This window comes from Columba livia, chromosome 1, assembly GCF_036013475.1.
Source record: "Columba livia isolate bColLiv1 breed racing homer chromosome 1, bColLiv1.pat.W.v2, whole genome shotgun sequence".
NCBI classification, from domain to species: Eukaryota; Metazoa; Chordata; class Aves; order Columbiformes; family Columbidae; genus Columba; species Columba livia.
The window spans coordinates 106066415-106138503 of record NC_088602.1 but is presented as its reverse complement, the minus strand read 5'-3'; the positions used below and the strand labels follow the sequence as shown (position 1 = coordinate 106138503).

At 41.5% G+C, this 72089-nt stretch overlaps 1 long non-coding RNA gene across 1 annotated transcript; it reads left to right on the top strand.

The window, feature by feature from the left end:
- The first annotated feature begins 29254 nt into the window (after positions 1-29254).
- On the top strand, positions 29255-57826 carry LOC135580041 (uncharacterized). The gene is made up of 4 exons (XR_010474099.1): positions 29255-29322; positions 31321-32163; positions 34555-45279; positions 55947-57826. It is a non-coding gene; the product is annotated as an uncharacterized LOC135580041 (long non-coding RNA).
- The last annotated feature ends 14263 nt before the right edge of the window (positions 57827-72089 follow it).

Here is a 72089-nt window from a genome sequence, read left to right as displayed (position 1 = left end):
TATTCTGGGAGCGACAACACACGTTGCCAGACAGCTCTGTCTTTCTTTAAAGACAGCTTTTCCTGGCACCTTGCCCTGCTGCACTGCCATCCTCCTTCTCTCTCCTCCGTTATTCTCATCCTCATTTATCTCACATGCAGGCACATAAGAGATTCCAATGCAAAAGGGTGATCTCAGCCTGTTCACCTCTAGCCTAAGCAGATGAAACTTCCATTGGCAAAGGAAAGCAATCTGTAATTCTGGCAAAATGAACAGCTTTCTGTTTTTCTCACTAAACCACAGAAACAGAAAAAGATGATCTAGTGACAGGTATCCAAAATACTACCGAGGGAGCAAGGGGTAAGCATGCTACCAATCTTTTAAAACAACGTAAGTTGGTGAGTCTAGTGTAGGTATGATGAGTGCTAGAATTAAATCATATGGGGAGAGGCTGCATAGTTTTTTCAACGGTTACTGAATCATAGTTATTTTTTGTGGTAGCAGTTTTAATCTGTGCTTTGAATACAAAGCAATTACAGTGTCAAATGGCACTATTTGGAAAAGAAAGTGACTATGAAATTCAATTGCGTTCAAATCCCAGAGTTATTGTGGCACAATAGGAATTACCATGCCAAATTTCAACTCCATCTCTGTACTCTATAGCTACACATTTGCACTGTATGTGTATGTATTCATATATTTTGGACATTCAATGTTACCTTTAGCAGACATGCGAAAGGAAGATCCCACATGGGCTGTTCGGGGCCAGCTCTATTGAGTGTTTTAACTACTACCAGCATGGACAATGGAAGGGAGAGCATATGAATAAAATATCATCTAAGTCAGGAAGGACTGCAGAATTTCAAAGGTTGAGAACAAATGTCAAAATGCACTTGACCCACTGGAAGAATGATGTGAAATCAACAATCAGAAATTCAGAAAAGGCAAATCCACATGGGAAAGAGAAATCAGTGCAAACACAAGGTGTGGGAAAACTGGTTAAACAGCAGTTCTGTAGAAGCATATCTGAGGTTGCACTTGGTCACTGCTTTGCCATGAGTAAAAACTGCGGCAATGCTACAAAGCCACTGCATCTAATCCTTACTCAATTTATTAAAAGAATAACATACAGAAAACATGGAAGAAATTTTTTTGCTGCTCTCCTGGAAGCTGGTGAGTCTTCAGCTGAACACTGTGGGCATACAGAAATGAATGAGAACAAGGAGTCAGGAAAATACACCTTCTGTGGTAAAGCCTATTTAGTTTAGGAGAGATGAACTTGAGGAGAACCACAGTAACACTTTTCTGTATGAAAAGGATGTGTAAGAAGGACAGGTATCAAATGTTCCTCATGACCCCTGAAGGCGGGATAAGACAAAATCAGCTTAGTTTGCAGCAAATGCAATTCAATTTGCATATCCTAATTCCAGGAATATGTATGCACTGAGAGTATGCTGCCTAGGCTGGCTGTGGAACCATCTTTAGCAGGATGTAAAGACCAAGTTACTCAAAAAGCTGCTTGAAACAACCTAGATACTGGTTCAGCCCTTTTCTACAAGAATCTAATATTTTCCAACTCATTGCCCCAAGGTTGCCCCAAGCTATGTCCCTTTAAAATGACTTAGATGGGGTATTCAGAAACAGAGGCACCTAGAATTGCTTGTCATATTACTTAACGTAAAAGCTGGATTCTTGGCCTGTAGCGGCTGGGATGTGTTTTAAAAAAAATGGGAGATTTATGTATCTGTAGCTAATACTTTTAAGTATGGCAATTCAAAAATTTGTAGCAATTCACCCACAAGTAAGTGGAGAAAATGTGATGTCTTCTACTGTTTTCTGATGCATGTTAATATGTAGCTGCGAAATCAAGCTCTTCCGCTCACAGAAAGACTCCACTATAAAACATTCAGTAAGGATGGTCCAGGAAGTACAGAATAACAGCAGAAGAAAGAGACAAATTCATTCGCTGAAGAGACAATTATTGGAAGTTTAGGAGATGAGAAATACCAGACTAAATACTTTCTCCATTTCCTTCTTGTGAATCAGTCTTCGGGTGTTTAACAAGTTCCTATCGGCCTATGCAAATAATGCACAATGAATAATTTATCTGATTATTTTTTTTCTGTTTGTGGGATATCTAAAATTGGTTTTCTCTCACATATTCATTATTCAAAATTATGATGGCACAGATTTAGGTGAGTGCGTTTTTACTGCAGTTGCTTTGTTCCACAATTGTGTATTCATGCCACCTACCTGAGGCAAGCAACCCACTGGATTCCCTTCATCCTCAACTCAAAGATTCCTTCACACTGAATTAAGGTCCTGCTTTCAACAGGCTCTGCAAGATCTCCCTCTCCACCAGTGCAGTGGATGGGGCTGACCTCCTAACTTGAGCATCTGAATTAGATGGGGGCATCTGAATTAAGATAGCGAGTGGGAATTGCTGACAGCGCCGAACTAGGGACCTTCTTGGGCTTCCACTTTCCAAATTAGTTGACTAAAGAAAAGCGAGATTTACCATGGAAACAGAAGAAGCACTACTCCTGACATCCCTTTTCTACCACTTATGTCCCCCATTTCTTCCATATTTTTGGCTGAGCTGCTCTCATTCACCATTATGTGTATGCTTACACTTGGTTTGCACACAAGTGGTAGGAGGATGATTGTGACCGTAGTCTCAAATCTCATTTTAATAGTTCTACCCAAAGGAAACGACCACCTTACTGGAAGTCTCCCCCTTTTTAGGTCAAAGAAGTTGAAAAGGTACGGTACAGGGACCAACAGAAGGAATTCTCCATCTGCTTCTTGGAACAAAAAATGAACTGCTTGTGTGGACCTCTGTCATGAAATTTAGAGATGCCAGACAGACTAGCTAACACAGCAGGCATTGTTGCTGGTGTGTAACATACCAAGGATGCCAAAATGCGACAGAAAACTGGCAAGGTCCTTCAGCAAGAAAATTTTGAAGAGGAAGAAAAACTTAAACAGGACTACAGTTGTTTTGCCAGATGTGCTCAGGTCTTTTTTGATGATCACACTACGTGGAGGCAGTTCTATAAATTTCTCTGTGACTTCAGTGGAGACAATTAAGGGGTTCAGTAACCGAACATTATGAAATATTTGTGTTGCAAGCAGCACTTGATAGCAAGACTCGCTGTATTAGACGTTTAATGCATCCACCTCCATCAAATGCCTTCTTTAAGCATGTGTCCTTTAACTTTTTCAGTGGAGAATGTCATATACACCACAGCATTTGCCTTTGCAGAATTGTCTTCCTCACAAGCACACCTCAGACTTCCTTTTCACCATTTCAAACTGCTAGAGAAACGCATTCAGAGTTATCAAGAACATTTTTATTCACAAATGGAAAGGCTTGTTTTCTTTACTGCAAAAGACAGGCCATCTAAAACTGCTGACTGCTTGTTGGTGGCCTATTAAAGTAAAAGTGGGAGAGCTTCCATGGTGGAGAAAAAAAGGGGCAAATGAAAGAACAGAAAGCATGCAAGGAGAGAAAAGAGATGAAAAGAACAGGGGGGAAGAGAGACAAAGAAATAAGTGGAATGGAAAAAAAAAAAGGCAGAAAAAGAAGACAAAATATGCCTTAATGATGCCCTTGGTAGGAAGGAAAAATCAGTAAAGAATAAAAAGGATATTGGGAAAATGCAGTGATGATACCAGATCTTAAAATAATTCTGAGAAAATAGAAAGTGATGTGAAATCCCAGTAATTGAATTTTTGCCTTGAAAAGCCAGTAACAGCTTTGCTTAAATGTTTGGCCACATAAAATCAAACTCCGCATCTCAATGAATTCAACAAGAATCAATAGGAACAGCAGCATTCAAATCTATGTTGTTTCCATTATGTAAAATGCAAACACAACACTCTTTCCATACTCACGCCATTCTTCCCTCTCTTTGTAGCCTCTAACATACTCCTAATGTATGTCCATCCCAAAACCACAGTTGTTAGCCAGTCCCTATTGATGGTACCTAGCTGAAGAGAATCCAGAAAGGGAGAGCTTACATATTGTCTGTTCTTAATAAATAATCATTAGAAGATAGATCGGCAGCACTGCAACGTTCTCCAACACTTAGTCTATTTGCCTTGAGTCAGCTGCTCTATACTTTCTCCCTGTTCTTGCATAACTGAATACAAGACTTCTGTTTGTTTGTTTGTTTGTTTTCCTTTTTCCTGTGCAAGGACTGCTCTCTAAAAAATGTTGTAAACTCATTCAAATTTGATGTATCCACACTGGACCTAGTGCAAACTAGCCAGGAATTGGCACAGGAAAATCAAATCAATGCGTAAATGAACACCTCTCCACTAGCCATCAATAGTTCTTCTTTTGCTGTTTCTTTTGACTGCTACCCACACCTGCCTAGCCTCCCCCACCACCTTTGCAAAGTACACTGAAAAATTTATGAGTAGCCAGAACTTATTCATTTCATCCTCTTCAGACTTACAACATGCCACATAAAGTGAGTATTCAAACACTTGAATCATCACACTGAGACCACATTTCTTGGACCACTGATGTTTCCATCCATCCACCTGATGGGTCTGATAAGACAACTTGCAAACGGGGGCCAGACAAGACAGCAATAGTGTCACATAAGAGTAAAGCTTCACTGATGGCACCAGTCCAAAAATTTCTTGGCAGTTTAGACAAAAACTGAACATTGCTACCCTAAGAGCCAACGAGCGAGTAGGTCTCCTTTCAGACACTTGTGAAACTCAGGTGTTGGTGGTGGAGGGCAGTGGGTAAGCACAGGGGGACACAGTGTCACAGGGGCTATGGGCAGGGAGTCCATGAGGCCCATGGCAGTCTGGAGGGGCTGGTGGGTGGTCAGGTTTCTGGAGTTTTTGGGGATGCCCATTTCCCACCTTCCCATTGACCTCACAGAGGCAGGAGCTGGTATCACCTCTCTGGTGGGGCTCTGGTCTAAAATAGGGGCACAGCAAAGCACCAACCCTGCTCCCTCAGAGACCTCAACCCCTGCCCTCTGGTGGATGGGGTCAGGCTGCCCTTGCACTACCCCACCCCAATGGCACTGGAGAGCCCCGCTTCCTCCCAGACAAATGGTTTCCACCACACCAGCTCCAGCACACTGTGCTGACGAGGGGACAGGCAGGGGCACCACAGGCACCACTACCCGCAGGTCGCCCCATCGCCCTGCCTGTCTGCTGGCACATGAGGAGATCACCTCATTGCACCATATGCACCAGCACGAGTGAGAAACACTATTGTGTGAAACCATACCCAAAAACGTGATGGGCTCGGGTCTTCAAGAGCGTCTTGTCAGTGCAAAAGCCTAATGATTCTTCATTTTAATGTTAGTCTGGATACCAGAGCCACAACAATCCATAGGGAGCCATCAGACTTGTCACCTTCTCTACATGTCCCATGTGAGATGGGAAGACAGATAATAGACAATGATGTTAATTAGCCAGAAGGAGTGACTTACAGTTTTGTGTACTCTGTGCTTTGAATTCTGACCACAGCTAAGCAAGGGAATGAATTCAGCGGCCTCTACAATCAAACATATCTATATCTAGGCCCTAAAACAGGAGGAAGATTTCTCTCCCTTTTAAAAATCAAGGTCTCCAAGCACATAATACTGAAGGAAAGAAAACTTAATATTTCCCTCTAGAAGTCTTTTAGCAAAAGAACATGTCACAATGATGTACAGCAGGTATGGCAAGAAAACAAATTTGATAGAATAAAAATATTGAATAAAGACTATTTTTAAGGACACTGTTCCATAATATTTTTTGTTATGATGCAAAAGTATATCTTTGTTTTGCATGACATGAGCTTTTCCAGAAATACTGCATCAGTTGTAAAATGTTGGGCAGTAAAGCAGAATCATCCATCAAAAGGCAGAATAAGCAGGTTTCTTATTTAGAGAGGGTTAGAGTTCAGAAAAGCTATGAGGTCAGGTCAAATGAATAAGTAAAATTCTCTGGATTTTCCAGTCACTGGGGTTGTGAGAAAAACCCTTTCTGAACTGTTCCCCTTTATGTGCCTGGTATGTACCTGCGCGGCTTGAGGTTCCTCGTACGCAGAAAGCAGAATGCATTAATCATGAGGAACGGAGGGCCTGGAGCTGCAGTGTGGCACTCCACATGAAAAACCTCTAAAATATGCTAGTGTCAGATATGCTTGGGCTGAAAATTATGTGCTGTACATAATGTGGCATCTGAAAAGAGTAAAATTAGTTGTATGCTCTCCAAAATTTTGCTGCTCGTTACTAGCCATTTGTTTCCATTTCTGCGCCACCAGAGCATTGTCATTTCGATCTCTGTTTCAAGCACGTTCCTTCTGTATCTTTCACCAGACTGCATGGACCCTGCCTGTCTTTCTCAGGCAAGTTCACCTCAGTAAAATTACTGAGGCGAATGAGGTGAGCAAGATTTTCCCATTACCTCGTGGGGAATTCACTTGCTGAGGTTTCACTCTCTGAAATGTGCGGCTTCTGTTGCTGGCCCCCCTCCACATGGTTTACCCACCTAGGCACAATTATAATCTGACTTTTTGATGCACGGCTTTCTCTTTGTGTACACCTGCCAGATGGTGGTGTGTATTAGCTCTGAAGGCGAGCACTAAGCAATGAAGCCTGCTTGTTGTCGTACTGGAGCAAGAGCAGTCTCGGCCACGTTCCCAAGCATTTACTCTTTGTCTGGAGTTCCTCAGATACTTCAGTGCCAGCCATACATCACAGCTTTAAGAGCTGAGGTGACAATTCAAAATATGAAAATCATTGCAGAGTAAATGAAGCAAATGATCATTTTTGACAAATACACATGAGTGTGGCACTCAGAAATCTGGCTTGAATGTCTCTAAATAATTAAATTTGTCTACCTCAGTAACTACATTTGAATTGCAAATTAATTCTCCAACTCAGCCCTTCCGCATATGTGCATACCTACCGCCACCCTGAGCTCTCACCGACTGCTCTTTCTAAGGTGCATGAGCACCTTTGAGCAAAAGCGTTTCAAAGCAGAGGGCACCCAAGGGCAAGGACACTCGGCACAGCTTGGCAGAAGCAAGTGAGCACCAACACACGGCATTTTGTCAGTCTCCCTCCTTGCACTTTCTTTTGGTGCCTTTAACTCAGTGCTGCGTTGTGCAGTACAACCATAACCCAAGGAGCAGCTGGTAGTGCTGAGCACAGGGCACCTGAGGCAAGGTGCCTTTGCAAACCTAGCTTAGCTCCATCAACTGTGTGTTGTGGTATCCTTTACCTGAGTGGCCATACGCTGTCCTCTCCGCAACACTCCTGACTTTTCTCTTTTTACACAGAATAGATGGGAGATAGCTGCTCACCTGATATTCCTCGTAGGGAGAATGGTGAAAGAGCATCTACCACTGTCAGAGTTAATTCCTTATATTGCTTCCATCTTTGTTCGGTGCTCCACTAATGCCTGCCTTATGACAAATTACTCAAATTCCATTGTGGAGACAGAATTATCCATCTCCCTATGTACTCTTCAGCATAGGAGCATTTTCCCAAAAATGACAACTTTGTTCTCCTAAATGACTCAGGAGATGAGGAGACTTCCTTACATCCATGTTACAAATAGAGGCTTGAGGCACAAATATATTAAGGTCAACAGGGTTAACATTAACAGTTTAACTTTTTTAGGGAACCTGGCATTTTATTGCACTATATTTCTCCAGAGCAAAGCAGAGCTCTCCTGGTCTCTATTGGAAACTCCAAGCATTCTTCATTTCATTTCAACAAGTCAGACTGAAGGGCTCAGGTAAGAAATCCAGAAACTGAGGAACACACAGGCATCACCTGTGAAAAATGTCAGTGAAGTGACGTGATTTAAATCCCTGTGGAATTCAGGCAGCATCAGGAAGAAAATCAAGTTCTCCAGGGCAGTATTTAACAGCACATCCCAGGAGACATACCCTTGCTCCATCTTATTCACTGCACACTTTCCCAGTTCCTGCAGCAAATAATGCAGAGGTCCTGGAGGCGGCAGCCTTTTTCTCCCCATAGCTGTGATACATCCCCCAGCCCATGTACGCTGAACTATTAGCCAGCCTGTGAAAAATGCTGTGTGTGAACAAGTAACTCAAGACCGCACTTGTTACCTTCAGTTTAGCAAAGTCAGGTTTGCAGAAGCAACTTGGAAACTGATTTTTTTGTTGTCCCGTGTCTCCCTATGGTGCTGTAAGCAACCCCCTTACAAGTGAAGAAGGGGCTAGGAGCTTGCTGACTTGCATGCTTGCAGCCCCAAACTGTCTGATGAGGCGGGAATAATCCCCTGCTCAGGTGTTGTGAAGATGACAATGGGAAATGGCCACTCTGTTTATTAGCAAAAGAGCTTCACTTGGCAATGGCAGTAAGTGAATTTTTACCCCTGCACACATTACCCTGATCTCTTATATTCCTCAGGCCAGGTTCAACCCTCCTGGCAGCTCATGACTCCTGGTGCCTCCTGCTCAGTCCTGCCTGAGACCCCTCTCCAGCCCACAGGGCTCAGTCCTGCCTCCTCATTCCCACCCATCCCACACCCACTCCCACATCCCTCTCTGCCATGGACACCCAGCCCCTGCATGCAGAATAAAATAAGACAACATAAACCACACTCTTTCAGGGGTGTTTTCACAGGGAAAGGAAGGAACAAACCCTGACATCAACCCAACTCCTCACCCAAATTTCAGTCCTGCTCTAGAGCTCTACCTGTGCTAAAGTACTTGGAGCTTTTCCACTCAAGCAAAGCAGACATCTCTTTCTTTCAAGTAGCAAGATTGTTTCAGAGAACAAAAATTGCACACACGTTTTGACAGTGAACATTTTAAATATAAACGCTTAAATTTTAGAAGTTCTAAAACACAGAAAAATAATTAAATGAATATTGCTCTATCCTAGAGTAAGCCTCAATTCAGGTTACTTTATTTAAGGAAAGCTTTTACAAACAGAATGAATATCCATATGGGCTCTGGATAACCAGATAACCTCAGCTGACTAAATGACGACAGTATCTAGTGTAATTTTCTCTGTCAGGTGGCCAATCCTCTGCTAGTCAGAGATTGGAGGGTTAATTCTCTATATAATGCCCTTTTTCTGCCTCTGAAAGTAAAACCCAAAGCTTTTTAGCAGCACTTCTAATTTATCCCTTCCACTAACAGGTATCACCCTCTCCAAAATCTTTTCATCTCTCTCCACAATACTAAATTACACAGACCTAATCCCAACTGAATCAGATGACTGTACCCATCTGTACTGTGGAGGGATTTACCAGGAGCTTCACCCAACATAAGCAGCATCTGTTCTGCAAACAACATACCTACTATCTACACCTAAAAGCAATTACGGCTGACTGATGAATGTAATTTTTATAACATTAGTCCAATTGTATACTATTTATTTACATAACCTGTTTTCTATGTATGTGTTTATTTACTCATAATTAATAAATAGTATATTAGAATAATATCATAACATAATCGAGTATCTGGTAGCTTTATTTATTTATTTGTATAATCAATATATAATCTGTTATCCCAACTACAGATATGAATGTGTGTATATGAATGTGTGTATATGAATGTGTGGGACAACTATAGGCTACGTGGTACCGTCTATCATAGTTACTGATACCATGAGTGCTACAGAGGTCATGGATAACTTTGACGAGGGGAGGATGTTCATGTGGGTCTGGTCTGTATAATTTTTAGGAGGAGTTTCATCAAATCTCTCAAATCCATCAAATGAAGAAAGGTTGTTACGTCGATTCCAAGTGATGCCCTTACCACAGCTGAGTACAAAGTGCCAGGCAGCCACACTACCTGATCGCAGCTCACACTCCTGTGCCAACCAGGCTGCAGCATCACCTGTCAAACCCAGACAGACCCAGCTTTCTGCAGCACCTCTAGATCACCATTTAGGCCCAATCCTGGGGTGTGGGACCAGAACCCAGGCTGTCAATAGCCAAACTAATCAGCAGCCACCCAGCTTAATACTAGCTGGTGCTCCAGCTGTACCCTCTGTGCCTGCAGCTCCAGGTGGGCTCCAGCAGCACAAGGGAAGCTTTGGAAAATGGCTCAAGTTGGGCAGACATTTGTGAGCAATACAACATGTAAGAAGCTGAAGGAGCTGCTGTCTCAACAGCGAGCTCCTTCTCACTCAGCTGGGATGCTGTGACCATCAATGAAACAGTTCATACTTCTTAAACAGCTCCAAATACTTTCAAATGCCACTGCCCATGCCCCAGGTTCACTCACTGCTGGTGTTTTCTGCCCCAGCACTGTAGGCATAGTGTTTAAAGAGAGATTTTTAATTCCTTGTGTGTCACCAGGGGGCTGGTCCAGCAGGAGCTGGAAGGCTTCACCCATCCAGCAAAGACATGCAGCCTTGGGCTGGCAGTCTGAGTGGGAAACCAGATGTGGGGTCTGCAGCCTGTTCTCAAATTCAGGGCAAATTTGTAATGCATATTTCCCTGAATTATTACTGTAGTGTCCCCAGCGCTAACTAATAATAGAAATAACGACACCTTGACTATGCTTACTATATACAATAAATATGTGTCCCTTAATGCTGGCCAGCCCTGGCTCTGTCACGTTTCTGGGGATGGTGGGAGGAGGACTGCATCATGAACATGGTAGCAAAGCCCAAGATGAGCCACAGCTGCAGGAGGGTGCCCCACATACCTCAGCCCTGACAGAGACAGTGGGTCAAGAGCAGGTATCAGGAGGTGCCCGGTGCTTCCCCAAGAGTTATGACTGTCTGTTTGGCTCAGGGAACCAGCCCCACAGCCCCACACTCACAAAAATGACACATTGGGCCACGTAAGATGGTACTTCAGTATTACAGGATTTTTGAAATAGAAAGCATTCATCTTTCTCTGCGCTCTAATTTCTGAGTTTGGAGTCCCTATCCAAGCTGGTCTCTCTGACTATGAAAACCTACCAATAATGCAATATGGTAATGTGACTTTGGATAGGGAAGCTTCAAGGACAACATCAGAAGCTGCAGCTCCTGCAGCAAAGCTCCCAGAGCTGTTGGTGCTGGGAAGGCATCGCAGGCAGACTCTCAGCACACTGTTCACCAAGGGCCACCCACAGCTCTGGCCGCCAGGACCTTCGCTTTTCTTCCAGTTCCACTTCACCGTCTCTCATCGAAGTGACAGGTGTGAGACCATGGATCTCAATTAACGTCTGTTAACTGCTTGGATGGAAGTTGATAAAGTATGAAATGCTATCATTAAATGCATGAAAATAACTAAAGGGAGGCTGAAGTGCATATATATACATATAAAACCACATATTTCATATACATATATGTTTTTTCTCAATAAGCAAATGAAAAATTATTTGCTTTTATCCCCTTCTGAGACTGTTACTTTCTAATTAGGTATAGCATAGACAGTTATTCCAGTGCTTGTTATATGAAACACTAGAATGTTTCATACATAAGTGATGTCTTTCTGGAAATAATTATCTTTTTGACTTAATATTATGTATATTGTTCTTAGTTTGAGGATCCTGCAGGCTGATGAAATTGACAGCCAGATGCCTTGAGAAAATTAACTGTTTCCTGTCAATAAAATGTAGTGCTGCACACTTAATTTATAGGAAACACCGATGCCATGAAGTGTGTTAAGCTGGCTTTGCTGTTCATCTCAATGGAAGCACTGTTATTATCGCAGCCCTACTACTACATGGCATTAGTCCATAAGCACAGAAGAGTTAATCTAAATAAGGGCCATGAGCAATATAAGATGGTTCTGCACTGAAAGGATCCGTCTGACTTTCAGTTTGCTTAGTCAGTCTTCAATTCATCCTCATCTGCAGGATTCACTATATTCACTCATAGAACCAGGATGTTTTGACAAATGTTTGAACAAGGACAGTGCTCTGTAGCTGTTTGGTACCACTTCTGAACAGGCATTTGTGCTGGTGAAGATGAGTCTCTGATGAGACTAAACACCCATCTAAGCAACCACAGAGTTGTTAACAGACAACTTGAGAGAAGAAACATTCCGAAAAAGGATAAAAAGTTTTTAAAAACCTCCTGCCGGCCTATATTTTTCTTGCATATTTATAATTCATGTAAGAGTCATTCTCTTCTGTAGACTTTACCTAAGAAACATTCATGCTCCAGACTAGTTTGAAATAAGTCCATGAGATTCATTTGCAACTGGCACAGTTAATTTTGGAAAACGTGTTGCCATGCCATGGTTAAGCTGGATTATGTTTTATCATGTTGTTTAACATGCAAGACATGCAGTATAGCCCTCAAATGTTTACCACATACTTTTTTTGAAACTTGACATTTATGAGACGTTCCACAAAAAACAGTAATTTAGGCTCTAAGTGCCAAGTAATTAAAAATCAGTCAAAAAATCCCCATGTTTTCAGTTTTGTGAGTTTTTGAAGCCCTTCTACCTTGACAGAGACAAAACAGAGAAACAGAAAACATATAAATACTGCAAGTTTGTTGGCTTTTCAGTGGCTTTGTGCTTGTGTTAGTCACTAACAGTAACCCTCAACGTTCAGACTTTCAGCAATCAACCAACAGAAAACAAATCTTCTGACAGTTTCTCCCATGCTTCAACATAAGAAACCAGCAATGAGTGTAAGGAAAATCAAGAAATCTGTTCATTCATCAAAGCTTATGGCTCCTGTAGAGTGCCCAGCCCACCCACCCATTTCCCTTTGTATTTATAGCACCTCAACTCGTGCCTTGAAACAGCTGGGTTCTGTGTCCTCCCCTCCTGAAATGACTGAACAATAACACCAGCCAATAAAAACAAACAAAAAATAATCCCTCTTTTTACACAGTAGTGACCTTTTCACAAGAAAATAACAGTTTTGATAAAAGCTTATTGTTTTTCCCAGACTCCCGGTGACCAAGAAAGAAAAGGTCAAGTTCCCACTAAGCATTTTTCATGTGAGCAGCCTTGAGAGGACAGAGAGCTCAGCTCGCTGAGGGGGACGTCCCAGAGATGACCATGTCACCCCAAGCACTGGTTGCCACCAGTGGTCCAGCCCCCTCTCTCCAGCCCCAGTGCCACCACTGCCACCCTCCAGGCTGCCTCCCTTCCTGCCACAACACAGAGCAAACCCACCAGAACGCAACCTCTCCTGTGCCACCCTGCCAGAAAGCTCAATGAGAGTCTCTAACCGAGCAAAAGACGCTTTCTTTACACAAAACAGAATAATCTGCTATGAACTGTGTGGCTCCATGAGGAAAATCGGAAACTGGGAAAAAAAAAATCCTAAATTTTTTCCATCTCGTGATAGCTAAGATAAAATGCACCAACTTGAAAAATTACAGTACATGAAAAGGACGTGGTACCACAATCCTTTCAAAACCCTTGGTGGTCCTAGAAGGGACCTCCCAGAAGCTCCAGTTGACCCCCATCCTTCTCCCAGTTCTGCTGTGCCCCCTTTACCCCTCCCATGGACTGGACCCCTGCCCACCTCCCTGCTCTGATGCAGAGCACTCCCACACCTTGTGCTGGAAACAGCAATGGCAGAAGTCTTCCCAGCTCACCCATGTGAGCCCTGCAGCCTGGAAAACAAGGAAGTCTTTTTGGATTAAGAATATAGCAACATGGATGGAATAGGGGAACGTGGATATTAAATTGCAGCAGAATAAGGATTAATAGTGGTTGAACCTGGTTTGGCACAGAAACTCATCCGCTTCTGTTGCTTCTGCAAAGTTGTATTGGGCCAATATGCTTGTAGTTTCTGGTAAAGTTTATTTCCAGGTCAGCTTTTTTTTTTTTTTTTAATGCAGAGTTATGAAGTGCTGACGGCTGAGTTGCAGCAAATGGAATTATTAACATCTTAATGGTGGGTGTCAAGAGGGTGGGACCAGACTCCTTTCAGTGGTGCCCAATGATAAGATCAGGGACAATGGGCACAGACTGAAGCACAGGAGGTTCCATCTGAATTTGAGAATAAACTTCTTTCCTTTGAGGTTGCCAGAGCACTGGAACAGGCTGCCCAGAGACGTTGTGGAGTCTCCTTCTCTGGAGACATTCAAAACCCTCCTGGACACATTCCTGTGTGATCTGCTCTGGTGAACCTGCTTTAGCTGGTGGGTTGGACTAGATGGTCCCCAGAAGTCCCTTCCAACCACAAGCCACTGTGTGAGTTCAAACTGAAAGGGAAAATGCCTCCTAATATCCCATGGAAAATGAGTTCCTGGTGTCTGCAGGAGGAATCTTCTGTTCATCACCGTTGCATAATATGCTTTGCTGATAGGCGAGCCCTTTCTACTGTTGTACGTCTGCCTTTTATAGTTATTAGGGAAAGGAAAAAGCTTATCAGTGCATTTTACAAAATAATTGGCTTTTTTTTTTTTTTTAATAGAACTTGCTCACACCAGTCAAATTTCAGTATAAAAAATACATATACAACCCAACAGGTTGATTTCAAATGTCCAGAAGTACAAAATGTACAAATGGAAAAAATACGTGTGTTTGCTGCATGTTGTCACAGTGTCCAACTTGCTTCCAATTAAACTTTCCATTTTAAGGAAAGTTAGAATAGGGTTTTAATTCAACAGCAACTCCAGAAAAAAGATTTATACTTCATAGCTTCATATTTACCCTGTCAATGAGTAAAAACAAATTAGCATTTTCACATTCTGTCACTGAACAAAATGTCTTGAAAGCCAAATGACACATTTACACATTTAGAATTTACAAATTTTTATTCCAGGAGAGAGCGAAACTGTTAAATACAGCTAACAAAAAGTAAATAAATCAAAGCAATGAAATGGGGGGGGCGGGGGGAGCGGCGAAGCTTTATTAGCTCTAGAATTCCCACCTCTTCTATTCAACAGTCAGGGAAACAAAGACTTGTCATCTGCTATATTCACAAATCTGACCTGTAAATACAAACTGAGCACTTGATACAATGTTGAGATATTTCTATTTTGTATTTAATACTGTTTCATGTGTTTGTGCTAATAAAGGTCAAACTAGATGACCGTTCACACCACGCTCTACACTTTACCTGCCAGAGTTATGAAAGCCAAAGAAAATCGGTGCACTTAGATTGTGAAAAGAGAAAGACTCCAAACACCATAGTGGAGTATGGTGTTTGCTCTTGCACATCATTTCAGCAGCAGTTGTTTACAACAAAAACATTTAGGCAGAACTGGATTTTTATGATAAATCTTCATGTGTTACTAATGTTTTGCTGACATCAGTTTGATTCCCCTGGATCTTTCATTTGCCCCTGGTGAATCACCCTGCTCATAAAGCAAATTGCCTTGTCCTGACTTTTATTTTTAGTGTCGCTTCAGGTATATGCAGCGGTTTACTCCCAATAAAATTCAGCATAGTAATGCTAGCACAATCTTCATCCTAAATTAACAGTCACAACCATTGTACAATGAATTTAAAATAAAACAAAATAAAATAAAATAAAATTAAATTAAATTAAATTAAATTAAAAAGTGGGAATTCGTTCTTAAACACTCCACTCTAGAACAGCCTTTTTCCCTCAGACCCCAAAATCAGAACCAGATGCAAAAGAAGATAGACAACATAACCACAGATGAGAAGCAGACAGAAGTTTATAGTAAAATATCTGCTTGTCCCCTTTGACTTTACAGCCTTCCTTTTAGCCTCCCTAAAAGATCAGTTAATCCTGCTTCATACTGCAAATACACCAGCCCCTTTTTAACACTCTTAGTCATCTGAAATACACACCTAAAAACCCCTCTGTCGAGTCCCACAAAGAGCCCATAGGCAAAAAAGCAGCTGACTAAAGTCACCTCTTCAGATCTGCATATCCTTCAAAAGATAAGAACAAGGTCATGAACATAAATGGCTGCCTTGACTTGAGAAGTGATCAGTTTGGATTAGAAGTGCCATAAGGAAAAGATTTAACGACAACCTTTACAATACATAGAAAAAAATCTCAGATTGCCCTATTGAGAGAAAGCCAACAAAAAATATGGATAGAGTAGCAGGGCATAGCGCAAGTGTTTGCACTGTTTCACCAAATAATCTTTAGCTTAGGTGAACACAAACTAGCAGATCTTGATGTGTCCACAGATTAGGCTAGAGAAAGAGTTATTATTATTATTATAAGATAAATGGTATTGTCCCTTGTGCAGAGTTGGTAAACAGCAGTCTACGGGGAAGCAAAAAAAACATATCCTTTGAAACAAATTACAATAAAAACCCTGTGTTACCACAATGTTTTGTGATCACTCAGGATGAGCCAACACCAATTAAAACCCAAACTCTGCTTTGAAAGTACAATCTACCCTCCCATTTACAGCAGCAATGACAAAAAAGGCAAATTCTGGCCATGACCTCATCTTTTATTAATGTTCTAGGCACCAGTAGCCAGAATTACAAAGGTATTTTTTGAGCTAAAATTGCATATGGGCCCACTGAAACAGAACAGGGATTTGCAGAAAATCCTTACAGGATTCCTGAAGTGGCTTTTTAAATTTTTAATCACAAACAAATGAATTGTGTTAGAAAAAGTACACACAAAGGGAACTATTACCATCGCCACCAGCACTGATAGTTTTAAGAAACCTGAATTAAGCTTGCTGATTCTAAGCACTTCTAAATTCCTTCTCTCTGTCATATGTATGCACAGATACAGCCTGACAGAATAGCCCCAAAATTAAAACATAGATTTATATATATATATATGTATATATATATACAAGCTACACAATGCCAATTATTAGAAAAGCCACCATAGTACAGTAAAATTCTTTCATTATTTTTTCTCATCACATTAAGCTCTTCTCTCAATAAGTTTTCTGTATATTCAACATAGAGTAGGGACTACTCTTTTTAAGATATTTGAAGACCTACAACAGAGCTGAATCTGAGTTTTTTCAACATAATTATTCTGAACTACTTCTGCCCTTTTTCATATAAATATATTGACTTAAGTCGCTTTTTGCATTTGAATTGGAACAACTGAAATTGGAATTGAGCGAAACATTTAATTTTCTTAAGTCAACAGATTCTTAACACTTTCCAAATATGCTTCTATTATTTTAGGGGAACAATGTGAGCTATCCTTACTAACTCAGACTGGTCTGGTGATTTCCCGGTATGGCAGGCTAATAAGTGCCTCTTTAGTCTAGAAAAAATCTCATATTTTAAAATATTGAGTTATGTTGTTTGAATGATGTATTTTGTCGCATCACGCTGTTTGGGGTTTTTTTTTTAAATGTCTTCTTTGAACACTTTTTGACCTAAGTTGGTAAAATGTAGATTATCTAAGTGTCTACAGCTGTCTGCATCCTGCTTTTTATTTACTGTAGTCTACAGACCTTGAGATTGTGCATTTGACAGCAGTGTCGTCATCCAAGCCACTTAGAGAAAAAACAACCAACCAAACAAACAAACAAACTCTGAGTCTACAGCAACATCTTGAACCCATGCGCTAGAGGGTTTTTGCATGTCATAGATAGTGTTCTTTGATTTGAGGTGGGGCCTACAGTTCCCAAGAGCAAACTGGTCCCTTCTAGATAGCAGGTGATGTGTAATGAAAACTGAAAGGGAAGTTGAGAATAATAACCTGTTGACTGGTATTTTTTTCCCCGAGCTGTCATTTATGCCCACACCCATGCTTTCTTTTCTGTTTCCAAGTTAAATGTTTTAATTTCAACCAAGCTTGTGCGGAAATTCAACACAAATCTATATTTAGGGCCCAATCTAACTCCTATTCAAGAAAGATTGATTTAATTTCTGTAAGAGCTGGGTTCAGAATAGAAAATGTTCCTGTATTTCTGCTGAGACAAAGGCCAGAGCAATATGTCAAGCTGCTACATTCAGTCGTGTCAGAAACATTCCCTGTGTGTGTCTTAATAAGGCGGCATACTGATGAACCCAAAAGCCCTTTTCCCACACCAGTCCCATCCCAAGCTCCTCCTCACTTCTTATTGGCCCAAATGAGTTGCTCAAAGTCTTGTCCACATTTTTTCCATTTACTTTCCTTGTATTTACTGCCCAGTTTACACCATCCTTGCAACGAAGCTGGCCAAATGTCTTCCTTTTATCTTGAGAAGAACAAAGTGGGATTTTTTGGTAAATAATTTTTAAATGAACAATATTGACAGTCCTAGAGATGAACTCAAAAATCTACTATAAGAACTGACAATTACAATTAGTAGCAGTTCTTAAATGAACTTGCTTGGGTTTATCACTGGTGCTTTCTTCTTCCTTTTTCTCTCCTCTCTCATTTTCTCTGTCACCAGCACCAGCCATTTTCACTTCTGACATCGCACTGTAATTTAAGAAAGCTCTTGTTCTATACTTTTAAAACCTATTTTTATGGCTGCAACTATTCAGATATATCTTCTTCGGGTCTTTGTGCTATAGCTATTGAAGCAAGTAGGAGTCTCAAAATGTCTCTGAAAAGTGCTTATTAAAATTGTTATATCTAAAAGAGACTTGCTAAGAAATCTTTTCATAGGCTTTGATTCCATGAAGCATCCACGATCTTCCTCCAAAATGTGCTGATCAGACAGCCAAAAAAATACTCTAATTAAAAAAAGGGGTGGGGGAGAAGAAGGAAAAATACAATACAAAAAACCACTACTCTGAAGCAGAGCTCACATCTCAACAAAGAAGAAACTCCCAGGATTTAATAAAATTTGAGAGAAACAGGACAGCACCTGAATCCTTTCTTTTAAGCATAGACTTAAGTATTGCCCTGCATCATGCCCCACACCACCAGGGCAGCCCAGATCTCGATGGGGAGCATGGGAGAGCCTTCTCACCACAGTGCATCAGGGGCTCCTTCCCCACCACAGGAGAGGTGCCCTTTAAGATATGACAGCAGGAAAGCTGATTGTGTCTCTTGCATGAAAAATGTTCAGTTCTTTAGTGACTATCCTGCCACATGTTATGAGTTTGCGAACTATGTATCCCTACGTGTGAAAAACAACACAGAGTCAGAGTCTTGCAAAGCAGGAGCAAGAAGCCCATGGCACAGCCATGGTCTCCCCACATTGCCAGAGCAGCTTCGTCTGGATCCCAACCCAAAAGACAGTACCCCAGAAAGGAAGGACTTTGAAGAGGCTCCCAGAGCAAACCAAAGCATCTGAGGAGATGAGGGAGAGGAGACCAGGCAGGTCCAAGTCCCCAGCTGCTCTGTTGTCCCTGCATGCAAACTGAAGGAAATCCACAGCTCACGTCTACCTGCAGCCCCATGTTCCCTGGCCTCCCGCTACAGCGGAGCAGCTTTGCTCTGCGCCTTGCACAGGTCTGCAAACCCTTATCTGAAACAGTTAAGTACAATGAAGTATAATTTTAAGTTCTATCTGTTACTCACACTGAGCTATTATTAATTACTTATTAAAAGGGGAACATTATCCATATTATAAATGCTGCATGAGTAAACGAGGAATATGAATGAGTGAGATGTATTCATCTCAATGAGGACATCTCTCCCGGAGAGTGTTACAGAGCCACAGGATGTCTCCAAGTTTCAGATTTGCATTCCCACCTCTGGGTTAGATGAAAGACTTGCAAAAGTGTATGTATGTAGATAGCTGCTTAATGACTCCGTCTCTCAGGGGAGTTTTGTGCATTACTTATGCAGGAGAAAGATGGCAATAGGTTGTGCCATGCACACTTACCAATAATAATTGCTATTTAAAGAGCTGTTTTCTTCTAAAAAAAAAAAAAAAAGAAAAAAAAAAGAAAAAAGACTTAACAGTTACCTACTGTCAGTCTCCAGAAAGAGGGAAAGCTGTGGATCTTCCAAAGATGCAGATAGGGAGCTGTGGGGTAGCAAATGCAACCATTTCTGCAGCCTAAGGCTGTTTCTACAGCACAATTAGAAGATACATGTGGAGATAAACAGCTTGTGCCAAGGACCTAATGTCCACATTAATAAAAGAACGGGGAGGGCGGGAGGAGGTGGAATTTACTTCAAATGAGCTCTAGTCTGGTCTGATGGACTGAATGGTCATGAGCGGTGGGAGTGCTTGTCTCATTTTCATCCAAGAGGAGCCAAGTTCATGAGCTCTAAGATCGCCTTGTAAAGCAAACCAAATTACGTTAGTGCAGACAAATGGAAGAGCCGTTTCAAAATGCATTCCTGATCTGAACAAAACTACTAATGCAAATTCACACTTCTTCATCCTGTTCCTCAATGCCTTTGAAAACACCAAAATACGTCATGCGCAAAGGCACAACTCAAGGAGAAGAAAGGTTGCATAGTCATTTCTCTTTTGCCCAAGCTCTTACACCATTCATGTTGCTTTGATAATAAAGAGAACAAAAGTCTGAGGCAGAGCTATTCAGCTAAACTACACGACTTTGCCTGGTTCTGAAAAAAGAAATTTCAGGCTTTCCTAGCTTACCTATTGAGTATTCCAAGACAGAAAATTTTCTATCATTTTAAAGTTTTTTAGATTTTCCTCTGCTTTAATCAGACACTTCTAATTTTATTTCTCTCTAACAATTCAGCACTTTTCTCAAGGTAACCATTCCACCTCCAATTTCTTTAACACATCTATTTCTGCATGGCAGACAAGTGAGCTACTTTTTGTTAGGCAGCGTCTTTCCAGTAGATGCTGCCTCTGCAGTGCTGAGCACCTCTCACAGCCATATCAAACTCTTCTTCACAGACCTTCAGTGCCAAAGTTGTGCATTGATTTTGCTGCACCAGAATTAATGCTACTGAAGAATCCTTCCTAAAACATAATACAAGGGGACTCATGTTCTAGTGCAGAAACTATAACAAGGGTGGGTAGAATTGCAGCATCTTTCTCTCCTGGGTTGGTTGGAAGGGCAGGTACTTCATTTTGCACCTTTCTTAAACTACAAATTATTAAAAAAAAAAAAAAAGACTACTTCTTTTTCCAGCCTAGATGCTCGCAGCAACACCATTTCTTGCAGCTGTAGGGAAGGTAAATGATAGCTTTCAATCAAAGTCATTCTGTTTCAGACAGATACTTTTGATTTTTTTCCCTGAAACTACTCGCTTGCCCTTCCACATGCCCAGCCTGGTGCAGCAAGGTCAGGCAGTCAGTACAGAAACTGCTCCCTGCCAGGAAGCTGAACCACGGGCAGGTGCTTCCAGCCTGGTCAGCCACTGACCAGGGGAGAGAGCACAGAGGAGAACAAGCACAGCAAAAGCTGGTTACAAACCATGTCCAAGGGACCTTCAAAGGTCATCCTGTCCAACCCCCTGCACTGAGCAGGGACATCCTCAACTAGATCAGGTTGCTCAGAACCCCGTTCAGCCTGGCCTGGAATGTCTCCAGGGATGGGGCATCTACCACCTCCCTGGGCAACCTGGGCCACTGTTTCACTACCCTCATTGTAAACAATTTGTTATTCATGTCTGGCCTGAATCTCCCCTCTTTTAGTTTAAAACCATCAACCCTTGTCCTGTCACAACAGACCCTGCCAAAAAGTCTGTCCCCGTCTTTCTTATAGGTTTCTTTTTAAGTACTGAAAGACGACAATAAGGTCTCCTCTGGGCCTTCTCTTCTCCAGGCCGAACAACCCCAACCTGTCTCTCAGCCTGTCCTCATAGAAGAGGTGTTCTAGCCCTCTGATCATTTTTATGCGAAGCTAAATTAGAAAGTTAGGTGGAGAGTAGAGCAACATTTTCATCTAGATGTCAAAGGAAGAGACAGGTCTGGCCCTGCTATGAGAGAAGCAAAGGATGCGCACTGCCCTGTCAACAGGTCTTTCCATGATGCCGACCTGAGCTTTGCGAAGGAGTGGGGAACATCTTCATTGGCTTCACTTGATCCCACCTCAGCATCCTAGGTCCAGCTATTCTATGCTTTAAAAAAAATAAATCCTTTTTATAGGATTGGTCTGTTTCTACTCCTTCACGATATGCATGGTTGCAACATGACAGAAATATAGTACATGCCCTTAATTTAGTCTCTGTAAAGCTCTCGTGTTTCTGCTTAATGTAATCAATTACTGAGTAATCTAAACTGTGCCCACAAAATGAGCATAAATTGGCATCAAGGCTAGGACAATGCAAGCAGTGTTGTTAATTCCCAGCCATCTATTGTAATCCTGTATTCATTGGAGAGATTTCTCTCCTGGTAAAATTTAAAAGCTCTTTATACAAATGACAGCTTCCTTTGATGTGGAACAATAGGAAATGTCTTTTTGTCACCAAAATTATAGAAAGCATGCTATACATATATGTACACAAGCAGAACAGAACAACCAGTATTTATATAGATTCTGCACTCATTTCCTTGAGTGGATAAATACTGGGGTTTTTTTTAGGTAAAGCCTATATCCAAAAGTGCATGACATATCCACATTATACACATTCCTTCAGTATAGAAAACCGCCTTCAGATTTATTTGGAGTTGCACTTTGCATTAATTACAAAATAAGCCACATCACTCTTGCAGACAACAAACCGAGAAGGGGGAATGAATTGTGTTATTGCCGAACAAGGTAAGGCGAGCAGCCTGGAGCCCTGCCCTCCTCTCAGCTCCATTGTCCCGGGGGAAAGGAGGGAGCCGGTGATGTTGGGAAGATGATACGGACGCACTCCTGCGCTCCCTCTTCCTTTCACTCTCTCCACTCTTTCCCTTCTCACATCGCCGCAGAGCTTTCCAAATGAAGAAGCTGTTTCCATGACACCAAACCCTTAATTTGAAGCCTACATATAAACAGCCTAGGATTGTGATCACAATGCACCATTTCATATTTACTTTATTCTTTTATGGTTCTGCTTTGAACAGAGACAGGCAATCCTTGTGACAACCAACAAAAATCACTGGTTATAACCAGGAAGCAGTTTCACCTTTAGTGTTTTACAAATACTTTGGTTTTGTTCTCTATTAAATGCCTTGTCATGATTAATAAACCTAAGAAGTAGACTGGTTGGTTAATCAGACTGCATTGTGTTAGTACTTTATACTTATAGCCAGATCCATCTCCCTGGTGCTTTTTTCTTTTGGCAAGGTCTTAGCTCAGCACATCCTTTCTTCTTGCTGCTTACTTTTTCTCTAAAGTTATTTTTTGGTCACTCTCTTCTCCAGAAAGATATTTTATAGTCTTCTGTCATGGCAAGTGTACAGTAAGAAACTACAAATGTAAATATTATTTTATTTTATTTTATTTTTATAAATATCTAAAATAGATAAATATCTAAATAGATAAATATCTAAATAGAACCATCTTCTTGCATATAAAACCTGTAAGAAAATATGTTCCACATTAAGAAAGACTTAATTTCTAACTGAGTAGTGAACAGTACTACCATCAATGGAACATACCACAAAAAGCCACTTTATTTTTTAATTCCTTAATTGTAGCTACTTAATCACACAGATTTCTTTGTTTCCTAAAGAATTATTTCAGTCAAAATATCCTCCGATTAAAACACTGTAATTGTTTAACTCCCAGCAGAAGCAGAAAGTAAAGATGGCAGGAGGATGGAGGTTTTGTGCATCCACAGCAGCATCCCCTCTCCCACCCAGCTACTGCTACAAGTGAACTGCGCTGGCAGAAGCATCATGCAATAGCAGCTAAGTGTCATTCATAACCTTAGCTTTGTTAACAAGCCTGAGACATCTGCAGCACAGACACAGTCCCCAGTGAGGGAAAGTGTGCATTTGCTAAATGCGTTGTTTCCCATTGCTCGGCACTGGCAAGGTGGCTGCCTGCGGGGTGCCATGCCCTCCACTCGCTTCTCAAACACAGCAGCCGGAGTCCTGCTGCTGTAGGGTATGAATTAGGCTGCGGCTGCAATTCACCTGGTGTTCTTGAGTATGCAGGGGGGAAGCAGGGAAAGCGGTGGGGTGGCACATCTCCATCTGGCCTTCATTGGTATGCTTGCTGTGGAGTAGAAGCTTGTACCCTTGGGCCAGACGTTTTGCTGTCCTGGAAAACATGAACCAACAAAGAACAAAAACATTGGGAGCAGCATTTTAATATGAAGGCCTGGAGACCGCTTCCAAAAGCAGCACACAAAAGACAGCACTAAATAAATCAAGCAACTCGGTGTAAGAACAAAATCAGCACTATTCCTTTTCTTGTCCCCACATTATCATAAAATCACAGAATCGTTTAGGTTGGAAAAGACCTTTAAGATCATCAAATCCAATTGTAAACATAACATCCAGAAATTCCTGTGTGCAAAGGAAAGGAGCAAACTCCATGGTTTTATGCGGCAAGACAACCACTAACATACTTACAAGTAGAGTGGTATATTCAGGTACAGAATGCAGGGGGATTTCAGAATTGGAACAATAAATTATTTTATTATATTTTTATTATATTTAATTAGATTATTATATTACTATAAATTTATTTTAATTATTACGATATAGACTGTTCCCCAAAAAACAGCCAGTTCCAAAGGCCAAGGAAGGCAGCAAGACTCCCTGCACTGAAGACACTGGACTTCCCACCAGGTAAAAAGTGCTGCATGTGACACTGGCAGGTGGGTGTGCCACCACTGAGTACCCATCCAGAGAGCCTTGCAGAAAGCAACAAGATGAGCAAAGCCTGAAATCCCCTAACCAGCAGAAAAAATGCAGGATGTAGAAATGCAAAACACAGGTGCAACCTGCAAAGCCTAGAGGATGACACCCAGAGCTGAAGGGGACAAGAAGTCTAGGTGACCACCAGAGTACCTTCATGCCTGTGCATGATGGTGGCTACTTCAGCCAAGCACAATCTCCACTTCAGCCCAGTCACAAAGAGGTGACAACAATGGACAACGTACTCTAGTCCCAGTACTGTGACAGTGAGCCTGGCACTTGCCACCAAGGGGCATCTCTAATTTGATAACCTCTTTCTTAACACAACACCTGCTTCCCTCTCCAAGGGGAGTTCCTTCAACCTCAGGAATAAAAAGACAGCCAGGATAGAAATGGTCTTGGGATGGCAGCAGTGGACCATCAGGCCCATCTCACCATCCGCTCACACAAGGGGCTGTATGGTCCCCAGAGGCTGTTGTGGAAAAGGGTCAGTTAGGCACAAACTGGTGAGTCAACAACAGCAGTGTCATCATCTCCAGGCAATTCATGTCAAGATAAAGGCTGGTGAAGCCACTGACCCAGTAAACATCACTCTCTAAACCTGCCCAGATCTGGGACACAATCACGAGTATTTCTGGGCATCGTTACCCTACATATATTGACAACTGCTGGATTATTTAGCCATGGCTTTGTGGGAAGGCTAAAAGGAGTGGAAGAAGGTTGTGGTATTAATAATATTCAGGGCACTAACATCAGACCACAGAAAAGCCAGGCTCAAGCCCCACTGAGGGCTCTGAACACCAGGGCACGTGCTGAGGGATTTTTCATCATTTGCGGAGAACAGGACAGTCTCTAAAGATAATTTAAGATGTGACAACCAAATGAGACAACAATATATTTGAAAGTCAGCTGTAGGAAAGAGACAGGGTGACTAAGGAAGGACAGAGTTACTTGCTGGATCACACAGACAGGACAACACCAGAGATAAGTGATTTGAACTGCAGAAAAGGCCTTTTCAATAGTGGGTTAGGGTTCATAACATGAGGATGCTTCCATTCTGCATGTTATTCTTAGGGCTACTCATGCATCTCTATCTTTTAGTTGAATTATATTGTTTTCCTTTAATAAACTTGCTTATTAAGTCTCACTATCACACCGAAGGAGTAATTTGGATTTAATTTGTCTGTCTCTGTGTGCTTTCTGCAGCCATTGCTTCTATTGCTTTTTCTCCTCTATCTGCCAGTCTTTTTAATTTTCTGTGTTTTGTGTGAGCCTCGTAGGGCAAGGATCATACCTACTTCTATTTTTGGAAACCACAAACAGGGAATAAATTATGGTGATTAAGTCCAGCAGAATTAGATTGTAGTGACTGCCAGACATGGAATAGTCACTGTCAGATATCCAGAACATGATCATCTGGTTTTTGCCCTCAAGGGGGATAGAAACAAAGAAGATGCACCACGTCAGTATTACGAAAGTGCCTCTATCTCTAATCTCTGGAAAAGTACATGGTGAAAGCTGCCTACAGCCAGGGTATCACGGAGGGAGCTCCAGGCATTTGAGCTTTACCGCAGAAAGGGTATCATAACGTTAGTCACTGATGAATTTAAAACTGAATTCTACTAAAGTTCCCGTTTGAAGCTACACTTATTCCTTTGCTCAAGGTTCTGGGCAGGGTAAAAGGGTGGAAAAAAGCTTTGAACACAATTTTCATTTTACACATTTCTGATATTTTAAAAGTTTCAAAATCATTGATGCTCTATGTCTGGCCTCAGTCCAAGCACTGGCTTATCTAATATTATGTTTAAGAAAAAAATGAAAATATTAAAATACTATTTCCCAGATATTATAACTAAAATATGACCATTTATGTAACAGAAAAAATGGTCGAGTGTCTTAACATCAAAGTAAGTGTACGGCATAGGCCTCCCAGAGGAAAAAAAAAATAGATTCCTATGTGAAAGTGCTCAGTTCAGCAGTTTTAAGGTGAAGGATGCTGAAGCTGAACAACAGCACATTTGACTCAGACACTTCAGGCTGCATCAGTGTGATGTTCTAGAGGTAAGGCACTTTGAGAAGGCAAGGTGCAGACTGAGTTACCCTAGCTTACTCTTGACTGCTTGAAGGACCTTTCCTCTCCTGGTGCTTCTAAATGTTTAAGGATGACCTATGAGGAGAAAAAAAAAGGGGGGTGCTTGTGCCCTTTCCTTGCTTCTTCTGGGTATATTAAAGACACCTTAAAGAGTTGGGAATCTGGATTGTTTTCTGCTGGCTTTTTGAATCAAGAATGCAGTTTTTGTTTCTTGTATGAGCGACAGTTGTTTGTAACCAGCGCCATAAGAGTCTCACCAACACCTGGAGCCTGGCTTCCAGAGCTGCAGAGCACACTGTTACCCTGCATCCAGAGCAGGTCTGGGTATCTGCACAGACAAAAATTAGATTATTCTGAATATGTTTTGCCTTTTTGTCTAACTGATGCAACCACAATATTGTGGATTAACATATTTGTCTTCCTGTAGGAAGTATCAGTACAAATTGCAGACCTTCACAGGCTTTTACTAAATTGGGTCTGTTTCTGTGGTCTCTCTTCCCAGTTAAGGAACTAATATCCCTGGAAGGGCTTTTCCTTCCAGTAACAAGCCATCCTGCCACTGTAAGAGGAAAGTGAAACACTCCAAATATTTTTCTCTGTGCTGAGAATCAAGGTACACGAGCAACATGATTGATGAAGCATCAGGAGAGGAGAAGGGGTAGACATGTCACGTACGTGCCAGATCATCCTATAGTCTGTGGCCTGCCAAGGGTGGCTCTTCTTCCCCAGAACACGGCAGTGCAGTGCTCTGAATGAACCCAGGGTGGAGCAGTAACCACCTGGAGTCCTCCCAGTGCAAAGAAGCTGTCAATATCTGCCTAAAACCTAAAAACTTCTAAATAAACAGAACACATGGGGAGATGCATCCCTTTTCAGTCAGGATTTATACTCTCTCGTATTCGTATTGCAAATGTTTTTTCACAATCAATCCCTTTGAGATTTCTGTGATGGCTGAAATAGAGAGGATTTCTGACGACACTAGACTGTTGAAATCAAGGGCCTAAACCCCATAGTCTCCAAGAGGTCAACACCTTCCCCTGTGAATCTGTGACTGATGGCAGATATTAACACCTCCTCAACTGCCCCTAATAGCTTTGAGTAAGGAAGCATTTCAGGACCCTCAGTAATTAGTCTCCTGTATCACCTCCTTTAAAGGACATACACTGAGAAGGAGACAATAAAGAAGTTGAAATAAATCAGCCCTTCTTCCTATATGTTTTCTTGTTTCCTCAGGCCTGTCCTAAGGAAGAGACAAGTTTCCAGTTGATGGGTGACAATCCTCCAATGGTTGAACCTTTGATCATCTACTGTCTTCCCTCTCTTAACAAGGGTCTATTTTTTTGGCACTTGTGTGATACATTGTAGATGCTTCTTTCAAGATCTCCTGGCTGAAATAGCCCCCCAATGTTTTTTTTTCCTTTCAGAACACATTTGTGTACAGCTGGTGAAGCAACGTGTAAGCCAAGCAGTTTGAATAGCTCTGCCCATCAGCACTTTCTTCATCACTACTTAGCATGGGGAAGTCTCCATGATATCTACAAGATACATATCACAAAGATTTTTACCTTATTTGTTAGTCAGGATTGGTGAGTAGTTTGGAGGAAAGCAGCCAAGGCTGAAGAGTTTAGTTAAAACTCTCCTGTCTCATGACAACTCTTTACCAATCACAGATTTTGGAATCACTCCGTTTTTTCTGTCTTACTCCACCTTCTGTCTCCATACCAGCCCAGCTAAAAAAGCCCATATTGGATATGAACAATGTATGTAAGCAACCAGTACATCTTACTATAACATCATAGTTTTCATGTGTTTGCAGATAAGGACCTGCAAGAAACCTGACATACAATTGATAAGAAAGGAGTAGCACCCCCCTACTGTGCACACGAACACTCTCTCTTCAGAAAGAGGAATCCCAGAGATGCCACTGTGTGAGGAACCTACAGGTCAGGCTCTGTGAGAAAAGAGTGTGAAAATCTGTTTTCTCGAGAAGCTGATACAGTGTCACTCCCATAATGCAGCTATTAAGTGGCATTACCTGTCTGGTGAGCAGCACCAACTGCATTTTTACACTATGAAACCGTATGTTTTTTTAATTAAAAAAAAAAGTTGTCTGCTGAGGCCATTTGTATCCGTATTTCCTGTGCGAATTTTAATAGCCAAACAGCAAACAACTAAATAAAGAGATTTATAATAGAAATGCTGACAGACCTCTGACTATCCTAAAGCTGCATTATAGCAAGCCTATGTTATAGCAAACCTGTATAGAAGTTTCTACACCCACAGAATTTCAGTCCAAGCCCAGCTCTTTGTACTGCTGGATTCCACTTTTCAAAGAAAATGTAACAATTATCTGGATATTGAAGGACAAACCTGGATAAGTTACATGAAGATTTTAATTAAAGTACATCTTGACACAAGATCAAGAAGAGAACAGTGAGTTAACATCCATTAAAAAAGTGTGGAGAGAGCTCTGATGTATTTTCCAGTCATAGAAAAGGTAATTGGATGAAGTGAAGGGGAAACAAATTCAATGTGATAAATGTAATAGATATCTATTACTACAAAAGATTAGCTGAAATTACCTTCAAGCATGAGTTCGATGCTAGATTTGATAATTTGATGAGTAGAAACTGTCTTTCCATTTCATACTAGATAAACTTCTTTTATTATGATGTACCATAAAGAGAAACAAACAAACAAACAAACCCCACCACATTATGGATTTGCTTCTACAACTTTTTTTCAGATCTCCAGGATGGGACCAAAATAGTGTTGAAAGTACGTGGAAGACTGAGGCGAGGCAGAGTTCTGGTAAATACAGAGCATGACCTTTTATTTGTGTAGAGAAAGCCCCTGCAACCTCTGCTCACCAGGAGCGAAGGCACAAATGGAAGTGCCTGAAGGGAGGAGAAAAAGAAACATACCCAGAAAGACAGCAAAACTTTCTCAGCCATAAGCATTCCTTATTGAATGAGAAAGTGTTAATTTAAAATATCTACACATACTATGCGTATGTAAATACGGGTGACATATTCATTTCACATCTATACTAGTTCCTTTCCACAGGCTGTAGTGAAGCATGTCACATTGGCCATTGTAAATAATGACTCGTGCTATCTATAGCAGAGAAGGGTGGCACAGTAACTACAAATACGGAACAAATGTGTGGGTTTTATAATTTCTGTCTTCTTATAACTATCCTCTTCTGCTCTCCTTCAAGCAAAAAAATCATAAGTTTTGCCTAAACAAGAGTGTTATAAACAAGTGTTACGAACAAGGAGTGTTATAAAGAGTTGAGAACCTACATTTTAACAGCAAAACAGACTTGCTGACATCTATAACATTACAAAGTAAATGGAACCTTTCTAGACTGCAGGCTGTGCAAAGATGAGACCTGTGTCTGTAAGACTGTCCCTACCACAGTGGAGTTGCTTCTACAATATTAATAACAAACTATATCCATAACCCAAAGGGTGGCACCTTTTGATTAAACTGAAAAAAAACACAGAACAAGGGTATGACACCATCAGACACACTCACTGCAATTTGTTCTAACTCAGTATTGACATTTTTCTCCATTATCCAACCCATTCGTGATATTTTAATATAATTATTTCAGAACATTGCTAAGCTCTTGTCTGTTCTTGGAAATATACCAAAATAGCTACAATTATTCTGAGACGGTTTATTTCAATTTAAATCCCAAAGCGGGCACTCTTATTCCAAAATAAGAGTTCCTATTTCCAATTTAATTTAATCTAGTTCTAAAATATCCTCCTGGGAGCTTATTCTGGAATAGCTATTTTGGTACATTTCCAGCAAGCCCAAAGTCAGGAATTGGAGACTGGAGTTTGTTGAAGAGAAAACTCTGTTTCCACTTTAAAAAAAAAAAAAATCCAAACCAAATAAGCTTAAGAAATCCATCCATTTCAGAAATACAAGCCCTTATATAAAAAGGATAGAGATCCTCTTTCAATAATAGCAGCTACTTAACTGTGCACATGTTGATATCAATTAATGTTTCACAACACAATCCTCATCAAAGGAACCACTCACGAACTCCCACCACCCCTTTTTTTCGTCCATACATCTACTGTCAAAGAAAAAGCAGAAGAGCAAAAAATAAGAGAGTAGGAAACTAAGCCAATAATAATCTAGTTCAGACAGCCTTCTGACCCTGAGAAAAGAGAAATGCCAAAATCTCCACTAGCTCAGCCAAGGGCTTCACATCAGGTGCTAATTTTACACATAAGGGATCCAAACACTGAAATGCTAGGCAGTATACAAAACCTACAATAGAAAACCTTTAAAAAGAGTAGAATGAAGCCTGTACACCTAAGTGGAAAAGAAAGGATATTTGTCGCTTTTGAAAAACAACTGTAACTTTTACTGCACTGAAGCCTAAACTTTCTAAAATGTCCAGAATACAAAAAGGAACTTGCAGAAGATCTCATTTTCTGTATTAGCAGAAGACTTTTGCACTAACTTAATTTCTCATACAACCCTTCTACAGTCTGTGGGGCGTCATAAGGTATTGAGTTAAATATTTCGTACTGTTTCTCTAGGATTTCCACTATATTGCATATTTCAGACATTTAAGCAAGCAAACAAAAAGAAATCAACAGAGCTTCCTAATTCACTAAATGTAGATCCAACTATGTTATTTCTATTACATCTGTCCCACAGGTGTAACTAAGAGCCATGATCTATCCTTTATGGATTTTGAAGACTGGTAATAACACACCTTTTTTGTTCATTTTCTATTCATCAGCCTAACAAGATAATTCAATGCTTTCTTATTTACTTTAGAGCTTTTTCTGCAGCTTGACCATGGACAAAACATGCACAGCAGCCTTAACCAACACTGTCACCAGCATCCCACAGAACCAGAACACGTCAGATCCATCCTGCATCCCATGGTCGGCTTTGAAATCTCTCCTGGGTACCAACGATGTGTGGATCCCCTGTGCTTGTGCCTGTCCTCTTCCCTGGGACTTCCCAAAGCCCACCCTGAGCCAGTGGGCCTGCAAGGGCCTGCAAAGGCAGCAGTGCTGCCCTTGTGAGCCAGCCTTCTCAGCAGCCCAGCTCCACGTTCAGTCAAGACCATGGTGTCGGGGAAGGAGTCTCCTCCGTTGAATGATGTCCCCCTTGGTAAGCCAAACATGTGGAAAGGAACAAAGAGAAGCTTCAGGTCCCTTCCTCATCCCAGAAAATACATTAATGACACCTGCAGCAGCAATGCTTCAGGTTCCACAAAGGCAACATGCCTTGGCCTTGGTTCTCTCTCTTCCATGGGCAAGATTTGTCCCTTTATCCTCCAGCTGCAGAGGAAGAGCAATGGTCATCTCCTCCCCCATGATACTGAGCTGTGTTTCACAGCCAGAAGGTAGTATTAGGTAGACCTCAGTATGTCCTGAGCTGCACAGATGGTCTCTGCCTGAGATGAAGACTGAAGAGTGAGAAATGATGAAGAAAAAAGTGCAGGCTGCCCCACATGTGACACCCTCTAATCAACATCACCCTTGAGATGTCACCGTCCCTCTTTGGGATAACTTTAACCCAGTTACCACCAACTCATGGTTTGCTACTCGGCTGAATGTCTCAGGAACATCATCACCACCCGAAGCTCTACGGGGTACAAAGACTTGCAAAGTGAGCAAATATCCCCATCTAGCGTCCCTGAGTACTAAAGTGCCTACTCTGCTTCCTTCCATCTCTCTTATCCCTTTGCAGCTGCTCTGAGTCGTGGTTAGAAGGAAGTTGGTGGATTTTTCTTCTCATGAAATGAGAGACTAAAAACTACCACTGCCCACCAGGTGGGCATTGTGCGAGCTCTGGGTGTGCAAACAGCTCAGCCAGTGCGTTGCTAATTACATTTCTGCAGGTCTAATCCGAGCTTTCTCTTGAGCAACAGCTGCTTATTACTCCATCTCACATGGTCAGTCTCTGTGAGGTTTCTCTCTTGGCTCCATTCTGCTAATCTGACCACAAGGAATTGGCAAATTATTTCTAGAGGATAAATCAAAGGGGGTTTTCATGTGCCCCTTGCCCCCTGTTTTGCATACAGTGCTTCCAGCTCACGACTGTCTCCTCAGTTCTTCTAGAAAAGCTCTCTGGCTACAGTAGCATGTTATTTGAGGGTGAAATGCATTAGCCTCTGTTTGCTCCAAATTTAATTCATCTATTTAAATAATTTAATACAGCATCCATCAGTATGAAAGCTGGGCAAATTGAATCCAATGGATTTGAAGACACATAGATTAAATAAACTACCTTCAAATCCTGGCTCTCAAATTATCACTGTCCCTGGATTAATACTACCTTAATTAGACCACATAATCTTCTCAGACTGATTAAATTAGTGAAATAAAGATGAAATAAACATAAAGCAAAAGCAAATGGAATATAAACAGCCAGAAAGCATAAGCCATAATACAGAACCTTAAATCATACACTGAAACTCATTCAGTTTAGGTCGTCATTAGAGTTCTATAAAATCATGAGTGGCATGAAGTAGATGAATAAGGAATTTTATTTCTCAAAATACAAGAACTAGGAGGGGCATCTCATGAAATCGTCAGCTGGAGCTTTAAAACAAACAAAAGCTAGAAATTTCTGACAGAGCAAATAATTAAATTGTCAAACCCATTGCCACAAAATTCTGCAGATGCTGAAAGCATAAGTAGGATTTGAGAGAAGAAAAGTTCACAGAGGGTTATTAAACACAAAGATCAGAAAAGCCATAAACTGTAGAGGGGTGGGAGAGCATATTGGGGAAATATCACTCAACATTTTCCTTGCTGTTACACCCTTTCCTTAATTATCAGCTACGGTCAGAAACAGGATACTGACCTCGATGGGCCTTTGGTCTAGCATAATGGAGCTATTCTTATAATCAGACAAGTCCTGACTTGGATATACTTTAAAATGTTGACACTGGCTTCAGAATCTTATATCAGAAGGTGGCTAAAGAGCATCCAAGCTAAACTCAGCTAATGGAGTTTAGGATAACAATTAGTCTTTCAGGCTTATCTAACGTGCAAGAGTTGTTCATGTTGCAACTCCAGTTAATTGTCAAATCAATTAAGTATCACTATTGTAAATGTTAAGGCAGACATTTTTTCTATGGCAGTGGCTCATGATGACAGCTAGTCAGCATGTAACAACAGAAAAGATAACATTAGTCTAGAAAAGGTCCCAGGTAAGCAGCTCCATCATCAACAATGAGTTTCAGGGCAAAAAAAAAAAAAAAAGGTAGTAGTAATATCTTCAAAAAGACCCCACAATGTGAGGACAGGGTCAGAAATACATTTGTGCAACCCGGCCCTCAGAAATTAGAGGCAGAGCAGGTCATCACATAAGAAGACAGAGTAACCTCAGTACTAAATTTAAAGAGATGTAAGGGAACGGTTCATTTTTATACCTCTGAAGTTAAATATCATAGGCCCACATCCCATCACTTAACAGGCACCACCACCTGGCACACTGATCTTCCCCTCTTTGACCCCAATGCCAAAACTATAAAGCAGTAAACACCAAGACAGCTCAGGTTTACGTGAGCTAGCCTAGATAACACTAGCAGGAGAGTTGCTGGGACTCTGAGAGCTTGCACAAATATCTGTCCTGCTTTTGCAATCTGTGCTGAGTTCCTTCTTACTGCGCACCTTGCCAGCTGTACCTGAGCTTGCTGAAGCATGGGCTTACAACTGGCTACAATGTGGGAACATTGCATGACTGAATTGCAACCAGCTGGTTATTTTGGTATAGGAGAAAAAGGTTTTCAGTCCACAGATGACTCTGAGAGGATGCAAACCACACAGTGCTCCCTCAAACCACAAAATGGCCTGAGAACAAATGCAGTGGTCAATAATCAATATTGGCATGCCCCAAGTCTCCTGCCAGAGTTAGATCACCACAGCAGCTGTATTTTTCAGAAAAGCCAATGCTTCCATTTTAGCTGCTAGAAAAAATTGCATATAATAGGAAAAACCCCTAGATTGGTACAGCCTGCAGGCCTGATTCAGTTCTCATTCTCTTCAACAGAAAGACCAGGATACCCTCCCAGGACTGGAGTTCAACCTTCAGAGTCACCTGGAAACATAAAACCTGACAGGACTATTCGGATACCGAAGCTGCTCTCAGGCCAGGTGAGGACAGCCCCAGGCCTCCTCAAAGAACATGAAGAAAGAGCGATTACCATGAGCACCAAAGTGAGTTCACTGCCTTTTTTGCCTACATCAAGAGTCCTCAAAACCCAGGCAGGTGGGTGTTCCTGAAGGTGGCATCAGGGGGTGAAGGCCGATAGCTGCCACTCTGACTCATTTTTGTAGTGGCAGCAAAACAAGCTCTTTCTCCTGGTTTTCCCCTCTTCTTCCTCCCTCGATTCCCTATGCAAGGTCTGTTCCCACCATCTACCACCATCTTGCCATAGCAAGAAGAGCCAAATACCTTAGCCCAGAGTCAGCAAAATATAACATAATGCCTACCCTGCTGACTGTCCTGAGCCAGTTCTCTCCTTGCATCTTCCTTGGGGTAACAATTCTCAGCCATACACCTTTCCTCCACCAGACCAAGCACCACTCTTACTGGTACTCACCCCTCCTCTTGAAACAGCCTTCAAAACCCTTATCAAAGGCTTCACTCTATCAATCACCATCACGGCCCCCATTCACGCAGCCTTAAAATGACAAAGCCTGAATCCCTGCCAGCTCCGATAATGCAGATCCAAATGACTTTAAATCTCTCTTCTTTTCTCCCTGCATTTTCCATCCAGGGTGTTAAGACCCACAAAAGAAAACTCTGTCTCCCTGCATTTTTCTGTAATTTGCAATGCCACCCACCAAATAGTAAAGTAGAAATAGTTAATAATACAGGCTTGGGATATGCATAAGCTGTGCTAATAGACATATTTGAATTCAAAAGCAATCTGAGAGGCAGAAAATAATACCTTATTAGTATGCTACATGTGTGTGCAAAGCAGCAGCCTGTTCTCTAAAATATGTGAACAAATAGTAGAATCAAAGCCTTCAGTCTCTCCTGTAGAACTCATTAAAATCAGTAATCTTTATCACTTTTCTCATTAGAATTATTAAATTCATTGATTTCCATATCACATCATTTTGTATCATTGTAAAAACATCACACAGAGTAAATCTGCATTTCTGTATGTTCACAACCACTCGTATCTATTTCTGGGTCCAGCCTCAGGTACCAGTATCTCACTGTTTCCAGACACCTTGAAGTTTTTCAAACATTTAGCAAAATGTGTTGAACCTGGATGAGCATAGAAATCAAGCCCTCAAAATGAGCTGTTAGTTCATCTTCTGAATATGGACTGAAAGAAGGCAGCACAGGTTCATCTTCAACTTCATTACAGTTTTTTCCAAGAACAGATGTTTTCCTCAAATAAGCTTAATTTATGTGAACTCCTGTATCTGTCTTCAACATGCTTCTAGTTTGGAGGTTGTTTTCTCCTATTCTCTTTGCTCGTTGTAAGAGCAACAGCCTGCACAGGACATTTCCAAGTGCCTGTATGACTGAGAGCCCATTTTAAGGGGTCAGGGACAGAAGTTCTCCATAGAGGTATGTGACCATAACAGTAGAGCACACGAATTATGGTAAGGCAGGATCATAAGTAAAAAAATAAAATAAACAAAAGCAGTATACCCAAGCAACTAAACCAAGTTTCATTAGGACTACTTAATGTGCTCTTGTTGGTCAACTCAGTACGTCCATCACATCCATCACATTTACATCTCAGCTACAGGATGTGGAAATGATTCTGTAAGATACAATTTGAAAAAGAAGTGATGATTTCTTTTTAAATTTTGATGCCTGAGGGGGAGAATAAGTACTAGGCTATTTGTACTTAATGAGATGTTTTCATTGACATCGGGAGGCATAGGATTTCAATGTGTTCTCTTTTTCAGCTGAATTTCACCATGAAAAATGAATAAATGGATTGTGTCACCCACTGTCACAGCACACAGTGGGGACAAGGGACATGACAATTAAAAAAAGCATTAGGAGAGTGCTGCCTCTAGATATGCTCCACCCTCAACCAATTCTCTAATGTGCAAGCTGGTACGATGAAACGTGCCATAGAGATGGAGTCTCCACAAGCAAGGGGTTACTCTTGCAGTAACTCTTCATGGTTAATCAGGTCTCAGACAGCAAACCCAGGAGAGCTGAAGGTTGCTCCCATGGACCTCTACATGTGTTGTACTTGCATTTGTACCTAAATAAGTAAAACAAAACAAAGCAAGTCCCCTCAGGCATATTCCAATCTCTTAGCCAAATCCAGTTCTATTTGGGCTGTTCATCATCTGATCTCCCAGGATCTTTAACATGGGTCAGGCCAAGCAACCTCTACTGACCCAGATGGCTGGAAGACAGGTGTGTCACAAGGCTGCTGTGCAGCATCTCCAGGGCTCGCAGGAGGACGTGACGGACCCAGTTCCATTTCAGATGCATTGTGCACGGAAGACAGACACATCACTAACACTGCAGCCTGACGCTGGCTTCACAAGCCCAGTCTTTCAACCTAATGTTGTTTGGAACAGCAAGGAGTTTGTATCCATGTTGTATCCCATACACTAGCTGCCTCGGGCATACCAGAGCAAAAACATAAAAACAGAAAGGCAAAATATGTGCAACAAGCATTTTCATTTCTGTAATCACAAAAGCTGTAGAGAATTCGGAGCTCTAGACAGTGAACCTTCCAGCTGATCCTTATTTCCTGGGAACAAGGTGGAGCTCAGCAAAGCATACAGCACACTTTACATGAAAGGCAGAGTCACACACTAGATGGATTGTATGAAGCACAAGCTTCTACTCAGTTCTCCAGGAATCAAAACATCCCTTCCCTTCTCCATATCCTTTTTGTAAGGACAAATCATTCCTGTAGCAATTGTGTTTTCATTAATTAACACTGAATCTGTCTTTCATGATTGATGGGGGGGAAAAAAACAACCTCACACAAATTCGTTTTAAAAATTATGATAAAAAACACTTCTTTTCTGCAGGACATTTAAACCTTGCCTAATCGTGTGCAAGTCTCTAACATTCACATAGTGCTTGACTTATCACTTTTAAAATTATTCACAAATTTAAAATTTTATTCTTTCTATGCTGGGTCTCCTGCATCACCTTTGGAGAGTATTCCACAAAGCATGAGTCTGTGTATGTACATTCTAAACATACTTGCATAAAACCTGTATTGCAAAACACAAAACTCTCAAAACTTATTCATGTACATGTGGGTTTTCAGAGTTGAACTGCATAAAATCCCAGGAGAAATGCAAAACACTGAAGACTTGCTTACTATTTTTGCATTAGTACAGCTTCCAGAAAGATGCAATATTTCCCATCAGTATTTTTCAGTTGAATCTTTATTGGCAACATTATTATTTTGCTGACATTGTATATTGGTTATCACCTGTCTGCGGAGGTTCCCATTTTGGATTTGTGATTTTTAATGTTAAAGATTGAAATTGTAGGATTCCACCTGCCAGAGCTACCATGGAAATTATTTGACACTTGAATGTTCTTCTGCCTCCAGGTTTACAGCACAGGCAGCTTCACCCTAGAATTTAGGATCTCCTAAAAAAAAAATAAGTGAAAACTATTGCTGTTGGGGCAGCTCAGTGGGTAACAGACACACTAGTTCAGAGAGAGTATTGGGCATAACTAGAACTGGAAACAATTACATTAATATTTCAGTTCTGAACTATGTCTGTTCCTCTAATCCTCTCTGTTGCAACTCTATTTGCTGCTTAGCGATATCACATTTAATACCCAGTTCCTAATTAGTGTTATCAAGCACCTCTCTCTCAATTCCATTATGCAGAACTGGATGAAATGTTAGGTCAAGTGTAACCCCCAGGGGAGCTTATATTACAGTTCGCCTCCCCGTTCCTAGATGGGCTCCTATGTTCCACCTCAAGCAATGGCAGATTCCTTGTAAGTGCTGAAATTGTTCAGCTGGGCCCCCAGGGCACCCAGAAACACAGCAGACATCACAAAACAACTGTCACCACCCTGACTTGAGGAGGTATTTAGCAATGACAGTGCAGCTGATAAAAGCAAGTAGTCAGCCTATTAGCCAATAAATGCCACCTGGGTTAGCTGGAAAGGAAAGCTTGGTTAAAAAAAATAAAAAAGCACAAATCATCCTTCACTTAGCGTTCTTCCCATTCTTTCCATCCTCTTTCTCAACAAACACTTTGAAATTAAAAAAAAAAAAGTTCCCATTTCTGCTTCAACTTACACAAGCAAAAACTGGTAGTTCATGTCCGCAGCAAATTATGTGCATGACATATGTGACAACTTTATGTATTTACAAGGCTTGGAGGAGGCATTCAGATCATCAGGAGCCTTAACCACATGGTTTTTAATGTGCAGTTCTAATTCTCATGGATATGATGAAAAGTGTTTTACTGCTGGCTGAGCAGTAATGGATGTGGAGCTGTTAGCTGCAGTCCACAGGCAGCCTGAAATGGTGAAATAGCGTGCACTTAATTTTGCTCATTTGGTTTTAGCAAAACCAGGTTTACTTATAACTGGTGTCAGCACAAGTAACCTGGAGGTTGAGCGCTGTGGGAGAAAGGAGTATGAGTGGTCAGTGAAACCCTCAGAGAAGGGGAAATTTCAAAAGAAGCAGATGGAGAACAGAAAAGAAACAGGCAGGGAAAATAAATTTTAAAAGAATAACAATAAGTTGGAGAGACAATGGCGATAAAAGGCAGTGACAGAATAAGCACCAAAAGGGAGTGTCTTGAACAAACATCCACAAGTCTTGTTGCTGGGTAGATCTGGTGCTGCCGGGGTCCTCCCTGGAAAGATCTCATTAATATCAGTGAACTGAAAGATGTCAGCATTCCTAATTTAGATCTCAACACTCAAATAAGGATTTGGGTACTGGGTCCTCTCCTGGAACAAGAGCAATCCTGAAGCCATTCTGTTAGTCCTGGAAACATTCAGGAGCTGCATGGCCATTATATTTAAAAACAACAGAGGAGGATACGGTTTTCAGGGAGGAAAGTTAACATTAGCTAATTTGATATTCTACTGTGGACTTTCACCTCGAAGTTTTGCAAGTAATAACAGTCTGGTGGGATGTCAGCACAGGAGCTAAAGGATGACAACCCTGAGTATGTACAGAAAAACAGGATCTTCTAAGGCTGGCGGGAGAGTTGCCACCAGCAGGGACAGAGTCTAAGGAAGCAAAAGACTAAAAAGGTAAAAGAAGTGAAGACCAGAAAATCTGAGCAGCAATGTCTCTTCCACAAACCAGGAATACGACCCTCAGATACAGCTCTGCACCTCAGGTACATCCCAGCTCCATCAGGACCTGAAAGCGGACCCGCGTTGCTCCAAGCTGTCTGCCCCTCCTCCTACACCCTCCTGCCTACTGCAAGAAAAGCTGAGAGTGCATCGTGCACCAACAGGGCTCGGTCTGGATGACCAAGGGCTTGGGACCCCAGGATGTCCCACGCCACACTGCAACAGGCCACCGTTATAGATCAGTAGACCCATGACCAGGGAGAGGAAGGATCCAGCAGAATACAAGCAGAAAAAGGTGTCTCCCCATCTACTGCAGGGTGAAGGAAAAGCAAGAATGGGTACCGTGTCCTAAGCTGGATGCACAAACCAGTAACAAGGCTAACACCTGTTCAACCCACTGGTGCAAGCACCAGTCAGTATCCTGGCAGGCAGACCCTGAACCAGCCACAGCCTGAACAGCTCTTGGCATTAACAAATGCACCAGCCGCAGAAAATCACAATAGTTCATTTTCATCCTTATAAATATTGTTACTAATGACTTCACATCACTTCACCAGGGTCTTCGGTAGCTCCTAGCCTGGCAGAGCTTGAAGCAAGGCCAGCTCTGAGCAGACGGTAGACATATCCCCTAATTTTTAAGACCAACTACATAATATAATTCTGTCATCACCAGCAACAAGGACTCTCCCAACAGGCAATCTTGGAGAGCCTGGGAGGGACTTCTAGGATTACATTAAAATATCCCCTGTCTTTACCATTGGCCAGAGCTTCACCAGTTTCCTGCAGGAAAGAAAACTGAAGAGCAAAATCCACCACTCCTGAGTGACTTGCAACAAGCAAGTAAGTGATGTCAAATATACAAGTTTTTACCTGGAGCGTATATTTAGAACCTGCTGGTTAATTAATATTTAACAGGAATCTGAGGACATTAGAAGTATGCTGCACACTACAGTCTTATTTATAGTAAATAAAAGAGTCTAAATACCAACTAAAGTTAAATTCTGAGTTCATATACTTGCTTGTAACGGGACACTTCTGCAATGCACCCGCATACCAAAGTACTGTAGCAATTTATGCCAGGCATGAGCAGGACCCACAGCATAGGTGTGCTGCTTTCCATCTTGCTGGAGTCGCTTCTTGGCTGGGTGAAGAACCCACCTGAAGGCTGTGCACTGCTGGAGCAAAGCTGCCTCCTGTGCCCAGTCAGCTCGTTTGGCTCGGGTACCCTGATGGTGTTTAGCAATCGAAATTGCAGACAAATCCGGAAGGATTAGTGGCTGGAGAGCAGGAGTTGAACTGAGAAACTTGTTCCTCCTGCCAAATAAATGTAGCAAATGAGTCCTGGGGAATGGAAATGGAGGGTGCCGTGCAAAAGGAATGCATATCACTGTCTCCTCAAATGAGGCCCCCAAAGTACTGACTGTACCAATTAAATTAAATCAACTTCATAGCCAATATCACACTATTGCACAATCATCTGTAGACAGTGTTATTTAAATTAAGAGCATTTTCTCTCAGATTAATTCAATTAAGAGTATTTTTTAAATTAATATAAACCAATGCTGAGGTGAAATGAGAAACCTGACAGCACATCATCAGCTGATTTCATGCAAGCCTTGAAAAAGCAACTTCTCAGCAAGATACATAAAGTTACAAGCAAGGTTTTTGTTTCTTGTGAGAAGATTTATTTTGACCACTATTATTTCTGAAATTAATTTCTAAAACAATGTAAGATTCCACTTTACCATGCCTGGCTTTTTGCTTGAGTGCTGCAAAGCAGTTTGTCGGAATACTGAAAAGTTTTTTGCTGATAAAAGATACAGAGAACCTATGTCCTCTTCAGCTTGGACCATTAAATAGTCACTGAAGATCTACAACCTTCCAAGCACAGGTTTTTTTAATTAACTTACGAATTAGTATGACAAATCTTTAGATATAATTTTTAAAACTTATAGGATAATTTATTATTGTTATTATTATAGGGGAAAGAAGTTCTTGAACAGTGAAGCCAGAGAGGGTGTTGATAGGTGAGGACCGTCCATCACCAGCAGGACCATTCAGAATTAGCATTAAAGTGTTCCGTCAAACCAACACAGGTTTACCGCAAAAAGTGAAAACATACAGCTGTTTGAGTTAAATTGCCTACTGGGAACATCTATTGGACTTTCCCTGTAGTGGAGGTTTATTGTCACCTCATCTAAGGCAAGGAATATTGGAATATTTGCCAGTATAATAATCTCCTACATATAGATGGGAAAGGAAGGGGTGAGGAGGGGAGTAAGGGAGGAAACAAGGGAGAGGAGAAATTACGTCATATGATGTTTTTAGACATGACAGCATAGATATATTTCTGTCGGAAAATCACTTTAGCTAACCTCATTTGATTTATTCATATACCTGGTATTACATAAATAATAACACCAAATATAAATTTTTGCTGTTAGAAGCTTATAAAGCTTATAAAAAGTCCAGCTATATTACAAAACTGTGAACAATGAAATTACTGCTGCTCAGCTAGAGGTTATCTGAGATATAATGAACAGTTTTGCACATATCCTCAGTCCAGTTTAATATAAAGTGCAGTGGGTTGGATTATTGAAACTCAGGCAGTTTGAGACAGCACTGACATTGAGGCAGAAATCACCACCCCCTCACCCTGAACAGCTTCAACAAACAACTTGCAATCCGAGAGCAAGCTAAGAAGTCGCAGCTTCTGCCTGAAAACCTTTTGAACCACTTCCAGTTAGGATTTTGCATTTGTTTAATGATACCCTATGAGGGCTGGGTAATAAAGCTCTTCCACTACATTATGTGTCTTCTAGAGTAGTCTGTGGCCATGATCCAAGATGATACATCCTAGAGCTCCACTTGCATCACTTTGTCAGGATCTATGGTCACTTCTCCATCTCTCTTACGAACAGGCAGAAATAGCAGCTCCCAAGCCACAGATCAGCAAAGATTCAGTCCTGCCTCTGAGACCCTCCCAGATCTCAGCACCGTGGCTGTAGAACTTCTTTGAAGCCACACGGGTACAATTTTTGTGAGCGGAAGGGATGAGCAGAGGGAAGAGCAGAAGAAAGGATGTTTATTGAGAAGATACAATGTTCTTCTCTGGTAGTGTGGACAGATTGGCACATCCTAACATTGAGGAATAATAAATGCATCTCTAGCACTTTTACTAGCTACTTGATCAATAGGTTCAACATACCAATGTATTTGAAACGTAACAACCAATCCAGATATACGGCTTGTGTACGTCAGGATAAGGGCAATGAAGGAAACCTCTTTAAAACTACCTGATAAAAAATTTGATTGAAAACTGAGAGCTGAAAAGCGGGTTACTATTTCTGACTTTTGCTGCAGAAAAGCAAAATCTCGAATTAAAAATTAAAAAAAAAAAAAATCATCAAAAACACCATCAAAGCAAAACTTGAAACTGTGATTTGAGTGACTCGCATTGCCCCTGCTGTAGGCCAAGCTCTGTGGTCCAACTGCCTGTCCCGTCATGCCTGAGGGCATCGCTCCCCCTCACACATGTGAGAATCATGGCTTCTGGGAAACCTGGTTTACAGGGCAGAATAGGAGCAGGAGGAAAACAAATTACAGCTTTCCTAAGGATCTGGCACAGCACTACCAAAGCCAAAGGCACAGGTTTTGGGTGGACTACCACTGTCTTCAAAGAAAATAAGCATCTATTTCTGTCAAAATACCATTGAAGTTTGAGTGATTATTTTATTACATCTTAATGACTGAAAATGTTGCCTCCTCAGATTTTGTGAATTACCCTCCTTGAACCATAGGAAACAATGATGGACTAATTTTTCTTCTTACATTAAAAAGGAGAAAATGTGGTGCTACACAACTTGACTAATTTTGCCAGACTTTCAAATCTGATAATAGCATTCTTCATAATTGATTTAGTCTTTCTCAATTCCATTTAAATCAGCTTTCTTCTTTAATTAAATCACAACATATTTTATGCCAGGAGAAAATTGGTCATTTTGAACTGCTGGTATAATTATGAAACTACACCACAATGCACAAGAGAATCCTGAGGTCTACAGCTATAAATAAGTTTAAGAGTTAATTTCATGCTTCTGTTTTCCGTACAATATTTACAGCATATTTGCATTGCTGATATGTTTTACGCTCTATGTTTTATAATGTTTTGCAGACAGTGCTCCAATTCTCAGCGTACAATAATAGGAATTAAATATTTATGGTTGTGTATAACTTCAATTCTCTCTGCAGTCTTCAGAGTTCCTCTTAGAAGCCAGCACTGTCAGCTCAGAGCCTGCGCTGGCACCAGTGATGATTGCTCTGGCACAGCCTCTTGTTACAGCAAGGATTCTTTCTAACCCCAGCTCACCCGTAATTTCAGTGCGTTTCATCCCATCTTCTTCACAGAAAAAAGTTATCAAAGACAAGAATGTTGCCCTACTTTTCAAGCCCAAAAAAGATGCAGTCAGAGAGCAAAAATTTTGCTTTGATTTCCACGCATCTCATGTATGCTTTGGAGGAGGAGGTTTGACTCTGTGGGGGACACTTGTAACTCATACCTCTGATCAGGCCAAGGCTTCAGACTTCTCTTCACCTGGCAACAGGTCACACAAAACATGCAAGAAAGAGAAATACATGCACTCTCTGGGGCATTTGAGTCTCACTAGAGGCTGCAGGGGGGACCAAAGGAGCAGGTTTTCAGGGACAGTGTTTCTTCTTCCATGCAGAGCCACAACAGGACAGGACCACCAGAGTACCCAACCTCACAGGAGAGCCAAAGCTACGGCTGAGACGCACAACAGTTGAGACAAGCCTTCGCCTACCTCTGTCTTGCTCTGTCCTGGGTCTGGGTCTCATTCTTAAAACTGGTTCTGGCAATGTTCCTGAACTTCAAGTTCCTTTTCTAGCTAGGAGACAGAAAAGTCACTGAGGAATGTAGATGACAGGGGACAAGAAAATGGAGAGGGTAACTTCCAGGAGACACATAATCTAGCTACAGATAATTTCAAATCCAGGTCCCAGCAATCACAGGTACCATGGAAGACCACTGCTTCCTTCCAGTCACCACAAGCCACGAAGCACTCCAGCAAGTTACACTGAACTCCAGGTGCACAGAAAAACAAAAGAAAACAAAAAGAAAATCAAGTCCTGTAAAGGTTTGGGGTTTTTTTGTGCCTTGAGATGTAGACAGAACAAACGCCAGTGAATGGCACTGGCATTTGGGCTACTGGCCTTGCCCTGTTAGTGGCAGGGCATCCCACATATTTATTCTAGAAATGTAAAAATCAAATAAGAATCAAAAATCAAATGCTGTTAACACCTGCTAAAAATATCTAGACTTTCTATTACTTTCTCTGTTCCTTTATCTGACCATCTGTTCTGCCTTAAAAACAGGAACTCAGGTTGCTGTTATCTCCACTGTACACTATTGAATGGACCTCATAAATCTGCAGGGCCCTCCCCGCAGCTTTTGCCCTCTGCTATGTAAGTGATGTTGTTTTATTAATTTATTTTAATGCTAATAGGATATGCTTACATTAGGCTTAATTTCCTTTTAACAGGGCCTCAAAAAGGGGAGCTTATTTGCAGTGTTCAAAAGTACTTCTATTTCCATATAGCCTGAACCTTTCTAATAAGAATTCTTGCAAGAGAGGGGGAACATGAATTATCTGTGCCAGCATTCCCTCAGGAACCTTTATTCACATCTATTTCCTTCTAGCTTTTTCTCCTTGTTGGGTTTGTTGTTTTCTTCTCAACATAGTCTGTTAGGGAACTGGGAAATCATTTACATCAGTACATGTTGTCATTTTCAAACTTCAGTGTAACCATCTAAAGAAAAAAAGAGGTCAAGAAAGCCAAATATTCCTGTACTATATGTACTCTTGTATATTGTTCCTAATATGATTTCCATTTTCATCTGTCAGAATCTAGGAAGGAACAGCAATGATTTCTTTTAAAAATGACAAAAGCTTAACAAATTATGGAACAAGATTTATGCCTCCAAAGACCTATTCACTCAAAATGCCCAGTGTATCTCAGTATGAGTAGAGTTACATACCTTCTCATCTGGACATTAAACTCCTCCCTGAGTGACCTCTCTGGAAGAACATCCAGTCTGTAACTCAGACACTCATTAAATAAAAGGGAGGAAATCCTGTTTATAACTATGTGCATAGACATAGAAAATTATCCCTGGTGTGTAAATGCCTGTGACAATTTCAATTTTTTGTACCTGTGTGCTTGTACGTACATGTTTGTGTTTATTTTCCACATAAATATAATTATATAAAGATATTATTAATGACTCACATCTAGAATGCTGCTGCCTATTCTGGTGGTAAATTATTTAGGGATGTCACTGCAGTGGAATTGGACAAGTGGGGTGGACAACTGCTATTGATAATCCACTCTCATACGGAGATGCATTGACATTATAAACCTTCCTATGTTTCCATGGAAGATCTCTACCTATAGCTGCACCAGCTCTTTACGTGAAAACATAGAGAAAGCATTCAAATCATGTGAAGACTCGTAGCACTGAAGTATCTGAAACTATTTTATGAAAATATTAAATATTCTAATGAGATAAGACTGTGTAGTAACTGAACTGGTTCAGAAGGTGCTCGATGTACTCATGTATGCAAGGCAGCGTTCCACAACATCTATGTGAAGATCTCTGTCAATCCAAAATTAACTTGAGTTTTAACAAGGACTGAAAAATGAAAACAACTAATTAAAGGGAAAGGAAAAAAGTAGCAGCTTCTTAACTTTTAGATTCTACAGCTATGATCACAAACAAGTAGCTGAATTCAGTCACCGATCTTACATTTCAAAACACTTATATGTCAATAGCTGAAGACAAAAGAAGTAAGGTGAAGAAAATAATTAACCGAGTCAATACATTACTGCTATACAGAAATACAACATACAAGAAAAAGAAATCACATTAGCAAGAAGAACACATGGAGGAGGATGAGGAATGGTGCATACAGATGCAGACAGAGACACAGACACAGAGTTCTTGTTAGCAGCAAGAGTAGAGCCAGGCAGACCTGAGCCAGGATGATCTGACTTTTATTAACAGGTCTGAATTTATAGGTTTACAGATATGGGCCTGGACCAAGAGGTTAGACAGGATGTTTTTTCAAAAATTGTTATTCCAAACACAGCACACTCATGTTGTGACTGTTTTCAGTCACATTCCCATGCATACCTTGTGGGCAGTATTCTGATACACTCATTCACACACACGGGCCCAACATTCACACAGCACACATACAGTTGCGGTTTTCCGGCCCAAGATACCATTCTCACTGGCCTGGGCTATCACTCCTTACACTTATAAAAAACATACTTCTGTATAGCCTGTCCAAGGCCCTTTAGCTGGAACTGCACATCCTGCCGTTCCCACAGAGAAGACCTAGTGCTTTTCCTGAAATATTGTATCAACTTCTCTATGTGAATCTTATTTGGGAGCACAATGGCTTTTAAGGCAAACTTTTCTCATATATTGATAGTTTGGGGATATTGATTTTCTTCATTAAGTCAGAGCTACAATCTACAGGACTAACAAAAGAATTCATGGTACTTTGTCCAATTTTCAACTGATTATCATCCACTCCAAGCAAAGCTGTAGTAAGCAAAAAATTAACTGACTCATTCAAAACCAGAACAAAATGCTTTTCTATCAAAACCTAAAATGTCCTTCTCTGGGAACACAGTTACAAATTTAAGCAAGGAACTTATTTATCCAGGATCTACTCAGCATAGGACTTATTTCATATATTATTGTTTACTTGAAGTAAATAAATTTAAGAATTCCTAATAATCAAGTCTGTTCTTACTGGGCTCTACTTGGCTTGTATCCAAAAAAATCCTAATTTAGTTTGAGTGTCACAACTCTTTTTAAAAACTCATGCAAGTCTGACCTGTATCTCATATAGAAAAGACAACTTTGCTGCAATCATTTAGCATTATCAGCACGAGGGAACTATTCAGGTTCAAAAAATGGCACTGATGTATATAGAGGGGTGGTTCTACAACAACTGTTATAATTTCAGTAATAAGCAACTGTGCATAAAACAAGAAGGCCCACTGCACCCTGGAATGGACACTGCGGTGACACTGTTAAGTTGGGTCAGGTTAATGTCAATGCAGACCACGCACTTCACTGCAGGGATGGTGACAAGACCGCTTGCTCTTCTGCATTGTCACTTATAACATCTAACATCTGGCCTTCTCTAACTTGCAGCTTCAATTGCACCTCCAATGAGGCCAAGGGCAACATTTCTCACAGAGTTTGAGGTGATCTGTACCATGGGCAATAGAGATCTCCAGGATGGCCTGTGAGGCACGAGAGGCTCAAGTGCTCCTCTCAGCTTAGCGCTCTTTCTCCAGTACATCTCAAGAAGCTTTTGGTTTGAGGGTACCAAACCTGCCCACAGACTTCAGCAGGCTTGCAATGAGGAAGACCCTAAGCATTTGGGAGGGTATTCAGGGATGTATCCTTGTGTACTTCCTCTGATCTTCCTTTATTGCTCAAGTATCTGCTCCTGGACAAAAGGCAGGATATCTTTTTAGGTGGTCCCTGGTCTGACACAGTATGTGTCTTCTTGCGTTAGGTAGGAGCACTGGCTATAATCTGACATAAGAATTCAGAAAAAGAATGAGGCAACATCAGTTTTCCTACATTTTTTTCCTTCTTTTTTTTTTCTGTTATTCCAAGGAGTGCAAGTAACTCACTATTTTTAAGAAGTCAATAAAGACTGTCATGTCCTTGCAAGTAAATGAATGACATTTAGACTTTCCACTATACAAGTTTGAATATCTAATTGATTTTATGCTGGAGAATTTAGTTTAGGCAAGCAGTACCACTAAAGTCTCATGCATCAAAACAAGACAGACTTTGGTTTGAGATGTCCTGAAAAACAGAGTGAAACTGTGTGTCTAAACTCTTCAAGTACACTTGGATTGCTTGACCTTGTAGGAAGCCCTCTGAGAGCTACTTCTGTCACCCAGGGAAGTGCAGCACAGAGTGAGGCTATGGTTTCCTCAAGCGTGGCCTCCTCTTTGCTGTACAGTTCTGTATGAATTATAAAAATTATCTCAGGAATGAAAATACAGATTAAAAACTGGGGCCAAGATGTTCTCAGAACAAGAGCATTAACAACAGAGCAGCAGCTAGCAAAGTTGACAAACTTTCTGCCATCAGAAAAAAGCAGTGCAGAGACTCCTCAGACAGAATCATAGGATCGTTTTGTTTGGAAGAGACCCTCAAGACCATTGAGTCCAACCACAACCTAACTCTGGCACTAAAGCAAGTCCCCAAGAACCTCATCTACTTTAAAACACCTTCAGGAATGGTGACTCAACCACTTCCCTGGGCAGCCTACTCCAGTGCTTCAAAACCCCTTCCATTAAGAAATCTTTCCTAATATCCAATCTAAGCTTCCCCTGGTGCAACTTGAGGACATTTCCTCTTGTCCTAGATAGCAAACTCCCTGGGGAAATAAGGTGGACAGTGGCTGAAGAATTTGTTCAGACCTTGGGCACATCTGAACAGAACTGGCCTCAGCCACGCCGGTGACTCCAGGCAGCCATGAAGAACTACAGCTTCCAGCCCAATACTCAACTGCAGCTCTCACTCATCCTGGGGAAGGAGCATCCAAGAGATTTCTGCCACTGAATGCTAAACCTAAATCCCACATTCGCAAACTGTAAAGAAGAAGTTGGACTGGATCCCAGTTTGTAGTAAACTCATGCTTAAACCCCTGTGAGGCAACCACAGGTAATCCATTGGGAAGAGAAATATCTACGCAGGTAATGTCTCATTGCTTGTTGGAAAGTAGCTTTGAAACCTGGATTTGAACCATCCTTCTCTTACGTGTTGGTGTGATCTAAAAGCAAAAAAATCAAAAAGCAAATTGACTTATTATTACAAATTCTAATTAAACTGGAAATTGATAGACAACTTACTGACTTGTAGAGCCTAAATTCTGTTCCTGTGCATTCTCACAATGACAGTCCAGCTACTTTCTTTAACCGACCAGTCTGCAGTTCAACTTAAGCATCTGATTTAATTCTGAATTTTCAGATTAATTTTATCTTTTCTTACTGATGTTCTGTCATTTGACTGGACTTTCTCAGCCAGCTTATTAAGGAGAGAGTTTTACTCGAGTTTTAAATTATTACAGCATTGTTCCCTGGGACTATGTGCTGATAATGCTATGCAACTTCTGTAACCATTTTTTTTAGATACTAACAAAAGCAACAATTTTATCTGAAGAGCACAAATAAGTCTGAGGTGACCAACAAAACAAAACAACATTTTATTAACTTAAATATTCTACAAAGTCAACACAATAACAATGGGTTGACTGAAAAACACATCAGTCAATAAAGCAACAATAATAATTTCAAATCACTCAGGGAAAAATATGTTTATCTGTGCCTGCTTTTAAGAGTGGAAACTAATTTAGCCCAATTTCAGAGGGGAATAAATGACCTTTTGCCAGAGCCACCATAGCGAAATTGTATTTACTTTCTGACTTCTAACATGATGGCAAAACCCAGAATCCCATACAGCATGTGAGTGCAGAGTCTCATCAAACAGAGATCAAGCAGAGGATCTTCTATATAAGCAATGTTAGTCCTTTTCAGAGGTATATATATTTATAACAAAACTGATTTTATCAGGAAAAGAACACAGAGCAGGATGAATGAATGTGCTAGCTCAAATCCACAATAAGGTGTGCTTCTGCATTTTGAATGAATTGCAAGTGGCAGGTCAGTTTTACCAAACAAGAAGGGAGTCACAGGCGTTAAATCTCAGGAAAGCACAGGTTATTATTGCCAGATCAATACATGATAAATAACAGTGTATCCCACACAGACCATGTATCTTAAATCAGCCCTGGCAAACTATGTCTGTTGAAGCAGAGCTAAAAATGACATTGAAATTTTTCATGCAGCTTGTACTTCAGAGTGAATCCATTCAAGCTGAGGAGACACAAAGCAGGAGCGAATCCTCTCAGAGAAACTGCTCTTATCTAGCAGCAGCATTCCCGTTTTGCCAGGGCTGAGGGCATTTTTAATGCATCTAACCAGCAGTGTCACTCAGGCATCCCTTCCCACATATCTTGAGTCCTAATTTGACAAGTACGCGAGGCATAACATACAGAAGCGAAATCACGACAGCTTTATATCCCGTGCCCTGCTCATCTCTCCAGACAACTCCACTTGTGCTTTCAGTGACTAGTTTCCAAACTTTTCTGACAAATGAGTCACTACCCATCCACCCCTGCTTCTTTTGGCAGAAAAAAAAAAAAAGCCTTATGCAATTTCCAACACACCGAGAGACAGCGACACAGCTGTGCAAATGGCCCTTGCTGGCAGGTTGCTGTGGAGGGAGAGCATGGGACCAGCGTACAGACTCACGCACCGGCCTTTCCCAGATTGCAGTGACTGCAGAGCACCCCCAGGGACCCCCACCTCAATCAGAGGGAAAGGGCTGGCTCCCCAGGACTCACTGGGTCTGGTGTTTGGGTGCTGAGAAAGGCTCACCCATTGCAAGTCGGGGTCTCACAGAGCTGGAGATGCAGGAGACCAGGCCTCAGCACCACAGCTCCCATTCCTGGGCACAAAATACTCTCAAAAAATGTCTGAGAGTCGCCATTAACACAATACCACTCCTAACAATTATCTCATGCATCGGAAGAAACAACTTTTAAATATTTTCCCTGAATACTTGAAGGAACCATCTCCTAAATACCACCTTCTCTTTCAACCTCCGATTTTACCCATTTTGCACCTGACTCCATAACCACCTCACCCCGCCTGACTCCAGTTTTCCAACCTTCATTCCCTCCCCGATTTGTCTTCTCTATTATCAGTGTGCTTCTGCTTAGTCTCATTTAAAAACTAAGTTTTCATGACAGCTAATTAAAGTACCTTGATCTAAGCTTGTTCTATTGAAAAAGAAGTAAATGGCATTAAGCACACTTGCAATTTCTTGTGCAAAGTATAAACTGAACTGAAATACACCTCCAAGGATTTCGAAGCCACTGCAGTTCCTTGTCATATTATACTGATAGTAGCCCTATCAGCTAATTAAACATTTTACCCTCTTTGAAAATGTGTCCCCTTTTTTTTTTTTGCTTTGTTTTCTCAGACACAAAGTTCTGATTTTTCTAGTAGCACCTGATATTTTCTGGAAGACATCTCCTCCAGACAGACATTCTGGAAACAGCAGCAATAATTTCTGACCTATTATGGGCAAATCAGCAGTACTAAATAATCTTCAAAACACTTCTGTGCATGGTGCAAAATGTATATAAGCTGCTAGAGCCAGTTATTGACAAAATTATCTACCTTCTGGTGCCATTACACAGAACAGCCTAATAAGCATAATTACAGTAATTATGCAGAGTACAGCACAAACAAAAACAAAATTATATGCTGCTTCACATTGGCACTCTGTCAGCCAAATTCATTTTCACATTTACAGCATTGCAAATATGGACAACATTATTAAAGTAGAATTTTAACATAATTATAAGTACCGACTCCACATTAAATTGGTGGTTTCCATCTTCAGTATGTTGTAGGTAGCTGCTGTGATGTCATTTTGGTGGTACACTAAACCACCTGAAGTCTAACAACATGTAAGACTATCTCCACTTTTCTTTCAACGGCATCACTGGAAGTTAAATATTACAGCATCTGTAATCACCTGCTGCCTTCAAACTGGCAGCCCTTGCTTTACACAGCACAAGGAGCTGGTAGGAATTACCGAAGAAGAAATCTTGACTTTGGGACCAAACAAGACCAAAATCACATCTTCAGGTAATTCCGAAAAGAAATTAAAATTTAAAATATACTTTTTAATCTCCCCCCCCGCCCCCCAAAAAAAAAAAAAAAAAGTCTCAAGAAAATATCCTAAGCACTATTAATTTCAATTATTTTTAAGCAAAATGAAACCTTGGATCCCAAGCTCTGAGAGAGGAACAACCTGCACGAGCCCAACTGTTTCCAGAACCTACATCCCTCTACACCCTCTGATAAAATTTCAAGCTACCGTTATTTTAAGCATGTGGTTATACAAAAGGAGAACCCCTGTTGGGACACAAGACTGCTCCAACTTTCGGGTTGCCACTTTGGCCAGTGGTTTGCTGCTGGGAGCCATACTGGACTTTATCCTCCTGCCAGCCCCATCAGCTGGGCAAGGCTCCAGGGCAAGGACAAGAGGCAGCCAAGGTTTGCTGGCAAGCATTTTAGGGGTCAGTGTTGAAGGTACCTGCCAAAGGCTCATAAGGCCCCAGCAATAAGACACTGCTGTTGCTGAAGGAGCATCCAGAACCTGTCTAGAAAAGCACTAAGTGGTTATAGTGCTGGCATGGGACTGTAAGTGGCGAGTTATTCTCAGCACAAAATACCTGCACTTGGAAACTCAGTAGCTGGAAGAGGAAGAATAAAGGATGGTTCAGTTTAAAGCCTCCAAGAACAGAAGCTTAATACCAGCAGCAACTATAGGAGTCTGTTTCACCTAACTAGTTGGATACCAGCTCTTTTGATACTTGGGAGCAGAAAAGGGGAGCAAGAAGGATCATTGCAAGCAAGCTGCTGAGGAAAGCAAAATTCCGAATATTTTGTTAAAGGACTAAATTAGAAGAATATTCTTCTACATTGACACATTAATGATGTTGTTCTTCAGCTCAGAGCAGATAGCCTGGCAGACATTAAAACTGAGACCACCAGGAAACGCAGAGCAAGAGAGGGTCAGCAAAGATTGCAAATGTGAGAGGAAACCATGAAGCCCTGCCATGGGTCAGCAGGTCAGCAGAGACAGGGCGAGGTTCAGACATGCCCAGACAAATCAAGCAGGGGAGGGCCACTGACCTGTCCTTGAAGGTCCCCAGGTTTTAAGAACCGCATGAGCAGAAAAGCACTCTTTATTTCTAGACGTACCTCCAGTCATCCTTGGTTCTCGTTCTAAGAGTGAAAGCTAAAATGCTAATATTTCTTAAAGAAACAAGGATCTTGGTGTCTGCACCCATGCCTGTTTGTCTTTTGTTTAGGTGTCTCTTGCCCGACCTTTTGTGAGCCCATTGGCCAATTTTCATCTAATAAGACAGGCAAGAAGTCTCAAAGACATTCAGTTCCTACACATTTCCGGAAAACAGGGTGTGGGTGGAAGAGAAAGACCTCATTAATGCCGCCTGTGGGGGAAAGGCTGCCGAACAAACTCCCACCTCTTCAGAAATCAGATTGCACATGACAGAGAGAAAGCAAGCAGTTATGAATATCTCGAGTGTGGGCAAGACTTCAGTCAGCACTCACACCTTAGTAGGCTGCAGAGTACCTAGACACAAAGCCCAGAGCCACAGGAATCCAAATTTCCTCTTTCATCTGATTTTCAATCTTACTATTTGGGATAATTCCATCTTTTTTAGTTTCAGGACCTGAAACGAGAAGGGGACCAGATGTGCTTGAGGTCTAAGTGTGCACATCTGTGAGCTCACATAAGCTTCACGTGGGAAGGAAACAGGCCTCAAGTAACACACAAAATTAGTCCTGTATTTTTAACTGTCCTGAGATTGGGAAATTGCCATCTGTTAATTGCTGATATTGATGACCATTGATAAAACCGATGGAGCCCTGGCTGTTGAGTGGACTGTACTATACAGGCAGGGCAACAGCTTACAGGAAAGGAAAGGAGAGACAGCATTTGGTTACCATAAAACAACTTACAAATAAGCTGAAAGCTTTATAATCAGAGTTGTGGTTGTGGTTCACATATCAGATAAATATTCTGCTTCTGTGTGGAGATGTTATCCAGCTGAATAGACCAGTTTTGATTCTTTGACAAAACTATCTATTTAATCTAATTTAGAATCAAATAGCAGCCAATTTCTTATTAACTTCTTCACTGTGAATATGGATTTGTTTTTATATGTTAGCATGTTGCTATCTATGTAGTTTCCAACTGGATCTCCACCAGGTGCAGGAACTCACGCCTTCACTTTTCCTGGCAGAAAATCTCCTACAACTCCCCTAAAGTTCAAGTCTCAATTCTCGCACTCCTACAGCACTCTGACTATGTGAAGGTCTTCAAGTTGCCACTTAGGAGCTATGGCAACCACTTGAAGAAAATGACCTGAAGCAGTTTTTCAAACATCTACTTTCTTTATCTCACATTTATTTTAATCTAAATTTCTAGAGAAACCAAATACAAAAAGATAAAAATATTTTAAGTAGGGCAGATGATATTTTAACTTAATTTCTTTGATCAGAAGGTTTTAAAAAATGTGTCCATTTCAAAAGAAAAATTTCCACTGTAGATACTTGGAAAATAAAATGCTTTACATTGAACAGTTTCAGCTTCTGTCTTAGAGTAATAATATTTAATTTCTGTATCTGATTTATTTTGTGGGAATGTTCTGTCCATTTTACTTTATCCCATGATGTTGTTAGATTGAATTGATTTTAAGCTTAGATCAAGCCACCATCCTAATAGGTTTGTTTATCCTTTTGGCCACGCTCCAGAACACAGTGCCAAAATTGCTGAGTCAGCATAACACCTATCAGCTCCCAAAAACCAACGCAGCCACAACAGTCCAGCACTGCACCTGGGCCAGGTGAGATGAAACACGCCAACATGGTGCTCACAGTGTTCTCACAGCTCCCACTCTGCAGCAAATGCGACAATCGCCAACAACTGGCTCGGGCACTTCTGCATTTGCAGAACAGAACAGAGAGGTGTTTCTTTTGGAGTAAGAAAAACGTATTAAAAAAAAAAAAACCACATAAATAACAAACAAACAAACAAAAAACCCACCACAATACGCAGCACTGTGTTTGAACTAGATGAAATTAGCTCTCTGCTGACCCCTGTAGGCAATTGAGTCCAATACTGAGAGACTCAAAAACTAAAGCGTGAGAGTTTCACTCACACACCCGATGCCTAGTGCTACATGCCTGTCTATAGGCACCTGCATTTTCAGCCTTAAAGCTCCTCTGGCCCTTGAAGTTCAGACCCTGAGCATGCCCACACAGTGCTGAGCAGACAGGGACTAGCCCAAACCTGGCCTACCACCAGGGTCTACAAATGTCGGCATTTGTCCATTCACGTGCCTCACTTCTGCCATTCGCAGGCGATGCTACCAGGGTCACTTGAGGATCCATCAGCCCACAGGGGTCAGGGACACAGCAGACACTGATTACATCCAGGGCAAAGGAGGATCGCACAAGGACGCCAGTTGGAAGCTGCCATTCCACGTTAGGTCCTGCACAAGACGGATTAGCCCAAGCTTCTTCCCTACACACCAAGCAGACAGTGACAGTCGGGTGATGCATCACTGAGAGACAATCACTGGATTTCATGCTGGCCAAGAAGGAATTTTCCTAATCAGCCTGATGAAGAGAGACTGGAATCTTGTCTGTCACAAGATTACTCCGAAATGCAAGTCACGTATGGCCAAGGGCCAATCTTTCACAGTTTGCATGGTGGCAGGTTGATAAATCTCAAGTCATGGTCAGTCCCTGGGAGGAAAGCTGTCTCAAAGTTGCACGGGACTTTGTTTTTCAGGAGAAGAGCAAAAAGCTGAGAATCTTGAGGAGCTCAGTTTGATTCAGTAGAGGGAAACCCTTTTTGGATTCTTCTTCAGTTACCCCTACAGGACACCTGGGTTCTGCTGGCTGCTCCTGTTCCCATGAGAAGGTCCTAACTACAGAGTAAACACTTGTTCTGGGTTCATGGAATCACTGATTGGTTGAGGATGGAAGGCAGATCATGTAGGCCAAGCCTATGCTCAGAGCAGCGTCAGCAAGAGGCAGTTGCTCAGGGCTGTGTCCAATCAGTTTTTTGGTATCTCCAAAGACAGAGATTCCACAACCTCCCTGGAAAACCTGTGCCAGTGTTGGATCACCCTATAAAATAAAATAAAATAAAATAAAATAAAATAAAACATAAAATGAAATAAAATAAATTTTCTTATGTTTAAATGGAATTTCCTGTATTTGAGTTTGTGCCTCTCATCCTGTCACTGGGCATCAATTAGAAGAGTCTGGCTCCATCTTTTTTACACACCCCATCAGGTATTTAGGCACATTGATGAGGTCCAACTCTGAGCCTTCTCCGGGCTGAGCAGTCTCAGCTTTCTCAGGCTCTCCTGAGAGATGTTCCAGTCCCTTAATCATCTTCACAGTGGAGTCTCTCCAGTATGTCCATGTCTCCTCTTGCATTGAGGAGCCCAGAACTGGACCCAGCACTCCAGGTGTGTCTCACCAAGTGCTGAGCAGAGGGGAAGGTTCATCTCCCTCACCTTGCTGGCAATACTTTGTCTAATGCAGCCCAGGACACCACTGGCCTTCTTTGCCACAAGGGCAGATTGCTGGTTCACATCCGACTTGATGTTTACCAGAACCCCCAGGTCTTTAATGCAAACTTGCTTTCCAGCCAGCAGGTGCTGGTGCCTGAGGTTATTCCTCCCCATGGGCAGGACTTGGCCTTTCCCTTTGTTAAATTTCATGAGGCTCCTGCCGGTCAATTTCTCCAACCTGTCAAGGTCTCTCAGAACAGCAGCACAACCAGCTGGAGTATCAACCACTCCTCCCAGTTTTGTAGTGTCTGCAAACTGACTACACTTGGGTACATATGTCTCCTTCTTGAAGCAGTTCCAATGCATTAGTCAGTCACCTGAAAGCACCATAATAATTTCTTTCTGGACAGAATATCAGTATTTACCTGTCTTTTAGCAGAAAGGTATGATTTTTGCCTAGGGGTACATTTTCCTATAAAGTCCAACATTAAAAGAAGCAGTGTTACTATAAAACCTGTACCAATATGTTTAATAAAATATGCCATCTCTCCCTAAAATGTCACACCTCTTATTAGACAAAATTGTTGCTACTAGTACTACTGCTATTGCTACTATAAAATTTCAGTCTTCCTATTTGGGTTTTAAGAAGAGGTTTTACAGATTCTTTGCCAGTAGTTAAAAACCGCTGCCTCTTACCTCTGCATACTTGAATAGATTGCTTCATATATTCTGTTAAATTACTATTAATCACATTTATTACTTGAAGATTTAAGCCTTCATTTGAGACACCCATATAGGAAGTAAGGAGGTACACACTGTTGGAGGGGCACATTGCTGAGCTGTCTACTTGTTCCATTAACCAAAGTCTCAAAGGAAAGATCTCCACCAAAACAGTTCTCACCAGGCAACGATCTCCCTCTAACGTCTGAAAAGCATTTCTTATTTAACAATGCCAGATAATTAAATAATCAGAGAAGCATATGCCTATAGAGAATCAGAGAAGTATACGCCTGTGGAGACTGTTCAGTCCCAGGCACAAATGTGAGAATGAGTTTTTTTCCTTTAATTAGTGTCAAAGCTCATTTCCTCCTTAACTCTTTATCTTACTGCCCATTTGAATTTCTCAGAAGCATTCGACTCTAAGAAAAGCCGTGTTTCAAATACTTGCACCTTTGCTGATGCTCAGATTAGATCTCCCTGCAGAGCAAAGCATTCCCCAGAACAGCTCTGCTTAGCAGGAGGTGGGGCTCAGTATTTGTGTGAATCAATCCAGACCGTTTCAGGGTCACTTTTAGCAAAGGAAAGCCTGCCTGTTAAGACCAGATAAGAGTGAGGTCATTGATTTATTTTTTCCTCATTATCTGGCAAGGTTTCAGTTGAAGCCTAAACTCATTATCTCTGTGGAAATACAAACATAAGTTGGTCCCTTGAAGCAAGTTAATTTAGTTTGAAAACAGTTAGGGAGTTACCTTCTGAATTCAATTAGCTAATAACTCCTGACGGGTAAAGGCCAAGGCACCATGCTGGTTTAAGTTAAATGCAATTCCAGGTAACATCAGAGGAGCACTTTTCCCCTTCTGAATCATCGCTGCAGCTTCTGGCCACCACCTCCAAATTCTCCATCAATAACAGAGCAAATTTATGCCAGAAGGGAACACTTTTGGGGATGAGAACAGCAGCAGTACTTTGAGCCACAGCTCCTTCAAAGTCTTCCCTTTGTGCAGGAAGGAAATTGGCAGGGGAAGACCTCGCCCCTTCCAACCACACCGGATAAAGCCCCTCTACTGACCTACATTAATCAGAATAATGTGTACACAAAAATCCAAATCCCTCCCTGCAGCAAAGTTGCACCCAAAACCAGGATCCATTTTCTATTTCCAGATGTAGAGAGGTTTCTTGCAAGGCCTCATGCCACAGGAGAGCCTACGTTTCTGCAGGACATAGGACACTTCCAGATCACTCGTGGGCCGCAGAGGCTGCTTCAGGCTGTGCTGGGAAAACATTTCCAGCTTAACGGCCAAGTTAGAAAATAACACTATGATAGAAACACTGACAAGCTTGATCACAATACAATAACTGTTGGTATCACTCTAATGAAAGGGAAGTAAACGGTGCAAGGGCGGCACATTGTAATTGTTCTCTCTAGGAAATGCCAGGCTCTGAACTACCCCAGGCAATCACCAGCTACAAGCAGCTCCCTCTTAGAGAAACAATTTCTCATGTTACAATGCGAAAGCAAATTTCTTGCCAGTTTTAGCTCAAGTCATTAGCTGGATTGTAATTCTTGTGGGTTTTTATTCCAAACTGATTTCCACCTTAATTTGTTTTGGAGCACCTGATTAAATTTACCCTCCCTGAAGAAACAGGCATTCAATTTAACTCCAGGTCAACATCATCAATGTAGCAAAATACAGGTCTCGTGGTTGTACTTTTAGCTATAGAGTAATTTTTACGCTATTTTACAGTGGCATGCTCTAACCAATGACAGTATATTGGTTTGCTCCTGCACGCCTGTGTTATACACAAGCCCAGAAAGCAGTTAGAACAATAAATTGTGCAACGCAAAAGGTGGCACAGTCACTCCTCAGAGAACTACAAAACATTGAATTACAATATGAGGAAAGCCATATATCACCCATTGCTCAACACAGGTTACCTTTCCCAAGTGACTCTTTTCATCCCACCAAGACGCACCACAGCATGACATGCAAAGTGCAGCACAATTATTCATTTTATTTACTCGTCCCACAAGGACCTGAATTCAATACCCAAAAGCATGGGTGTCTCTTTGGTTCATTACAATAGTCCTCAGGGCTCTTTCCTCCTCAGGTGGCTGCATCAGTGAAACCTTCTGGATAATTTCTCTTCTGAGACTCCAAGTGGACACCCAGGCTACGTATAAATTCTTTAAGTAGAGATCAAGTCTCAAGACCCTGTGCATCTCCGGGGTATTTTATGTGCCTTTCTCCCAGACTGATTCTTCATAAAAACATTGTGCAGAAGAATTATATCAAATCAGATAAAAGGTCCACTTTGTGCAGTATCCCTCCACTGGCAGGAGTCAGCAGGAGATACCAAGGGAAACAACTTTTGAAAGGAGTAACCACACAGACATTTTCTCCGCTGTGTCCTCCCCACAGCCAGCAGCCTGCCACGCAGACAGTTCTGCAGGCTGGAATGTCATCTTGCTGCCTAATAACCCCTGGCAGATTTTTTTTTTTTCCATTAGTTTGTCGGGTCGGTTTTGAGCCCGTCTAACTTCTTGACGCTCGGCAGATATTGTGAGCCTGGTTGCAGCTTAATCACACACCACAAGGACCAAGATTTTTGCTGTTGTTTGCTTAAGCCACTACCCAGTAATTCTACCTGATGTGCCTTGTTATTGTTCTGGGAGAAACGCAAATAATCATTTGCTACTTATTTTCTCCGTGCCACTCATGATTTTAAACACCACTATTGCATGCCTTTCTACCTTCTCTTTTTCCATCTAAAGAGTCTGTTTAATCAATCTCAATTCAGAAGCCATTCTGTATTTCTGAAAACACTTGTCAGGTTTCTCTGTCCTTTTCAGGCTCTGCACTAGCTTTTCTTAGACAGGAATACCAGAACAGCATGCAGTAATCAAGAGGTGAATGCACAGATTATTTTGTTTTCTGTGTCTTCCCTAGTAATTTCTGACAATCTATTTGCTTCTTTGAGCATTGCTCTCCCTTGTGCCAACATTTCTTAGGATTACTGACAGCCAGTCTGAGTTCTCTTACCTGAGTGGTAAGAGGTAGTTTAAAGCCCATCTTCAGCATCATACAGTCAGGTTTGTTTTTTCCCATGTGCATTATTTTGTGCTTATTGGCACCGAATGTGGGCTGTCATTTTATTGCAGTGCCACTCAGTATTGTGAGATTCTTCCACATTTTTAAAAGTAGATTTTTATTTTTCCTGTCCTGAATAACTCGGTTTAAGAAACATTCAGCACATTACTATTTAACACATTTTCCAGGCCACATATGAATATGCCAGACACCGCAGATCTTAGCACAGATCCCTGTGGGATTCCACTTGTTATCTCCTACTGAAATACCTGTCTATTCCTACTTCTCACACCAGTTCCAGAGGGGATGTTTCCCTTCATCCTGCTACAGTTTTACTTCTTTAGTATCTTCCGACTGAGGAGCTTACCAAAAGCTTTCAGAAAACCTAAGCACACCGTATCAACCAAATCACCCTAATCCACATGCATGTCAGTGCTTCAGATGAACAGCAGCGGATTTCTTTCAGACACAATACCTCTTGACAAAAGACGCGTTGACACCTTTCCGAAGTCTTTTATTAAAAATTGGCGTCAAATTGCCATTTTCCCTTTCTGCAGTCCTTTAGTACAGTGAATTTGGGGGGAGGATGTGTGGGGGTTCTCCTGCTCTGAAAGTTGGCTGAATCAGAGTACGCTGGGGTTGCAATGACCTAAAGTCCCTCCAGCACTAACCATGCAAACAAGGCACCACTTGCTCGTCTGACTGATGCAGAACACCCCTTCTTCTCCTGGGGATTCCCTGTTTGGTAGCTTCAACAAGCAGCCACCCATGCTGGTTACAGCAGTAGTCTCCCTCCCTGTCACAACACTTTCCAAGCCTACCCAAAGGCACCCATGAACACTCCTGTTTTTTTTTTCCCCCTCAGGTGCTCAGTTCTGTTGCCTGTTTCCACTCCTTTAATGCCCTAAACACCCCCCAGCAGAATAACCTTCCCCTCAGTAGCCAGGCCTCTCCTACAGCCAGGCCGCCCTGGCCTTGCCAACTCAGGCCCTTATGGAGCTCACCTGGAGAGTCTGCAGATCTGGTTTTGTAGGGGTGAGGCCCCTGCCTTTCTCAGCCCCCCTCTGAGGAACATTACCTGACAAGCTGTCTTTTAAGAAGGGCTAACAAAAGCACAATTTACAATTCATATGGGTCGCCCAGTGCTGAAAATTTTGAACAGACACAACCATGCTGGCCCTTCCCTTTACAATTCTAGGAGGTTAATCATCTTAGTGTTACAGCTACTCATCTAAAGCCTGAGACATTAATTAAATTAATGCCAGTGATGAAGTTCGTCTAATAACATCCAGCTATTTGTCAACAGATCTGATAGTTACTCTAAATTGTTGGTGTTATTCCAAATAAAATTTAACTATGCAAACATACTTAGTTCTTTCTAATTTTACTTTTTTTTATGTTAATGGCCTTATTCTTATCTTATTCTTACCCTTTTCAGATTTTTCATTCAGTGCCTTGAAAAATGTAAATGTGCAAGTTTCAGTGGCAACTTAGCTTTTCCGAGTATGTCACAAGTTCTTAGAGCTTTATACACACAATCAATGAAAAATCCACTGGGATCTTAGGCACTGCTTTGCATGTATGAGGTGCTATCTGTAAAATAATTCAATCAGAAAATTCATTACAAAATGTGAGAAATGGCCCAGAACCTCCAGTCTAGTGTACGCAGAAGTTTATGAAGTGGTGTAAAGGGAAAATTGTTTCCAGAAGGCATCAGACAGATAAGATAGCAAAGATAAAGACTTCCAGACAAAAAATATGAAAACAGACCACACAGCGATGCCCCAAAATTATGCCATTATAATTCAGGATAACAAGGCTCTGGTTAACAGGTAGATCTATATCCACTCATGAGAAGCAAGTCTGGGGATTAAAAATGTTCCTGTCTCTGAAAACAGATACTATGAAGTGTGTTAATATTAATGAAATATTCTCCGCTAAAGAGGTAAAACCTTCCAGTGGAAAAAAAACAATTAATTTGACTTTTCTCAAATGTGTGTACATGCACATAAAGACAGCCATATGAGCTCATGGAGCACTGTGAAAAAACATGCTTTGAGCTTTGCTGTATTTTTAATATTGAAAAGTGAAAGAGATAAGGTGGCACTACTTTCATGTGGTGAAACATCTTCAAACATTTCATTTCAGATGAAATGTCTTTTCAACAGGACCATTTATGTCACTGGGGCTACAGTATGTACCACTAGGCAGTAGCTGGTATCATTTACTGCAAAATTAAGTGTACAAAAAAAAAATCTCCCTCTGCAGCACTCCAGATGCCAGGACACATGTGTGATGAACTTTTCATTACTTTGACTCATAAAGGAAAACACAGCAGCCTTAGATCCCAAACCCAATCATATTAGGACAATCACTGCACAGAAGCAGAGTTTGAATTAGCCATTTCCAACTAATTAAAACCTAACTGCCATAGCAATGTTTCCAGATCTGCATGCTTCACTAATGCTTCATTTTTTCCAGTAATGTTTATTTCATTTCATATTTTAGCAATATTTGTGTCTCTTGTTACGTTGCTGATGCCCACACTCAGTTCAGCTTCCTCAGCTCTTTATTCTCTTAATTCTCTCAGGTGCCTGAGTTCGACCTTTCAGAAGTCACATGCCTCCAAATCCAGGCCAGGCCCAGCTGTTTTGAGGTATTTTACCTGGGCAGTGGGGCCCACTGGGCAGAGCAGGAGCAGAGTAATGCCAAACTCCTCCCCATGATGCCTGCAATGCCCATTTCTCCGCCCGGCCCCCGAGAACAGCAGAGCCCTGACCCTGCTCCATCATGTCCCAGCTGCAGTTGCCTGCTGGGGAAGGGAGGGTGGAAGGAGCTTCTGGGCTCTACCCCAGCAAGCCCAAGGTGGGACAAGCCTGCAGGCATGGCAGGGACTTGGTGGTTGCACAGGTCCACATGCACTCTGCCAAGACAGCTGTCTTGTGTGAGAGCCAAGACCAAATCTAACCCCTAGCAAAAGAAGGAGGCTCCTCCAGGCTCTTCTACCTCCAGCTACCCAAAGGCTGGGTGCTGTTCTTCAGGAGCATCCCAATATTTGCTTATTTTCCAAAAATCCCTCCTTCAAAAGCCTCAAAATCACATTAAAACTCATCTTTCATTTATTAATAAAACAAGCCACAGTTTTGGACCCCCACGGGAACCCAGATATGTGAACCCTACACACACACAAGGAACCAGACAGGTTTAAAGATCTCCAAATCTATTACTGTTCCCATGTCTCCACTTTTTATCATATGGATTGGGCAACATCGCTCAAAAGCTCACAGCACGTGGCTCATCCTTTCCTTTCTCCCAGGCTTAGGGCTCTTATGTGCCACTCGGAGTGAGGGAAAGGGGACAGTTTCAGTGCAGTGACTTCCCCCACTGGTCCGGCAAGAAGCAGATCACTGCTGCCTAGCAGACCTCATGCTCACCACTTGTGGGAGTATCCCTGTCACCAACAGCAAGCTTTGCATCAGAAGTGTTCAGGCCAGAAGCAAAATCTTTACAGCTTCTGAAAAACAGCCAGCACCTGTAGACAGGGCAGACTTGCATTTTCTTTGAGTGGCTGCAGAAGGATTCAGCATGTTTACTGACCAGGCTATATGTTCTGTGGTCCGGAGCCTTCTTGATTTGTAATTTTTCAAAAAAACACCCACCTAGCATAGAAACAGGTCTAGGTGACATGTCCCCTTGGTGAAGGAGGACATACCCTGGGTGACAATCTTTCCCCTCCCTCCCACAATAACAACGCCACAGCAGCTCTCCTGCTGTTATCAGAGACACCCAGGAACACCAAGATGGGAACGGAAGCAGCATGGGATTATAATGAGCTACAAATCCTTAACAAATAATTTGATACTGCCACTGCCTGGTAAAGGAACCAAGTACAAAGCCTGTGGCACAGCCAAGCTCATTCAGTATTGACATCAGCTTGTCACAGCTGTTTCTGGCTGTATCCATAGTTTTCCAGCAAGTAAACTGACCTGACGGGTAATAAAAATGAAATCACAGAAGAGATGTTGTCAGGTATTTTTAATGAGGCCTTTTTAAAGTACTTATTCCTTGCTAAACATTAAGAGGCTCCAGTCTGTTGGTAATGCGGCTGCAGACTCACCAGGACGAAAAGCATCATGTCAGCCCTCTACAAAATCACAGCAAATGTTGGAAATGACCTTGAAGTCTGTTTTCCTACAGGATGATCAGGAGATATGGAACCTGACTTTTCCTTTTTTTTTTTTTTTGAAGTGCTGTTTGTTTCATTTCCATTAACAACACCATCTGGCAGAAATCTTCTCTCTGAAGAGAGGAACTCTGGCCCACAAACTATTCTGTGTTATCAGCTTTCTTAACCGGGAACTTCACCTCGCTCAGCCAACTTTTCATAACAACTATTTCAAAGCGTAGGCTTGAGGAATAATTCCATGTAACAGCTAGCTGCACAGCAGGTCAACACCTTATTTTATTTATCTCAGCAACAGTTACCATCTTCAAAATCTTGGAAAAAATCTTTATCTTAAAATCTTGTCTTAAAATATTTTTTTAAAAACTGAGGGAATTATTTAGCAGGGCTTCCCACCCAGTGAACAGCAGAGATGGAGATGACACAAATTCTGACATATCTGCAGCTCCAGAGCATCTCAGACCTGCCTGTCCCCATGCTCAGGGACAGGCTTTGCTGCCTGGACCAGCACGGGGAGCAGCCCTCAGTGTGCACAGGAGCTGTGCACAGGCTCAGCGGTACGATGAAAAACAGCCATTTAATTTTCAAATCACCCAACTGCACGAACAAACCCGTTGTCTTATTTACCACTTTAGACTCAATACTGAAAGAAACTGTCATAGTATTTTGGCTTTTACTCCTTTATTGTAATTTAAGTGCATAAATTGCATACCGTGCTTTGTTTCAGGCCTCCAGAGGAGCAGTTACAAGTAAATCAGCTGCACCCAACAGTAGCAAGTATAGTATCTTCTGAATATTTTCCTCTATTTTTTGTTCTGCAATGGTGACTGAGATTGTAGGGTATAAACATACAAATGCTTTGCACATAGGTAGGATACTTTAAGTGTACTATCTTCAATACATGCAGTATCTTCAAAATCCTGTGTTTTCACTTAAGAGTTTGTAAACTTACAAGCCTTTCTAAACTTCTAAGAATGATGCCTTTCTCAAGAAAAAGTAAGCACATAGTAATAAATAAAACTCCTAGCTGGAAAATATGGGCTTGTTTTCCCCTTTCATTATAGGAAAACAACAGAACTCGATTTCAAGTTTAGATGTGGTAGATCAAATATTGGCTCTTACACAAAAGCATGGCTTCCCAAGGCCCCTTGGAAAGCTGATGATCCAAACAGAGAAGCAGCTTTGACACAAACAGGGGTTATATTAGTACTGACCTAAATTAACATGCAGTTCACTACCAACACGATTTATACACTAAATTAGACTATAAGAGCTAACTGAAGGAGATTCAACATATAAACCTAGGGTCTGGGGAACACAAATATTAGATCTATTTCAATTCCGATGACTAAGAAATTTTGCTTTGCAAGGAAACCTCTAGGTCCTTGCTCTCTGAAATGCAAGCAAAATTGAATTGGAATGGATGCTACCATAAAAAATGTAAAGTCTTCATTTATTTACAGCAATTCTAAATGGAGCATGGAGATTTCTGAAGCAGCAGAGAAGAACAAGGGCCTGTGCACTCCACTCATCTTAGTCAAAGCGGAGACGATAACTTTCTGGACTGATATTTAAACTCCCAGAAAAATGTGTGTAGCTAGCAAAAAAAGGAAGCAGAAATTAAAATCCAATATTTATTTCAGTACTCCACAGTGATCAGGTTAAAACCCAACTTCTGTTACAAATTGCTACCTCTTTCACCACAAGTTTTATGGTTGTTTTTTTCATATTTTGTCCTCTTTTTTAAGAGACTACTTCAGTATCCCCAGCATCTTCACCCTCCGAGGCATAATAGAGAAAGCTTCTTACTGAAAAAATATACAAGGTTGATTACCTTTATTGTTGTAAGAGGTTCACAGCAACTGGGGTTGTTTATGAGTATTGAATATAAATTTCATGTTGTATTTCCTTCACCTGTGGACCTTGAATTTTAGGGGAGAGAGAGGAAAAACAACAACAAAAAAAGTGTTTCTGACACCAGATCCTCAGATCTTAGGAAGTTCAAGGCACTTGGAGAATACAGGACTTAAATTTTTCTAATCAGTGTAACAGTATCTTACCGCCACCTAGTGAGCAATGTAAAAGCCACTAACACATCAAGGTGCATGGATATTTCTGGTCAAAAGCCATTTTTCTCTTTCACAAATAGAAGAAAAGGCAAATTTAGATATGGAACAGTGCTAAAAAACAGATAATACAAAAATCTTTTCAAAAGAAGGCTGAAAAGGGGCAGGCAGGCAGGCATAAGGAGAGGAGCTGGGAATTTTTTAATACCATGTTATCCCTGTATCATGGGAATGAAGCCTCCTGTCCTCCACAAATCTTGATGTGATCATGCATGCTTCAGGCAGCAGGGCCTACTTTTTCAAAAACAGGTAAACATTTCATTTTCCCCCACTTAGGCAGCTAACACACCCATAGGCTTGAGCAAGGTTGTTTTAGTGACTACCCACGGAACAGGCCTACACAGGCGTCATCAACAACCATCAGCAACATCTGTCTCTCTTCTGGTTTGAAATAACATGACATTGGGCTGCCACGGGGCTCCCTTCCACCCATGAGGACGCAGTGGCAGGCACCTGCGAGGGCAGGACGCAGCTTCGCTTTTTGTCTGAGCTGAGGTGACAAATTTTCCACCTTTTCCCAAAGGCTGACTGAGCTCAAGACTTAGACCAAAGTGCACTAGCCTCAGCTCAGATCTGAGAAGGAAGAACCAAGGGTGGGACCCCGAGGGCAGGAGCCTGTGAATCCCCATGAATGACAATGATGGAGATCACTACGCTTGGCACAGTGGGGTTACTCCTCTGTGGGTGAAGGTCTCTGTTGTTTAGCAACACCAGATGAAGCTAGCTAGGTTATTCTGGCTAGCAAGCTCCTAGCTGTGATGGTCTTGGGGCACATCAGCAGCACACTGCCAAGGGTCTAGATGTCCAGCATTGGTTTCTAGGTGCAGCACCTCAATTGTTCTTCATAGTCCACTGACTTGTAGACAACAGCATATGCCTAACAGATATGGTTCAGTGTGGGCTTCCTCTGTCCTCACCGTTGTCAGTTTGACTGTCCAAAAATTGTGCGAATGCTCAGAGACATTTTGGGCACTTTATTTGAATACATGCTTGCCAATGGAAGAAAAAATGGGATGGAGCATAAATGCACTTGTAATTCACCCCTCCAGGTGTCAGCCAAAGGAACACTGACAGGGCTGCCCAAGGGCTACATTATTTATTAGGTCAAGAAGGCTGTTTCACAGTATTTGTTTATCTTCAGCAACTTGTAGATGCTGTCAGCACCTACAGAGACAGAAGAAAGCTTGGAATGGGTGGTGCTTTAGGAACCGTGCTCCCCCATCACCCAGTGACCAGCAGTTTTGCTCACCCTTTTATGCCATGCTCAGTCAAACACACAAAGACCATGCTCAGTCCTGTTCCTACCACACCAACCCCGCAGGGTTTCTGACACTGATGCCGCAAGAAGCAGAACCAGCTGGAGGAGAAAGGGAAGGAAATGAAGCAGAACTTTTCTATGGCAGGTGTGTTTGAAGAGGAAAAATATAAATTCATCTCCAAACACTAGCATATTCCCCAAAGGTACATTACAGGAATTATATAGGAATACCTATTACACCTCTACACTGCAAAGTGGCAGATTTGAAGAAGCTTCTGTTTATATTCAATTAGCCATACTGCTTCAGCTATATTAGGAGCAGGCAGAAGTCAGGATGAACCTCTCATCAAAGCAAATGGAACCACCCCGCACTTATCAGCTTGATACACTTTTTCTTCAGGGACCCTGTGCAGTTAGTGCACACACAGCTGATCCCACCAGTCTAGCCTAATCAAGAGACAAAAAGGAGACTCCTCTAATTGGTAACTTTAATTATGGTCATTCTGATCCAATACCACTTACAAAACAGATGTTTTCTACCCTGCTTTCTCCAGCAAAGTTTTCTACACTGCAGATTTTCTGTCATGCATGACAAGCAATGTAATACATTTTTTAAAATGTCCCTGTAAGCCATAAGGAGGATAAACCCAACTGCTAGTTTCACCAGCACAATATTGAGCATCTGTTTCATCTGTTCCAGGAAACGTGACAGGCATCTTGCTACAATATGCTATGTTAATTTTTCCAAGATATTTTTATATTAGGTCATTTAAATGATAGTGAGGTATTTTATCGCTGCAAGCAAGGACAGAACCTCCATAACCATCTCTAAACTGCTTTAGTAGCCTAAATCACTCCCTGCTCCCATAACTCTAATGCCACCATGGCAATGACACCCTGCCAACAGTCAAGCCCTTTGCCAAAACCAAACAACCTTGTGGGCCTGAATATGGCATGACATGCAGTTAAGACAGCCTGTTAAAAGAAATGAAGGATTTAAGAGCTTTCCCTTCGCATGCAGTAAACTCTACCAACTTCAGGGAGCTGTACAACTGGAGCCCTGGAGCCCTCAGTACAGGAAAGACTTAGACCTGTTGGAGAGGGTCCAGAGGAGACCACAAAAATGATCAGAGGTCTGGAACACGTCTGCTGTGAGGACAGGCTGAGAGAGCTGGGACTGTCCAACCTGGAGAAGAGAAGGCTCTGAGAAGACCTTATTGTGGCCTTTCAGTACTTAAAAGGGGCCTATAAGAAAGATGAGGACAGACTTTTTAGGAGGGCCTGTTGCAATAGCACAAGGGGTAATGGTTTTAAACTAAAAGAGGGCAGATTCAGGCCAGACATGAGGAAGAAATATTTTACAAGGAGGGTGGTGAAACACTGGCCCAGGTTGCCCAGAGAGGTGGTAGATGTCCCATCCCTGGAGACATTCCAGGCCAGGCTGGACAGGGCTCTGAGCAACCTCATCTAGTTGAAGATGTCCCTGCTCAGTGCAGGGGGTTGGACTAGATGAGCTTTGAAGGTCCTTTCCAAGCCAAACCATTCTATGATTCTGTAATTCTGTGGATGAGTGTAGCACAGTGACAAATGAAGCAGTGTTTCCCATACTACATACTAGTAATGTAACCTAATTTTATCAATTTAAACACAAAAATCAGTATTCAGTTCAAGTATTTCATCACTGGGCAAAGAAAAAAGGCTGTCTGTGCTATCCATTTGGACACTGAAGCATGACAGATATTTGGATTTCATCTTGAATTTCATTTACAGATTTTTAAACTTTTAATCACTGGCAGAAGCTTTGATAGTACAGCAGCAGCCAGAAAGCCTTCATTGTTGCTCATCTGAACTCTGTTCCATGTCTATATATACTTAATCAGATATGAACCTCAATTTAGTGCTATCCAACTAACAAGTTCAACAGACAAAACACATTTCTGTCCTTCAGGATTTTCTCCACTCACAAGACACCAGATTCTTTCCTATTTTTATTGCATTGATTTTACTGATCTCCTCTCTCATGTACTGGTATTTGCGAAAAATCTTTCAACTGAGGGATGTTAACATTATGCAAAGTGCATACCTCTCAACCTTTCAATTGTTTTCAGCTTTACTATACAACTACTCTTCAAATCACTGCTCTTCCCTGTGGTTCAAAATACCAGCAGAGAAGAGCAGGGACAACCAAAATAACTTTGTGAGGCCATGACTGTGACTTTCTTTACAATCAGTGACATTTAGGAGAGCTTGATATTAATTTCAGTATGACTAGAGTTGGATCATGGAAAACAGTGATCCACCAGCACATTTTAGCAAGCTTAAACGTAAGGCATGCATGAATCTGAAATCAGTGCAGGTGCAAAGATTCTTCAAGTGCTTTTCATCCACCAGGGCCAGAGTGCTTAACAGAAGCAAACAGATTTTGTTCATCCCCACTTTAAAAGCATGCCCTTGGCAGAAGAGGAAAGTCAAACCTAAACAGCAGCACTGAAAAGAAGATCAGATTTTATCCTGCTTCCAACATTTTAGGAGGTATAATCAGAGATTGGCCACCCTCAACTCACTGTGGAAAAAACAGGACAAGGCGATCCCATGTGCCATCAAGTCCATTTTTTATAATTTCACACACACTGATAAAGCCAAATAACTATGTAGGTATTTTGCTTCCATAGCTGTCAGAGGGCTGTTCCAGAACCTTACCCTTCTGACCCTCAGTAATATTCAACCCCTCCAGGTAGGCAAATATGCCAAAGTAAGGTTACTACTGTGACAGTAACAGTATGAATGGCATTTTTCAAGCATGATCCCTAACTTGCAGAATCTAGACTGGAACTTAAAGGCAAACATGACAAGAGATGGGAAAGGAAAGGAGTTCCTTCTGAAGAGGAGTCAGAGCTTTGGAAGAACACTAAAATCACAGGGTAAGAAGTCCAAGCAAGCTTGCAAGGTCATGTTTCTCCCACTTCTGTGAATTTAATTTTGTGAAATATCTTTTTAAAGGGTGGATTCTGTTGTAGGAAACCAGAAAAACAGCAGGATTTTTTCCAGACACAATATATCACGATAGGTGCCTTGCTAATCACTTTCTTCTACAGAGCCCATATTCTTTGAAAACGGCCCTCGGTGTTTTCTTTTCGCTCTGCTCTTTATGTGCCTGTTCCGTATCATTTTTAAAAGAGAGAAATTGTACTGTCCATTCTGGCATGGGTACCATACCATCCTGAAGGTGCACTTAGCACAAATCATCTGCAGAGACAGGATGCGATGCAGATGTTCCTCTGACATTGTCAGTCTGGAGTAACCCTCTTAGCGAACCACCAGTTTCCCCAGAGGATGCCACCCACAGTGCTGCAAGCACAAAAGGTCAGTGGTGTCCCCACTTTTGGTAAGGGATAGCTCCAGCCCTTTCACATGTTAATTTTTAAGGATCCTGGTTACAATTTGAGGATCCTGGATCCACTTGACATATGACCTGAACTGTCCCAGTCAACAAGGTACGCCTAGCATAACTTAGTTCAACCAGGCATTGTGCTACAAAGCTTCACCTACTGCTTGCCACAGCCTACTCACTGTCTCCAAAATTTTGCTTGTTATTAAATG